We start from the raw sequence: 72,089 nt of genomic DNA, 5'->3' as shown, positions 1-72,089 counted from the left end.
AAACTACAAAGTCCAACCTCTATAGTAGGCTTTTGAGCTATCTCCTGTAGTCATATCCCGGTGGGAATTTAGTAGTTTAGTTTAACATAACAGTCATGTAGCCTAGGGGTAGGACAATGGATCCCTCCCACCCCCGGGATTCTGATTTATTGATCAGCAGTGGGGTTAGCCATCCGTACTTTATAAAAGTCCCCTCGGGGAATACCAATATGCAGCCGGGGTGGACAACCATTGTCTAGTAGGGATGTGGACCCTGAGCTGTGTTTTTGGAAGGACCAAGCTAAAGAAACAAGAAAGGACACCAAATCCCCATCAGACCACGTGGATGCCTATGCCGTGGAACTGCAGGAGTCTGCCATGTAGTTTCCATTATATGAAAAACAATAACAACAACAATTACAAAGTCTCATCGATTCACTGTTGCTCCCTCAGTAGGGACAAAACACAAGCTAAGGCCTGGGGCTGGTGACATCTGTAGATGTGGAGATGTTGAGCAATTATATTGATTTCCCTACAGGAAGATTAGTCAGAGTAGTAATGGTTGTGTGGGTACTGTGGGTGGATGGAGAAGAAATCTGTTAGTCTAGAAAGTCTTTTTAAAGAATGCACCTCGGGATACCTGTTTAATTATGTTGCCTCCATCTTTATAACCTGAGGGACTTCTGTTTCCTTTTTAAATAAACAACCCAGTTAACAAGTTTTTCCAACCCATTTTAAACTCCTCTGGGCACACTTGGACTTGTCAGCTCTGGTTCCAAGTAATCACTCAGCTCAAATAATGTTGATTAGAAATTTATAAAATCCAACATTAAGCCTTGACATAAACAGGATCATCTATAGATGATGGAAATGCAAAGAAAGCTAATTAGAAGGAAAGAACACAGTCATCAGAGTCAGAGAGACCCCGGTTCAAACCCAGATCTGCTGTTGTGACCTGAGGGATCTTGAGCAAATTAGTTTCTTTGTCTCTATTTCTTCATAGACATGAAACAAAGGGCAGAATTTTTCACCAGAATGCTGGTGAAGATGCTAACCTAAGGCAAACTGTGCTGCCCCAGGGTGGTGGCATGCAGGTGAAGGAAGGAAAGTGATGCCAAGAAAAGGGGGAATGGCAGAGTCATGAGGGGCTCTGGGAGAGCAGAGGAGTGTGTCGGTGAAGCCAGGGTGGCTGTCGGTATGGGCTGCGGAAGGAAATTCACAGAGAGGGAGAGACATCTAGAGAGTGTTTGCATAATGTTGGCTGGTGATATCAGCTCAAAGTTCATTCTGTCCCTTTTAAGAATGCCTTTAGATCCACATCACTCTTCATGGTTTCCAGAAGTGGATCTGAAAAGGTGGTAGACAAAGGTTGGCTCTAACATGGCCTTAGAATATAGGCTTGTTGTGAAGATAAAAATGTAATATGTAGAAAAGCATTTGTTCTAGCACATAGAAAGTATCAGGCTATTATTATTCTAAATTTGTCCTATCTTTAAGGACAGCTAATAGGCATCCATTTATTCCAAAAGCCCATGCCACTGCATGAAGCATTGGGTAATGCAACCTGAGAAACAAAAAAGGAAATGAAGGGTGGAGGCATTTTCTGGAGACTTCAGCATCCAACTATACTGTTGACTCAATTGTTTGGCTATTTTTGGCTATTTCAGGGCCAAAGCAAAGATGGCCTAAGTGAAGTTTTCAGGTTGTTAAAGAGAATGCAATGCACAGGAGAAGACACATTTGTCATATGCAGTACTTCAAGGCAAATGACAAGGGCAAGTCCATTTACTGTTAGGGTGTCCAAAATTGTTCACGACAGTTTAGTGAATGGGAGAGAAGAGCTGAAGGAGGTGAACTGAACTAAAATAAAGGATCTATGGCCTTTGAACCCCAGAGTAACAAAAGCTACTTCCTAAAATAAAGTAAGTTCTGACACAAACTTTCCCCTTTCAATTTGCCCTACGTGGATTTGTTCAAAGCAAGTTTTTAGTGTCTCCATCACAGTGAGGACAAATCAGTTGGCTACCCTTCTGGAAAGCACTCAGCAGCACCCCTCTGAAAAGCCCACAGAACCCAGGGAAACCATGTGAGGCATAGGAAGGGCCAGGCCCCAGGCAGTGAGCCAGGGCAGCGGTGGAAAGATGAAAGCTCTTCCCCACAGTGCTCAAGGAGAAAAAAACTGGTGTTCAAATGTTGGCTTTGGAAATGCAAAGCATGACAGAAAACATTTCTTTAATTTAAACTGAGCAAAAGACTCCTCCATCTGGGTGACAATTCAGTTTCCAGTTGCAAATCTCTGCTTCAGGTACTCACTGCCAATCTGCAACCTTCTTCACCCGAGTGGAAGACTATTTGCATTGACTAAAATCTCAAAAGTGTCAACAAATCATGTCAAATATAGCATGAAGGAAATACAATTGTGTACCTGAGATGAAATTTCCCTTTGGAAACACTGAATTTTCAGTTCCATGAGTACCATTGTATGTGCCCTGTGGCTGATAGACCTACAATCTATCTTACCTTCAGCTAATTTTATCAGTAAGAGAGGAAGTAGGAAGCTCAGGATGCATGCTTCTGTTTACCCTTCTATCATCTGTTTTCATATTGTGTACCTGTGGGCTCTTTGGTTTATTAGAGCTGTGAGTATTTTAAAAAGCACTGGCTAAGAGAGGTTCCCTTATAGGAAATAAAAGGAATATAGTCTACTCATGCAGACACACTTAATGTATATTTCTTCCTCTTGAAGGGACTATCATAAAGATGGAATCTTAACATATTTAACTTTGGGAATAGAAGTGAGGGATCAGCCTGTTGGGTAAATTCTTGTTTTCCAAGATCAGGTAATTTTAGCCACAATTCAGTCCAAACAGTGACCATTTATAGAGTAATCATTTTTTTCTTATTCTAATATTGGGACCTCTGGGCTATGATCTCTCTCTCTCTCTCTCTCTCTGTGAATTTCTTCTTATGAAAAGTCTCACTAACTTGTAACAATTAAACCACATTTCATTTTGTATGAGCTAAACCATCTTAACAGTGAAGAATAAACTTTCATGAACTCAGGACAATCCCAGGACATCAGCATATGAAATGCAATTGATTAAAAAAAAAAAAAGTACTCATGAACATAGTAAAGACTGTCTCACTTGTGAAATAATATGTTTTTTTTAATGTACTTGCTGCCATTGTGACTGTTTGACAATCCTATATAGCTCAGTAGTCATCAACCTGGAGGGAATTTTGCCTGCTATGGAACATTTAGAAATCCTTGAAATATGTTTGCCACAAACTGGCTGGGGTCGTGGGGAGGTTGAGGACTGCTCCCAGCATCTAGTGGGTAAGGGTCAGGTATGCTGCTAAACATGTGACAGCCATCTACATCAAAGACTTCTCTGGCCCAAAATGTCAGTAATGCCATCGCTGAGGAAACACTGCTACAAGAGGAGTCTTCAGGAATGCCAATGAGGAGTCAAAAAGATAGACCAAGAACTGAGAACAAGGGTTGAAAAATGGTGTAGCCACGTTGGATTTTTAGGAATCTGGCCATGCCAGGAAGACAAAAGGACAGTGAAAGAGAAAAATGGAGTAAAATATATACCAATCTATAACTAACATACAGCTACACTACCTGGATTATATTTTCCTTTGGAAAGAGTTAAAGCACAAAATTTGAATATATAACAGTGTTAAAAAATAAAGGGAACTCATACTGTTAATGGGACAGAATCATTAGGAATTTCTGCAAAATGGGAAGCATATGGAATAGAACTGATAGAGAAAACTACAACTCAAAATAGGATAGGATGGGGCCCTAAAAAGACTTTGCAAACAGGGTAGTACCAGTAACAAAAGTATAGGGTAGTGGTTCCTAAACTTAGCTGCACTTTCAAATCTGAACATCTTTCAAAGCTGCCAGTGCCCAAGCCACATCCCGGACAAATTAAATCAGAATCTCAGGGAGCCTGGGTGGCTCAGTAGGTTAAGCAACTGCCTTCAGTTCAGGTCATGATCCTGGGATCGAGCCGCACATCAGGCTTCCTATTCAGTGGGGAGTCTGTTTCTCCCTCTCCCTCTCCCTCTGTGTGCTCCTGCCCTCTTTCAAATAAATAAATAGATCTAAAAAAAATTTTTTTAAAGATCACAATCTCTAGGAATGGGATGAAACATTAGCATTTTTGGAAGCTCCCCTGGTGACTCCATATGAAGACAAGTTTGAAAACCACTGGTATAGAGGTAATCAAAGGATAAATATTGGCCATCAACTAAAGCAGTGCTTCTCAGACTCTTGCCTGCTTATGAATCACTAGAATATCATCCTAAATGCAGATTCTGATTTAGCAGGTCTGGGATGGGGCTTGAGAGTCCATATTTCTGACCAGCTTCCAAAGGATGCCAATGTGGCTGGTCCGTGAATCACTCCTGGAAGAGCAAGAAACTGAAGAGAACCAGGCCATTCCCATCACCCTTACCCCAATTCCCCTTCCAGTTGCCACAAATACAGAAATTGCCTCTAGTATCAGTCCTCTGGTTAAAGCCCTGAGGCCAGCTCTCTAAACTAAGTGGAGGATAGGCCTGGAAGGAGCTAAGAGAAAAGGAAAGAAGACCTCAAGGTCACCCCCAGCCTATACAACAGACAGTAGAAAACAAAAAAGAAAAGGCCACTGAACTCAGGAGTTGAGGGTATTGGGGCATCATTTTCATCCACAGAAAATAAAGCAAGGGTTTAGATTACAATAAAAGTATTTTTGGCAATGACCTTAATTACTAAGTATAGTGAAATCTTACAGCTAAATGTTAAGCAGCCACTAAAATTTATATTATGGAAGAATAAGTAAGGATCTAGAAGGAAGTTAATGATATAACTTTCATTTTAAAAATCTAACAGGGTGGATAGAAGGGGGAAGGTAAATAAGCAAGGGAGCAAGAAAGAAATGCTCTTGAGAACATGTACACTTTGGGGTTAGCTATCATTCTCTCTGGGGAAGAGGTGGTGGAATTGTAGGCAGTTTTTATTTTTTTCTTAGTAGAAATAAGATAATCAAAATACCACTCTCTTCCTCCAAAGAAGATGTTTAGGTCTCAAGCTCTACTTAGTCCTACTTATAATTTCCAGGAGATAATCAAGCTGCCCTTTACAGCTTTCTCAAATTGCTGGTCCTCTGCTACAAGCCACACCCATGGTCACCAAGAGCTAATGGTGCCACCCCAGCCTCCATACTGTTAATAGAATCGCTGGTGCTGTTGATAAGCTCTCCCAACCCTGGGCTCCAATACCACTCCATAGCTTCCCCAGCTCAACCTACAATCACAGCTCTTTCTTCCCAGGGTAAAGAAATCTGATTCTGAGTATGGCAGCCATTTGAGGCTAAAACTAGATTAGAAAATATTGTAAATAATGGTAATGCTAATAGGCTTCACCCACTTGCTCTGGTTTCATGTCTCAAAATGGTACCCACGCTATATAACTTCCCTCTCAAAGGTCTTAACACCAATTTACATGGTCCCAATTATAAGCCCCCGTATTCCTTTTATAATCCTACATTGACAGGGTTGAGGAGAGGGATGTATATGGATACCTGGTCATCTACCTTGACTACCCAGGATCCCTGATGTCAATCCATTGATTACATTCCTTTCACAACCTCAAATTGAAAATTTTTAAAGATCTTTTATTTATTCATTTGAGACAGAGAGAGAGAGAAAGCATGAGCAGGGGAGCAGCAGAGGGAGAGGGAGAAGCAGACTCCCCACTGAGCTGGGAGCCCAGGGTCCTGGGATCATGACCTGAGCTGAAGGCAGATGCTCAACTGACTGAGCCACCCAGGTGCCCCTCAAATTGACTTAAACAAGTTGGTTTTTGGAGAAGTTTGTAGCATAGGACCTCAATGATGGGTATATTAGCATAACAGGAATTTTGTTTTTTTTAAAAAGTAATAATCCAGAGTGGCTGCACCAGCTTGCATTCCCACCAACAGTGTAGGAAGATTCCCCTTTCTCCGCATCCCTGCCAACATCTGTCATTTCCTGACTTGTTAATTTTAGCCATTCTGACTGATGTGAGGTGATATCTCATTGAGGTTTTGATTTGAATTTCCCTGATTAACATAGCATAATAATAAATAAATAAATAAATAAATAAATTCACAAAATTAATGAAAAAAAAATCCAGAAGACTACTAGCAAACTACATTTGGAGACTCAGTCATAAGTGATCACTACACCATGTGTCCAATTACAGTACCATTTAGACATTTTAACATTACTTTTATATAGAGAGAAAAATTGGTCAGAGTATTTCAAGCTCCCTCATTATCAACATGGTATGTCAAGTCTCTGGCTAAAGATTCATGGTTGGTTGCTTCTGTTAGACCATTAATTATTGTGCTTCATTATGGACAACCTCAGGTTTAAAGTTATTAGCTTTTTAATCCTTCTTTGTAATTAGATCAGCATAGTTTTCTGTTAAAAGGCAACAAATTAGTAAGTCAGCTGAAGGAAATATTTCCTGCCTCGGGCAACATATAATTAGTCTGTTAGCCTCAAATGTCTGTGAAGTGAATTGTTTGAAGTTTACTGTCAAATTAAAATTCCTCTGATTTGTTAAACATCTACTATACATTTATTCCTAATGCTATAGTGTAATTGTAATTCAGCTGTTTGTTTAGCCATATATATATATATTTTTTTTTTTTTCCATTTAGGTCCCTTTCTTGTTAAAACTGAGTAACAATCTATACACTAAAAAGAAAAATAAGAAACTATCATCAATAGAGGATAAAATAGAGAAATAGATGAATAAATGCCAAAAAAGTCATTCTTCAACAAAGCAACTTAGCTCAAAAATATTATTTGCAAATATGTTATCTAACACACTAATTTATCTTCCTAAAATGTCATCAGGAATACAACCTAAAAAAGATAATTAGAAACAAGCTATGACTACGAAAATCATTAAGAGAAGTAATGTGAACACAGAAGGAGACCTAGAAACTAACGAGATTCAGGTGTCCACTAAAATGTAAGTTCCTTGAGGGTAAAAACTTGCCTCTTATTTACCACTGTATCTTCAACCCCTAAAAGAGTGTCTGGCACATGGTAGATCCTTAATAAATATTTGCTGCATAACTCACTGTTTGGAGTAGCTCTGTACAAGAGAACACAATGGATATTAAAGGCATAAATATTTTAGTTGCTAAAAATAGATGTTCTGTAGCAGAGCAGAAATATTCTGCAAATGCCAGCATTAGGTATATGATATATCCTATAGAGCTAGAAAGAGTCTCTTCCAACTTTATACTCATCAAGGAACTTTCTAATTGCAAAACTCACTTCCAGAGGTGGAACATAGTAAAGGAAACCTAAATGTTCCAGTTATTAAAATTATGAATGCCCATTTGTCAATTAACACTTGGCATTCAGTTTCATAAATCAATCTCCTTGTGACTTTGGCTGTATTGGTCAATTTCCTAAAACTTTTACAAGTCCTAGATGAATTTATAGCTTTGAATTTCTAATTGTTCAAAGTTAAACCCAACCAGGTATCTGCCAAAGGACAGGCACTCGTTATCAGAAACATCTAGCCAAACACTTTCCCATTTCAAAACAATGACAAATTCTAGCCATCAAGGGACTGGGCCAACAGCCAACATAAAGAAGAAAGCTGTGCAGTGACCACAGTATGCTCTAGCAGGAAAGAACCATAGTTTGGTTTGGGAGACAGCTGGATTTTAGACTATCCCTGACTCTAAAAAAAATAAAAAAATAAAAAATAACTGCATTGGCTATCTCTATTTTTCAGGGATGGGGCTTGGGAGTGAGGGAAAAAAAATCACTGTTATGTAGTAAAAGGGAATAGTAAAAAGAAAAAAAAAAGAAAGCATTTTCTCCCAGGTTTTCTCATTAAGTGAAATTCAGTATATCTCAAGATAGAGCCTTTTGTCCTCTTCCCCATCTCTAAAATCCTGACTTATCATCCCAACTAATCTAGTTCATTCAATGGTGTATCATTATTCTTCAATCTAATAGGCACATATTTTTAAGGGAGAAGGGAGAAGGGTGTCTCCCTTCTCCTTTATATATCAAATCAAATTATCATGAAGTCCTATCAATTATTCAAAATAATCCATCTCTATCCTCCCTTATTTCCTTTGCCAGTGTCCCAACCTAAGGCTTCATTAAGGCATGCATGAGCATAGACTATAATCTAATAATAGATCACATAACTTATTGGTTTTATTCGTTAATGCAATATAAGTGCTCCAATTTATTATTTACATTTTTGTCTTGTTTCCTCCACTAAAGATCTATTTATTTGGGATTGGGATCTGGTAATCACGATGAACTCTTAGTGTTAGTTCAAATAGGATGTGATTATGTTTAGATAACATTTTGTGGGGCCTATCACAGAATCTACCTTTCTAAATCAAAAGTCTTATATCTACCTAATACAGAGTTTCTCCCTCTTTTCAAGAACAGTTTTAGTTATCTAGTGCTTCAAAATCCTGGCTTTGGAAGCATCCACTTCCAAGATCGCCCACTGCCTTACATGGCTGGTGACAGAAGGACTCCATTATTTGCAAGTGGTCGGCTTGAAGATCCTCACAACACGGTGTGGGCTTCTGCCAGAATGAACAATCCAAGAATAAACAAAACAAAAGACAGAATGTCTTTTATGATCTGTCTTTGGAAGTCACATGCCATCATCCCACTGGTTCTACAGGGCAGTGCCACTTAATGTGGAAGGAAATCACACAGTAGCAGGAATACCAGGGGGCAAGGATTATTGAAGGCCATCTTGGAGAATGGGTACCACATCAAAAACCAACTTCCATGTGCATGTGGGTTGTGGCCATCAAACACTTTTGTGGGTCACCATTTCACTCTACAATTTCCAAGATTACAAATGTATCCTTGTTTAGAAGAGTAATTTCTAGGATGGAATTTAGGAAGATACTGACCTAAAGCTTTGTATGTAGAAACACAGCAATAAAAATGGGACAAGTTGCTTACATTCAATAATGCTAAACAACCAATTTGAATACATGGCTAACAATGAATTTTCTCCCTAGTCCCAAATGTTTATATTTATATTTATACACCTGTCATTTTGTTTCATATATTAGTGGGGGGCAGGGGCGGGATATAGAGACTTACAATCATGGGTTCTGGTTTCAGCTCGCTATTTGAGTTTGAGTCCTTAGGTGAACTGCAGATCCCACTTCAGCTTTGGTAACCTCTTCTTTGCCACTCAATGGTCCAAAGAACAGCAATATCATCATCACCTGGGAATTTATTAAAATTGCAAATGGATGGGCTTTCACTTCAGACCCACTGAATCAGGATATGTATTTTTAACAAGATGCTCGGTAATTTGTGTAGAGAGTGCTTATCTAGGAACTACTTCACAGACTGTGAAAGCTGTTATGTCAAATTTTTCACTTCTCCAAAGAAAAACACCTATCAGGATTCTCTACATAGCAGATGTCTCAGAACACTGCTGATTGAGTGACATCATTATGACTTCCCCGCTGGGTAGCCTTTCTTTCTGCTTTTCCCAGTGAAAAAGCAGTAACTTGTTGCCCATTAACTCTGTAAAATATAAGTGTGCACATAAACAGAGCCGAAAGTAGGAAACATTTTTTCATTTTTGTTTTGCTTTTTTCATGTACTAAGTACAAAGGCATTAGGCTCATAATTAATTTATGATGAAAATCTTCTCACTTTTCAAAAGATAAAATTGCAATTCTCACTGGACAATATAGATTTCCAAACTCCCACAATGAACTTGGGCAAACTGTCACTTCACTTCTTGAGTCCCAGGTGTCTCCTGAGCAAAATATGGCTCATAACTCATAAAGTTTTTCTTTACATATTTTTTGCACATTTGTAGTTGGTAAAATGTACAGATTTTGATGCACAACATGATGAGTTTTTACAAACATATATACCTGTGTAACTACCACACCAATTAAAATATGGAACATGTCCACCACCCACAAAGTTCCCTCAGCAGCCTTTCAGTCAATCCTACCTTCTAGAATGGACAGATAGTGAGGAGTTTTCAAGATGATATTCAGGAAATTAGAGCTGGAAGGAGACAATTTTAGAGTCAAAAGAACTGAAATTTACCTAAGGTCTTAGAGCTAGCAGGTGGCAGAGCTGAAAATTGATTCTAGGACAGCGAATCTTTCACAGTACCCTTTTCTGTAAGTTAAGGTATAATGTGGAAGTGTATACGCATGGGACTTTCCTCACCATAAATTATTGTTGCCTCTTGTTAAACTTTATATAGATGGACTTAATCCATTTGTCGCCTTTGACTCTGACACTCTTCACTCAACATAATGGTTCTGAGATCCATGCATGTTGTTGCATGTGTGAGTATTTCTCACAGGATTGTGTTGAAATGTAAATGAGATATATGGAAAAGTACATGTTTCCATGCTTTTAAATCTGAAAATCAACTGAGGGCATTTGGGGCCCTAAAATTTCCATCTTTCTCTCCCAGGTACTAGGAGGGAGGGGGTAAAATGTCATCTCCTATTGGATGACCTACTTCTAATTTTGTTGCCTTTACTCAGATTTGCTGATACTACTGCAAATAAAAGGGACTGTGCTCTCCTTCTATCAGAATATGATAACTGATAATCTTACAGGTTTTCCTTCAGCCTGGGGAAGATGCTTGGCATTGATAACCACAAGCTCCAGTGGGAATTTTCCAGGAAAGCAAAAAGCACCTGGAAAAATCTCTGTCCATCCATTGTCACTATGACAACATGTAATTATAACTGCCCCAAATGAGAATGCCTCTCTCTACTAATACAATACAGTTATGCTACTTCAAAACCATTCATTTTCAACAGGATTGCTCAGCATAGACAGACAGAAGAATTGTGTCTCAACCACAATAATGATGAAAGGTAATCATGTGAGTCCTACCAACACTTTGACATTGAGATGAATTTTGTCTATGAGATCACTAAGCTGTGATCCAGCAGGAAATAGGAATAATTGTCTTGGCCAAGATTCCATGGCTAATGTGAAGCAGATAATTGAGGCAATTATTTGGCAAATTCAAACCAAAAAGCATACTAGAGTAATAACACTGTTCAACACTAATGATGCTCTCAAGTAAGATAACTGCAATTATGTGTTCCTGTAGCAACAATGCTTAAACATTTTTTTCCCACCCGTCTTGACTTCAGGTATTTATGAGAATACTCACTTTCTGATTGCTTCCAACATGGAGTAGTCACTTGAAAAGCAGTTTTTTTGTTTTGTTTTGGTTTGGTTTTTTAAGATTTTATTTATTTATTCATGAGAGACAGAGAGAAACAGAGGGAGAAGCAGGCTCCCAAGGAGCGGGAAGCCCGATGCGGGACTTGATCCCAGGACACTGGGATCATGACCTGAGCCGAAGGCAGACGCTTAACCATCTGAGCCACCCAGGCGCCCGAAAAGCAGTTTTAAGGATGATTTTTAGGTATACAAAGATGGAAGTCTAGTGTCTTTATCATTTATATATTTTTAAACTTCTAGTGGAGTCCAAAGAAACTGGCGAGATATTATCCTTAATGTTGAGGCCAAGGCAATATGTTCAAAGGAAAGTTATCTTTCGATTCTGTCTCACTGTTAATATAGTGGATGCCTGGTTTGGAGCTGCTATTACGAAGGTGAAATGTGTTACACAGGGTTATTGCAATAACAAGTTATAAAATTCATTTCAAACCGGCATACACCATGAAAAGTTTAGAGGTAGGTACTGCTGGATGCTAGCGACATGTTTTGAGCCGTGCTTCAACATGTCAGCACAAATTTCTTTCTTTCCTCTGTGATGGTTTGACTTTATTTTTGCCCATTTTTGTTAGATGTAATTGATATATAACACTGTATAAGTTTAAAGGTATACAATGTGACAATTTTATATATATATGTACATATTGCAAAGTAATCACCACAATAAGATTAGTTAACACATCTGCCACCTCATAAAATTACCCATCTTACGTGTGTGTGATAAGAACTTGTAAAATTCAGTTTTAGCAACTTTTAGGTACACAATACAGGATTGTTTGTGATGGCTTTAGTTTCAGGTCAAATCTCTCTTAAGTGGCAAAGACAGAAATAGCAGAACTATCCTTGCTTTCTCTTAACGTAGCAACGCCAATGGCACAATAGAACCTATTCCCGATGGTTCCAGCAAGAGTCTCAGGATAAATCAGGTGGTCCCAGTAGGTCACACATCTACCCAGAAGGAAAAGAGAGAGTCTATTGCTGTTTATGTCCACCTGAAACACACCCAATAAAACTTAACTTTACAAATTCATCTCAAAGAGGACCAAAATATAGGATCATTGTGTTTAGTGGAGTATTATTAATAAAATACATAATAATAATCCAACAAACAGTTATGAAATGCCCATGGGCCAGTGTTAAGGGTTTTTTTTAAGTTAAAATATAAAAAAAATGATAGTTTCTGACTCCTACCATCTGAGAGTTTATGACCTAGCAGGGAGTCAGGACTTAAAATAAATGTGAAGTTAGAGAATATAAGACAATATACAGTCCTATGCAATACCGGAGAATTCAGATTATAAGAGGTATGGGAATTTATTGAAGTGAATGGTAAAATATACTTGCTCTATATCCCAGTAGTTCTACTCCTACTCAAGAGTAATAAAATAATATATTCACAAAAAGACTGTCAAAAGAATGCTTATAGCAGCTTTATTTGTGGAACAAGAGATCCATGGATAAATAAGTTGTGGTATATTCATACAATGGAATATTACTCTATAATAAGGAAGAGAATGATCTATTAACATGGATGAATATAAAAAACCTTATTCTTAGACAAAGAAACATGGAAAAAACACAACATACCATTGTAATTCCCTTTAAATGAAATAGTAGAATGGGCAATAGAGTGACATAAAACAGATCATTGGCTACCTGGGTCAAGAGTGAGTAATCCCTCACTCATGTCCCCATGTCAAGGGGACATGAGGAAACATTTGGAAAGATAAAAATATTCTATATCTTAATTGGTTACATGGGTATAAATATATGCAAAAACTCATCAAACCATACACTCAAAATGAGGGCATTTAGCTTATTTAAATTATGCTTCAATAAGTTGATTAAAAAATTGTAAGAGGAGTTCATTAAATCACTGGGTCAGTGTTAGTAATCAAGGAGATAGTAGATGAAGACTTTATTATTTAAAATAGTCATAAATTATATGGTGTGTGTGTGTGAGAGAGAGGAGAGAGAGATGATTACATTGCCTAACATAATGTGATGAGAAGAACCTGGGCACTTGATCCAAACTCATCCACTTCTACATGCTATCTTTGCCTTCAGCTGGCAGGAAAGTGATCCCACTTGCATAACCTGAAAAATTGACCACCACCTACTTCCTTGGAATATTAAAAGATATTAAATGTGAAGTTTTGTCTATGAGATCAATGATCTCATAAATTAAATTAAAATTAAATTAAAATGATCTGATGAAATTAAATTAAAATGATCTGATGAAAAAGAATAAAATCTATTCAGTGCATTAAGATGATAGAATAAGGAATATAATAAAGAATAGTAAAATATGGATGGATGGATGGATAGAAGACAGATTACTTTTAACTTTGGCAAGAGGTTTTGTCAAGAGTAAGGAGGCAATCCTGTGCACAGAAGTACATACTTCATGGAAATTCTTTATTCAGAAAAATAAGGAAGAAATGGGGCTACAGAATAAATTCAGTACTTTGACCACAGAAGTAGTCAATGTTCTATCTGGGCCAGGTGAGCCAAAGATAGTCACAAAGATTAAATGAGTCATTTCCTACTCTTTGTTACCATAATTATAATATTATCATAGCTGAGATAAACAGTGAGTAAATGTCTAATGCAGAGTGAGGTATCAGAGGGGTCGTCTTGAGTTTGTAAATAAAAGAAAGTACACTGAGCCTGCACTTTGGGGAATGCCCTAGGTACCACCTGATCTGCAACATCTCCAGATAACTTGGTCATTCTACGTAAATAAATTAAACGCTCTCTATGTAGCAGTCGTGTAATTCCCCGTTACATGGATCAGCAGCTTTAGGACCACCAGTAAGCTAGTTAGAAATGCATGCAATATCTGCTGATCAGGATTTGCATTTTAACAAGATCCCCAAATGATTCCTGTGCACACCAAAGTTTGAGACCAAACAGCCCTGCTCCCTTGCTTCATGAAAGGAAATCTAGGACAACAAGAAAGGGAAGCTTATTCTCCTGGTACGGAGACTTATTCTCAGGCTTGAACTGCTAACTCAGAAGTTCCTGTAGATTTAGCCTACCATGAAGAGCCTACTAAAAGGGACAGAAAAGTCAGAAGCAATAATGTAGGCAATGGTAGTCAGGAAGTCAGAAGATCAATATATGCCAATGCTCAGCCTCAGTAGTATTCACAGCAACACTGAAATATTACTGCTTACCATCACTGACAAATTTTAAGAGAATGATATTAAATATCAAAATAAAGAGCATTCATTCATTCATTTTGAAGAGCATTCTGGCATTAGCTAATTAGATGAAAAATGGGTACCCCCTATGACCAAGCTACTGCATGCCTCAATATGTATCCAGGGAAACCCTTGCACGCATGCCCAAGGAGAGGTACATAAGATTTGTTGCATGAGGCTACTACAGCATTGTTAACAACAAGAAAACACGGGCACAGTCCAAGTGACATCCAAAAGAAGAATGTTTAAAACAGAATGTGCTATTTCTGTACTCTGAAATACTAAAATATCTGTTAAAAAGAGTAAGTGGTTATATGTAGATTCACATAGGAAGATTTCCAAGACATATCACCAACTTAACAAATTAGTTGAAGAATAATATTTAAGATATAATTTCTTGTTTTTAAAGAAAACACATATACAAAAAAACCTCCATATTTCTATAGGTGCAATTACATACACTATGCACATATATGGGGCAAGCACACAGATAAATGACCAGAAGAATATACACAAAATCTTTTAAAGTCATTATCTCTGGAGAGGAAGCTGGATCAGCATATGATGGTATAGAGAAATGTTAAGTGTGTGTGTATTTGTGTATTATTTTATTTTTGTTAGCAAATATAATAAATGAAATAACCTGAAGGAGAATTATTTATATAAACCTCATGAGTTACTTTGTATTTCTCACTAAAACATCTGTAGAAAATATTATTTTTCTCTGGAACCGAACTTTATATTCAATGTGAAGACTACAGTCTATTGAATTATCACCTTTTTATGGGATATTGTCTGGGTTTTCTAACTGGAAAGATCCTTTAGCATCTTTACACATAAAAATTAAAATTCTTGAAAAACATTTCACTATAAAACCTTTGGCATTTTCAGCGTGACTTGCAATCAGTTACTGGTTATTTCCTTCCAAAGAAGACTATTAAAACACTTGACTGATACACAAGACTAACTTTTCTCAGAAATTTTAACATTTCCCAGAAAATATAACATTTGCATAAGTTGCCATAGGATAAAATTTTGTTAAGTATATTTCTATTTATAATTCCCATTACTACATCCATCTCCTACCTATACCTGGATCCACACAACCTGCCTTCCCCCCTGATTTTGCACACAAATCTCGTTTAATTCTTACTGCAACTCTATGATGTACTATTATTATCCCCATTTATATGTAAGAAGCAGAGACTCATCAGGTTAATTAAGTAACTTGCTCAAAACCGGGTTTTATATACCAATGATCCCAAACAGTTTCCAAATTAGTTATGCCTATTATATACTCCCCCTAAGAGTTTATGAGAATTTCACTTACTCTACATCCTCACCAAGATTTTGTATTATTATTTTTCATTTATAAAATATAGTTGTGGGTATATAGTGGCTTCACATTGTGGTTTTAATTTTCATGTCCCTAGGGCCTAATGAAATTGAGCGCCTTCATATGTTTATTGGCCATTTGAATAACATCTTTTGTTAACTCCTTGTTCAAATCATTTGACCTTTTCCTATTGTTGTAACTGTTTATTTCATCTGGGGAAGACTTGGGACTCAGATTCCCCAAAAAGTGTCCATTAGCAACATCCCTTCCCTAATTAATCATCTACATCCACTGATTTACAAAGTGCCTGAATCTCCTGCAAGAAGATTTGAACTCGGAATTTCAAGAAAAAAAAAATTCCCTTTCCTCAGAAAGCCCGATAAAATAAACAGAAACAAACAATTTAAAACCCACCAAAAATGGAATCCGTAGCTATTTTATTGATTTTTATTGGTACTTTCCTCTTACTGTTATGGGAGACAAATAACTTTCTCATTAGAAAATTTTCTTGACTTCCTAATGCTTGAAAAGCACCATGTCAATGAGTGGTACAATGTCTCAAGGCTTTGATTGTGTTTTGTTTGTTTTGTTTCAAAGTGGGTGGTATGGTTCTTAACTTTAATATTCTAGGTCATAATTTCTCAGCAATCCAGACTCACAAGTGTTCTCAAATATAATACTTTAAAGATCCCAAATTAACTAAAACTAATATAACAAATAATGAAACCACACATTCTGATGAGAGGATTATAAGAAAGAGTGTGGAAAGACTGTTGATTCTCAGATCTGTACCTCTGAAACAAATAATGCAATATATGTTAAGAAAAAAAAAGAAGAAGAAGAAGAAGGTAGCGGGAGGGGAAGAATGAAGCGGGGGAAATCGGAGGGGTAGACGAACCATGAGAGACGATGGACTCTGAAAAATAAACAGGGTTCTAGAGGGGAGGGGGGTGGGAGGATGGGTTAGCCTGGTGGTGGGTATTGAGGAGGGCACATTCTGCATGGAGCACTGGGTGTTATGCACAAATAATGAATCATGGAACACTTCATCTAAAACTAATGATGTAATGTATGGGGATTAACATAAGAATAAAAAAATAAATTAAAAAAAAAGAAAAAAAGAAAGAGTGTGGAAATGAATAAGACAGAAATATTCTGAAACAATTTGCCAAGGGTGATGAAGATCTACAAGGCCTTTGTTAGATTTATATGTAGAAGTCTGTCCTTCCAGAAGCACAGGAAAGAGTGGTTTTGAGAAATTTAAAGAACACTTGCCCATTGAAGAGGCCAAAATATATCTAGTGATGGTTCTTTTAGGTTTTTTTTCTTTAAAAAAATGCCCCAATTCTTTTCAAAGAGCCATTGGTGTTTCAACTCTTGTCTCTCTGTTGAGTATTAGAAGGGCATTCACACTTAAGTCATAAACTTTCAAGAAGCTGCTTTTTCTCTCTCCAATCTGTATTGCTTTGTTCTGTGTATGACAGGAAAAAATCACTTCGAGATGTTACCAAAGCCTGAGGAAAATGCTCATTAGTACACAAGGTACTAGTGTGTACTAGTCATTTCATTCTCAGTTTGAGTACTTTAAACTAATTTGTGCAGAACTATTTTTTGTTTCCCTGAAGAGTTTTCCTAATTAAAGTTTTCTGGGGAAAGAGGCCCTTCCGTTGACACAATTCAATATTGCAGGAAACATTGGTGTCACCTTGATTCTCAAAAATGATAGGAAAGATGAGGTGAGGCAAAAGTAAGCAATTAGGGCTCAAAACGAGGTTCCTACACCTTTGTCTCAGGTTCAGCTAGAAGTGCAGACATGTTACTGAAATAAGCCTGCGTTAAACTAACATCTTATTTTTTAATCATTTTTGGCATTTAGGTAATTTTCCATATCTTATTTTTGTACAAAGGTGTAATATCACATAATATAGTTTCAAATACTTGGCTTCCAAATGCTCTCAAATAAAAGAATAAACCTTATTTCTACTGGAAATTAGAAACCAATCGTTTTGTAGAAAGCAAATTACTCAATCTGTCTGATTTGAGCTTCACAAGATGCTTTAACAAGTCACAAGTCTCTGAAGACAATGTCAAGTTAAAACAAAGGCAATTAGGCTGGAACTAGATCTATTTTATGGCTAAATTTCTCATTCCAAAAGGTGAGGCCCAAGAATAGAGATATGTCTGTTGTGTTCTGTTTGATTTTTGTTAGTTTGTTTGATGGAGAATAACTTTGACAAGTGTAACAATGGACTCCCTTCTCAGCAAGAAATCAAAGATAATTTAGATCAGGGAATGAACCCTGGTCCAGCAATCATTAAGCAGCTGGGTGGCCTTTGGAAAGACACTTCATGTTGCTGGGCTTTCATTTCAGCATCTACAAAATAAGCCTCTGAACTCTGTAATTCCTATCATCCCTTCCAGCCCTGATTTTTCTGTGACAACATTTAAAAATCCATTTAAGCTAAAATAATTTACATTTTACTACTGACCTGTAAAAGACCAATCAGCACCATCGTAACTAATAAAACCAAGACAAAACAGTAGCAGTCTGGTGATAATCTTGATAACAACTATTTTAGATTTGAATCAAGCTGCACAATTTACAAAGAGTTTTCGTGCTTCTCCCATCAGTGTCGTTTCTTAGTTCCCTAAGGCGGCACAGCTTGCAAGTTGTAAGTCCAGAACAAATCATTTGGTTCAAGAAGCAGGGTGTTCCAAACTCATAGAAAAAAGAGATCAGACTTGTGGTTGCCAGAGTGGAGGTGAGGAAGGAAGAACCAGAAGGCAGTCAAAAGGTACAAACTTCCAATTATAAGATAAATAAGTGGTAGGGACAAAATGTACAACCTGATGACATTGCTAACAGCACTGTAATAATATACAGGAAAGTTGTTAAGAGAATAAATCCTAAGAGTTCCCAACACAGAAGGATTCCCCCGCCTTTTTCTCTTTTCTTTTTATTGTATCTGTCTGAGAAAACGGATGTTAGCTGACATATTGTGGTGATCATTTCATAATATATGTAAATAGAACCATCATGCTGTATGCTTTAACCTTATATGGTGATGTGTCCATTGATTCTAAATAAAAACTGGGGGGGGGGGGGAAGAAACAGGATGTAATCCATATTTTGCTATCTTTGTGGTCATTTTGAAGGAGGAGTGCGTAGAATTGATTATCAATGTCAGACTTTGACATTAAAGTGAGTGTTTTTTTATACTAGTAATGCATTCTTTCCCTCCCAGTGACATGGCAGTAGACCCATAAAAGAATGGATCCTTGAAGTGAAATGGTATGTTTTCCTAGAATTATAACTGAATAAGCACTCCTCCTCCTCTCTCTTGTCTTAGATTGACAGGGAGAACCAAATGATACGATGGTCAAAGAAGGAGCTCAAGAAACTGTCATACTTCAAATCAACTATTTACTATGAGTGTGGGTGGGTAGTTACATAAGTTCTCTGTTATAAAGAATAATAATTCACGTCAAAAGAACTAATGAAATTTATGCATGTGAACGTGTGTGCATTTCAGGGCTGGCATACATTAGGCAGGCCCTACATATTGGTTTTCTATCTTTTCCCTAAGAAGCATCATGGAATTTCAACATTGAAATGCCCCACATCGCTGAAAGGAAGAAAAGCATAAACCTGGTTCTAAACCCAAGCCCATCTTTATGAACTGGATGACCTTGGGGAAGTTATGTAAGCCCTCTGAACATCAGTTGTCTTACGTGTGTGTGTGTGTGTGTGTGTACATTACCTACTGAAAAGATTTATTCTAAAAACTGTAGTCTAATCTGCTACAGTGCTTATTTTTATAATGAGAATTAGCTGATACATGATTATTAAATAGAGGAATTATGCCAGTATAATTGAGAAATCAGGTTGTTTTACAGACTTTATTTTTTCTGGTCACATGCTGTTTTGCACCAAGTAACTAGAGCTATATGCCAAGTCCACCCACACAGCTAATTACAGCAAGCCTTACAGGAATACAGTAGTATATATTATGCTCATTTACTCCTATATGCTGCCTCGTGGCTTAGTTTATCCAAGTTCTCTGCTTTGAAGTGTGTTTATTGAGCGATTTTCTCTGATCTTTCACCTAAACTTAGCAGCTGCAGCTCTCTTTTATACCCCTTTCCATAACCCTATCTTTACCTTTTTTAAAAAAAAAAAAAATGAAGGCTGCATTATTTTAACTGAGCTAGTGTTTTGTTTTTATTAGATTGTTAGTGCTTTCATTACAAAGTTGAATAGGTTCTGAGTGGTCTTCCCAAAGTATATTCTCCCATTATTTTGTTATTTCTAAAGCACAATTTAACAAAAATTTTTTTAATTTGTACAATCACATTATAAAGAAACACCTGTACATCAGATAACACGTGTAAAGTACCTAGCCCAGTGCTCAGTGGATAGCTTTTAAATATCAGATTCCCTATTCATTTGGGATGGCAGTATTTCATTTCAAAAGGCAGAGAAATGAATTAAGTGAAATTTGGGATCTCTTAGAGCCTTAGGGATGTTTTCTGAGTCTGTGAGAGAAAGCATAATTCCTACTAAAAACATTGGCTAAAAGCATAAGCTATGAACATCTGAGCAAAATGCCCCGGGAATTATTCATGGTTCAATGTAAAGACACCGCAAGGGTCAGACTAAAAGGAAAAAAAAAAATTGACCCAAGGGTTACATTGCACCTCATGTATTTTTTCAATCCACTTGGTACCTCCCAACCAATAGGAGATTCCCCTAGACACTTATGATTTTTCATGTGGCATTAGTGGTTCCATTCAAAGCTCCCCTGAAAATTGAAATGACTAATAGGTACCTGTGCTTTTGTAAAGCTCTGATGGAAGCTTCTTTCTTAACACTATTCCTGAGGCCACACATACATCATGTAGCAAGTGATAAAGGTGGTTGACAGAGAGGTATCTGAAGCAGCAATTAGCAGAGGTCATTGGATGCCATCTTGTGTCTGGAGAGGCAGGAACCCAAACTAAATCATTGGATTTGGCCTCTAATGGAGCTCTTCCTGCATCACTGCTTTTCCATTGGAAACCACCCTCCAGTTCACCAAATTCAGATGTCAAACAAAAATCAGACCTGAGCTGACAATGAAAACCTTCCTGTTCAAACTAAAACTCTTGAATGTTGGGCATTAAACTGGTGTTGAAGCAGAGGACCAATGGCGCAGTGTCAACTCAGCAGAACTGCTGCATTTTCCAAATGTCACGCCATACATTTCCCCAGCCAGTTACTTCTCTTGGGCCCACTTACACAATTGAGAATGCAAAGGAAACTTTGGGCCTGCCAAAATTGTTCTCTAAAGCAAAACCAAGGACCATCTTTCATCAAAAGAACATAGCTAGCACAGTGTCTTAAAAATAGTAGGTGCTCAGTAAATGGGAACTAACTTTTACTTCCCCTGCCATGGGTCAAAAAAACATACAAATCTCCTCTAGTTATAATACTAGCTTCCCTCAAAACAAAAGTAAAGAGAAAATTTAAAACACAGGTGATTGCCCATTTTATTTCTCATAGGATATAAGATTTTACACTTAATTTGGGTTTCTACTGGTTATATTAAAGCATGCTTTTCTCTGAACACTCCTCCAAAGTGTCAAGGACTGGACACTGGATTTTCAAAGAGTGGCTATTTTTATCTTTCTTTCCCCATCTCCAAATAGTGCTATTCACTTTGCCCAGCAATTTTCTTAATAAATGCCCCTAAATTCCCATGCACCAAAGATATGACTATGAGTCAGGAGATTATGTCTGCCCTCTATATTCATAGCCACAGAATAACTATGGATTTATCAGCAACACAAAGACTAGAATGAAAATTAGGCAGGGTCACTGCCCTGACATGCAAGTGGGCTTACAGGCAGATGTTCATACATTCATTCAATAAATGATTATTCTGGGGCACCTGGGTGGTGCAGTCAGTTAAGCATCTGACTCTTGGTTTTGGCTCAGGTTGTGATCTTGGGGATCAAATCCCAAGTCGGGCTCTGCACTCAGTGTGGAGTCTGCTTTAGACTCTCTCTCCTTCTGCCCCCCAAAATAAATAAATAAATCTTTTTAAAAAATGATTATTATGGTCCCCTTATGTACTTGGCACCAGAGAAATAATGGTGAATAAAAAGTAGACATGATCCCTGTTCTCATATAAACTACTGTTTAGTAGAGAAGACCGATAGTAATCAAGCAATCACATTAATGGATACATAAACTGAGACAAATTCAATGAAATAAATTGAGTACAGTTCTATTAGAGTATATAATAAAGGAGTCTGATCAAGATCAGAAGAGAATTAGGAAGCACTTTCCTGAAAAAGTAACTTGTGCTGAGATCCGTACAATGAGTAGGATTATTCAGGCAGGAGGTTGTAAGACAGAAAGAAATGATGACCATCCAGAATTTATAGAAAGCATTCAAGGTTTCATAGGTCATGTTAAAGATTTTGGTCCTTATTTTCAGAATAAGGATGAAAGTAGCAATGCTTTGAAGAGTGGGAAAACTTTGAAGGAGAAAGCCCTGAGATTGTAGGCTATGACTGTAATCTAAGTGAAAGATGATGGTATTTTTCCCTGGGATAATGGCAGTGGACATTGAGTGATGTTGACATATACAAGAACTGCTCTGGAGGTATCAATCTGCAGGACCTGGGAAAAGACTCGTTGTGTTAGGTAAGGGAGATCAGGGAGGAGAGGAAGATGTCAAGGAGGACTGCTAGTTTTCTGACGTGTTCAGCTAATTCTCTTAGCAGAGGAATTCTGGGCAATGACCAGGTTTGAGAAGTTGTGCCCCCAAGTTTAATTTTAGGCTTGTTAAACACTTTAGAGCAATACAGGTGAAGAAATTGAGCAGGCAAATGTGATATATGAGTCTGGGCTTCAGAAGAGAATTTTGTACTGGATGTGACTATTTAGAAGTCAGATTATTAGTGAAAATGGATGTAATGAGGACTGATAACACTGCCAAGGAGAAGTATACATATAGGAAGAGGAAAGGACCTAAAACTCAGCTTTGAGGAAACCCAGTATTCAGAGGCCCAGACAAGGAAGATGAACTAAAGGAAGGAGTGACCAGTGAGAGGGGCAGAAAATCAGATGAGCTGGTGTCTAGACAAATGCAGGACAAGACATTTTTGAAAAGGAAGTCTACAAAGCCAAAAGCAGCTACCAGGCTGCTTGACATGATGACTGACAAAAATGTTCACTGGATAAAGTGACATGCAAATTATCAATGACTTTCATGAGTCTGCTGTTCTGCAAAGCTGTGGGCTAAGGGTCAGGTTAGATGTTGAGAAATGAGTGAGAAGTGAGAGAATGGAGATGACTTTTGAGAAATGTGGCTTTGAAGGGAGGAGACACAGAGTTATGGAACAGGGGTGACATTTATGGTGGGATTTGGCTTTTAGGATGTTAAAGTCCTTGGTAAGCAAAGTATCAATGGGAAGTATCTGGTTGGAAGAGGAATGACTGAATATAGAAAAGAGAATCATGGATAGTATGAGGCTCCTGAGGAGGGAAAGGGGAAGAGGACGGACTACATGGCACAGATGGAGAATGCATTCATGTAAGATTAAGGCCCTTTCTCTAATGTAGCAGGTGAAAATTAGGACAAACTGAGCATAATCATAAGCAGTTTGTTTTGCAGCTGTGATGGCCAGAAGATAAAGTGCCCATAACATGGCTTCAGATTTCCATGGCTGTAGGAAATGAACTTGGTCATTGAACATGGAGGGTAGAGGTGGTGGAAGGTGGAGATCTGAGGACAGGTTGGAAGTGCTGAAACATGTGGACTGAGCTGGTTAGGAAAACGCTAGACAGTGTTGAAAGCACATGTGATGTTGATGGTCAGGAATTGTCAGTGATACCAATCTGCCCCGGCTTCCTCCAGCAGCACCTGATTGCTCGGCAAGATGAAAGACAGTGCATTAGAAGATTCTTCTTGGGATGGGGTTTTGCCAGACTGATACTACATAAAGACAGAGGACAGGGGACTTTAACGTGGTCGCAAGGAAAGAGTTTAAATGATTAACCATAATGTGCAACCTGGGATGGTTGTTCCATTTTTTCCTATTATATGGTTGGGTTTAAAACGCAAAGAATAATGTGAAACGTCCCCAGCCTAACCCTGCCAGGTCTGGATGGGTCAAAAAAATGAAGGAATGAAGTCCTACTTCACCTCTGTTAGAACTCCCCTGTAAGAACTCAGCCCAGTCTCTATCTGGAGCTTTGCAGTTTTCTTCAATCTTTCAGTTGTCTTCTATTAACCCTGAGACTTCTCTGTGTGCTGAGCAGTGAGAGGTGATTTTTTTACCAGCCACACACCAGGATGACTCTAAATCGCCTCTCATTCTTCTCTAGTTTACACTAATCATAGCTTCCAAGTAGGGAATGGCCAATCATTTCACATGTATTCTTTCATCACCATTGTATGGCAGAGAAATGGAGTCTCAAAAAGATGAAGCACTTTGTCCAAGGACACACAAGTAGGAACTGTCAGAGCAAGACTGGCAACCAGGCCATTCTCCTCAGGGGTACTCTAGTCTGTCTCCCTTACTAAATATTTACAGATAAACAGAATCTCAATTGGACAAACTCATAATATACTTCTACTCTCCTGGTACAATGTTTGAATATGGTAAATAGAGTCTTCCTCTGGGGTACAGAAGGCCACTATTAAAATGATGATGACTTAATACAGTGTTTCCCACACTGTGATACAAAGACTACATTGGGATCACCTGGATTACAATTGAGGCTGCCGGGCCCTCAAGCTTCTCTCCTCCCCAAATCCTACCACTACCTCCTATCAAAATTCAGTTTTAGGAGGTTGAAGTAGTGGCTCATCACTCACATTTTTAATAAACTTTCATCTGCTAAGTTATCTTTTGTATACTGAAGTTTGAAAATCATGGACTTAGCAGAACTCAATTCTTGCCAAACAGACTTGAAAGGGTACTACATTTGGGTACCTTTATTGGGTAAGATCATTTATCTTATTATGAAAATCACAAATCTGAGGACATAAAACACAAATGGGTCAAATTGACAGGGTAAGGGAGTCCAGAGATTAGTATTTGAGGAGGAGACCCAAGTGTTTCGTTTCATTTATGTGGGATGGCAGAGCAAAACAAACTTTGCCTCGTAGTGATTTTTGTCTATTCATTCCCCTGTTCCCCCCCAACAATTCTTTGAGAAGGCGAGATTTAGCCACCTGTGTTTATTGGTAAACTGCTTCTGCCACTTGATGGAAAACCCCCCTTAGAAAGCAGGGGATGGAAATGGCCTCTGCAAACGATTATAGATAGTTATGATTCCATCCTGAGGGCAGATGCCAAGAATCGTGACCAAAAGCAACATTCTTAGCCACAGGGGATTCCTCCCGCTGTGCTCACGTATAATTTCCAAAATGCATCATTTTGTCTCCAGAGCAGCTGCAAATGCTGAACCCAAGGCAGATTCTGCTACAGCAAAAGTGCCTCCCTGGCTGTGAGTTGGGAGAAAGTTCCCCTTCTTCCCTGACCTTTGTTCCATCAAACTACAAAGGTCATGTGGAATTTCTCCAGTTACCTCGTATTTTTAAAGCCTCTATGAAATACTTTGTAAAATGATTCACGAGTGGTGTGAGGGTATGAAACGGTATGGGGTTTCTCAGTTCCTGGTGCAAAGGGGTAGTGAAGCCAGAGGGGCAAGTGGAGACACAAATAAAAGGGCCAGACCTTATTTTCAAGGAGCCCATGTACAAACTTGGGATTCACTAGATACTTTAACAAGTACTGGCATCAACACCCACCAGTTTTCCTGCAGTTGCTCTAAGAGCTTCACCACCAACCAGACAATGACTTAGGCTAGAAATTTAAGAGTCACCCTGAGGGCTTCTCCCCATCCAGAGGGCACACTTTCCCCTGCATAAACTGGATCTTCCCTCCTGATGATTGGCAGGACCCAAAGAGCTCAACAAAAGCACTGACCCGTATAGACCTTGTCAGTCAAGGTAGACAGCCATGTGGTCCTAGAGACCTCTGCGTGCAGAGAGGGGTAGAGGAGAAGCTTAATGCTGCTTTGACCAGCAGGGCTACACTCTGTTTATATGCCTCTGCAGCATATTAACTAAGAAGAGCCCAAGCTGCCAACTTCCTCGTGGGTGAATGTGCCATTCTTTTGGTACACGGAAGGGCCCTTTTTTCATTTGAGCCTTTGAACTTTAAAAAAATTCATTACTCTTAAGAGCCTATGTGTTCAGACCAAGACTCCCCTCCCAATGTATTAAATTGAATCCAATTCCACAAAAATGTATTGATTTCTTACTCTGGCCAGATATTGGAAATATTCTGATTTTCGAAATACTGTGTGCCTCAGAAATCACTTGGAAGTTGTGTTAAAACACAAAGTGCTGGTTCTACTCCCAGAGTTTCTGATTCCATAGGTTTGGAATGAGACCTAGAAATGGCATTTTTAAACAAGTTTCCAGTGAACACTAATGCTGCTGGTCTAGGAACCACAGTTTGAGATCCACTATCATAAAAGGCGAAAATCTAGCTCTTGCTTCAAATAGTTTAGTATAAGATACAGTTAATCTGGAGACAAGACAGTTTGTGTACCTGAAATGTAATAAGTGTCCAATAAATAGTTGTTGAATTGATGAATAAATAAATGAATGAAAATATGGAATGGATACAGTATGTCAGGACACAATAGGGGGGGATTTATTCTGGTGACAGGGTTTGCCTTTGAAGAAGTATCAAGCAAGGACCTAGTGGCATTGTGTTTTGAAGGTCAAATGGGATTTATATGGAGAAATGGTTGACAGTAAGCGTTTCCAAGCTAAGAGGACAGCATGACAAAGGCACAGAGAAGGGACTGGAGCTGTGCATGGTGGGGAGTGGTGAGCAGGCGGGTATGTATGACATTGCATGAGCCTGAACTTGAGCCTTGCCTCACCAGCAGAAGCCACTTTGCAACTGATTCTCCTTCCTCTACTTCCTAGAAAGCATCTACTTCTCCTTTAATTACTTATTTCTTCTTCCTTTACCCTCACCGTTCTTTCCTCCTTAGGAAATCTGAATATCCCTTATCTGAAGAGCTTCTGGAACTATGGCTGGTGTTTTGGGGGCCACCATCCACCCACTTAGCCCACCTTCTATTACTTGTACAGGGTTCCATGCACATGACCGAGACCCACATCAAACACGCTCTATAGTTTCTCTCTACTTTTCCATCCCAGGGCTTCCAAAGTGCAGAAACTGTATCATCCCATATGCAGGGACAGCCAGAAGGGTAGTGCAGTTTATATTCTTGGGGGCCATTATTAAACTGTGGGGGAGAGGATTCAGTGGATGCTTCACCTAGCATCTTGTCCTTTGGAGGTGGGTTCCTCAGAGGGTCTGCCATGGAATTAAACCTAAATGCTATGATACATGACCTGGTTACAATGATAACCAGGTCAATAACACAACCTTCATTCATTATCATTGTTACTGGCTTATCCTCCCCTCTCTCACTCTACCTCTACCTCAACTCTGTTTCCTGGGATCACCTCCGAAATAAACTATCTGCATTTAGATCTTTGTTTCAGAAACCCAAACTGATATCTGTCCCTCATGGCAAACACACAACACAGTCCGAGGTATGCTGTTCTCAAATGCTTGTCTGATGGGGCAGGTGTAATTTCAAGAGCAATGGCCTGCAGCAACAATGGATTTGCAGAAAACAGATTAGACAGTTTCCCTTGAGACCACAAAGGCATTTACATCACTAAAGACAAAACAGGTTGTGTTCAGTTTGAATGACAAATTTACTTACTTAACATTGACTCTTGATTTTTGCGACTTTGGTCTCGCAGTTTTAAATGAGAGCCCCCTCCCTCTGGGATAATCCGGAAGTTCTAAACCCCATCATCCTTCAAAGACATCCAAAATGATGTCAAAGTTATGATGTTATGATGTTAGAAAGTGAGATACAAAATATCTGCATTGTACTTGAGCTGAGAGACAAGGACACATCTCCAACCATAGGGAAGCTCCAGAAACAGAAAGCCAACCATGTCTTCGGGTGGTGGGGGGAGGTAGACACAACTAAAAGGGTTACAGGAAAGGCTCCCAGAGCTTCATCTAGGATTAGCTCCAAGCATCTGATTCAAACTGGAAACCTGATTTTGTGAAATCTATCTGGGTTTTGTTTTTTTTTTACAAAATCACAAGCATATTTAGTAGCAGGAAAATTCCCCAACTCCTTTTCAAGAGGATGATAGCAGAGGCTTTTAGTGGAGGGAAAATGAATGGTCACCAGCATGAATATTTCATCATTCACTCCCCAGGCGCCAGGAGATCAGCATATACAAATTATACTGATGTGGTGCCAAGAGGAGGCTGCCCAGAGTTTTCCAGGTAGGAGGTTCCGGAAAAGCACTTGAAATTCCAACCACCACATGATATGATTTGAAGACGGCTGGAAACCTCCATAGGCATCTGAGGGTCTAAAAAAGCACTCTGAATTTCAGATGTCCTTATTTTTTGCTAAAATTGCTGAAGATATGGAATGGGGAATGACTCTGCAGTCTTCCAGTGCACATTCTGATCTGAATCTATTATCCTAGTGAAGGCCTGATTTCTTCCCTTCTTTTGTTAAAATTCTCAGAACTCTCCCTTCCCTCGGGAAAAAAAAAAAAAATCCCTTAACTATGTGTTGGTAGAAATAAAAGACAAAAATCATAAGGTAAGAAAGTGAAAACTAAAATAGATGGAAAAGATGTATCGGGAAGGTCACAAAAGATCTTCCTTTGTCCTAAATAAAGATTCAGTTCTCTCAACATAAATAATTTATCCCCTAAGCCCATCTCCCCTAATATTTGTAGAGAACTGGATATTGCATAACATAGTTTTACACACATTACATCAATTGATCCTGATATCTACCCATTAAAAGTGGGCAGGACAGATGTCTTCAACCCTATTTTAGGGATAATGGAATTGTGTTTCAAAGGGTTAAATTACTTGCCCAAATTCTTAAGGCTGATTAGTGACTTGGGAACTGGAATCCAGAACCTGGGGCTACACTGACTTTTCCAAGCCAAATGACAGATGGACCTTCAGGTGGATAGTTTCCCTAGCAAATCGCCCTCATTCATGGGTAAGACATGCCTCAAAGTGAGCTCTTGCAGTCTATTGTATGTTGATCTATCCTAAGAACAATGTCTTGTTCAGACCACCTAGGCTTGAATCCTAGATCCTCCATTTGCTAGTTGCATGGCTTTGGGACAGTTACATACCATTGCTGAGTCATACTTTTTCTGTCTTTAAAACCAGAATAAATACAGTCCTTTCCTGATAAGATGGGAGAATCAAGTAAAAAAATGCAAGTAAATCATCTTAACACAGACCTTGGGATTTCATTGGTGCCCATAAAAATGAGTTGCTACGATGATGGTAATAACATTGATGCTGATTGTTATCACAAAAGCCAACAGGGGCCAGAAGCCTAACACAGCCTGTGAATTAGGCAAATTCTTATTTTGGCAACACATGCCTCCCTTTGGGATTAACTTTTATACACACATATTGATTCAAGCTTTTATGTAATTCAAGTTTTATGGAAAAGGAAAACATAGGTACATGTAAGTTTTATGGAATCAGTTTTAGGGTTGAGTGTCAGTTTTGTCGATTCTTATTATCTTATTAAACAAATACATAAATAAATAGCATAATATAAATTTCAATGTTGATAGTGGGCAATCAGTTAAGGATTTTAATTTATCCAATGTTTCAGGTCCAAAATATTACAATTGGAATGAAAAAGTATAAGATCAGATCAACATAATTTAATATATTTTAAAGAATATGTAAAGAATTACACAGAGGCAACTGGGTGGCTCAGTTGGTTAAGCATCTGCCTTTTGCTCAGGTCATGATCTTGGGGGTCCTGGGATCAAGCCCTGCCTTGGGCTCCCTACTCAGTGGAGAGCCTGCTTCCCCCTTCTTTACCCCTCCCCCCCACTCATGAGTACATGCTTTCTCTCTCTCTCTCAAATAAATAAAATCTTTTTTAAAAAAGAATTATACATAAGGCATATGTATAAAGGTATATATTTACAGAATAATAGTATTTAGCAGAATAAATTATTCTCAAAAACCTTGAAATTTATTCCTTGGGCACATCTCGGTCCCAATTCAATGGTCATGTCACTGATGTTGACTCTTCTTATCCATCTCAGTCATGTTATGGCAAAGAATGTACTTCCACAGTGCCAAGTGGGTTCAAACATAGTTAAAAATTTGCCCATCTTGTCAAAACAATTATGTGAATTCTGAGATTCAAAATTCTCATTTCTAAAATTCCAGGGACATTGCATTTATTCTGTGAGCATGGCATGCTTGGCTCAGGTGCTTTTAAATTTAGAGCCTTAATCATTTAGCCTAAAGCAGCTACAGAAACAGAAATTATGAGTTAATATTTGTAAAGTGCTTAGAAGTGTGGTTGGTAAATAGGAAATGCTATATAAGTGTTTGTAAAGAAATAAATCTCGTTGGAAACAATGACTGCTTTTTCAACAAACTGCTATTCAACTCTTCAAAATTCTACAATTTATTTGCCCTGAGAACAATTTGTCAAAGAAAAATGAGGACAGCCTCTATTCTGCACTTTGTTGAACAAGTTAGCAATTTTTCATGACTTCCTGCATTTTCAAGTCCAGTGTATCATATCTGTGAAAAGGTTCAACTTTATAAAGTTCTAGGAAATCCAGCAAATTTGGACTCTGGCCGCCCTTATATTCCAAAATGTTAATGTCTGAAGGCTTAGCTCAGTTAACCATTTCAATGAATGTTTACAACACACATGTTTAGCTATTTCACAGATTGAAATAAATTAAATATACATATTTTGCTCTGCAGAGGATGGTATGGTTACCTCTCCAAGGGTTCAATCTATGCCGTCCCCATTGTGTAGCAGCAATGTGATTTTTGCATAAGACTGACCCACCCCTAGCTCCAGAATGTACCCCAATGCATCTAAGCGACTTAAGAGAATCTCATACCTTGCCAAAGTGACTGAATTCGGAGAGGTTAAGAGATGGGGTGAAAACTTTTGTTCAAATGATTGTGGGAAGCTATGTTCTTCCCATCCCTGATATAAACATACAAGCCCATATTCTGAGTTCTTGCTGGTGGCCATCTTGTGACCATAAGGAAGCCAGCATGGGGATGAACTCAACACATAGGGAGAGTAAAACAAAGAGAATTGTTGAGAAAGAGATTTAAGACCTCAGTTTAACCATACCCAAAGGCTGCTCCACTCTGGAATTTTAAATTAGTGAACCATAAATCTAATTTTTGAATTAGTATGAATTGAATGCATTTTAGTATTCAGATTTTGACAAGAGAAATGTGGAATTGGCTAAATTGAAGTAATAAAGGACAGTGATGAGGGCTCTTTTATCCATGACTGGGAAATTGATAATCCTTTTTATTTAGACTCTTCTAAAAATGGATAAATCATAAACAATCAAAGGAATAAGACATGCAGAGAAATATCATCTAGTCTCTGGTGATTTCCATCATGACATCATTCAAGGATTCTGACTTGCCAAAGCGATGACTGATAAAATGGTAGCTACACATCAAATCTCTCATTTTACATCAGTAAAATCTTCCAAACACCTCTGTTTTCCTGCTGAAAGGATATACAAATTCCATATTACTAGAAGGGTAGGTCCCACTGGTCTATGCATTATTTCAAAAATTTCACTCCAATACCACTTTGGTGATGTTCCCACATCAGAAGAATTCTGAACTGAATAGAGCTATGCTTTCTGCCCCTGCCTCAGGGCAACTGCATCACTGATGGGGGTATACTAAAATTCAAAAGGGAGAGTAACTTGCATAAAACCACCAAGATAGCAGCAGAATAATGATAAAAGTTCAAAACTCTGCTTTCTTTACCCAGTGCTCTCCTGAGTATACCAGGAAAATAGAAAGAAAAATATTATGTCAGTTAACTATTGCTTTGTAATGAATCACTCAAAAATTCAATTTCTTAAAATAATTATTCTCACAAATCTGTGGGTTTGCTGGGATGTCTCTACTTCAGGCTGCAGATGTGTAGAGCTGCTCCACTTGTCTCTCACCTTCCTTTGTTCATAGGCTCATCACAGAATGTTCTTCGGAGAGGGAAGGGGTGCAAAAGAGATCACCCCAGTGTAGAGGTATATTTAAAGCCCCTCCTTATGCTGCATGTGGTAACTTCCCATTGGCCAAGACAAGTCACAGGATCAAGTCCAAAGTCAAGGAGAAGGAATTGTAAAGTTACTGACAAAAGGGGAAAAATGGGACCAATAACTGAATCTACTACAAATGTAAGCAGACTGAGGAGTATTAGGTTAAAAAAAAAAAAATTTACTTCCTAAAGTAAAGTTGACAAAACACCAGAATAATTTGTTATGAAGAGAAAAGCACCAGGGCATTGCAGTTATGGGTAATGAGTGTAAAGTGAACACCTCATCTGAATCAAGTTCATTTATTTAGTTTGAGATGAGGATTAATGCTATAAATTTCTCATTAAATATTAAATAACAGCTCTCTCATCTAGGCAAATTAGCCTGGATATCACTGATGCCAATGAAACTCCAACCAGGCCCTAATTTAAAAGGTACAGATTTGAACACAAACTTGTATATAAATAGAAGGCTTTAACAAAGACAGATAAGCAAAACATCCTTTTCTCCAATCTTTAAAGTCATACTACAAGTGGACTTTCAGATTTTATCAGGATCACTGAATTTACTGTGGGCCAGAAATAAAATCGTACTTATGTTGCTCACATTTCCAAAATGCCTCCCATTTCTAATACTCTAAGTAGTACCAGTGCTCAGGAAGAAAGTGTTTGTGAGAGGATTATTCAAAGAACAAATGACCAGCTCCCCACATTTTGATAAGGGAAGCAGAATGGGGTCAAAATGGCAAGGATATACACTGAGGTCATAGGAAATATAAAAGCCACATTAGTCAGAGTGGGAACCTCAAGAGCAACAGAGAGATCAGCAAGCAGGGTGGGGCTCCTGAGGCTAATCAGCCCATAAGGGGGGATTCTGAAGGTGATACCTGTTACCCCATGACCAGTGGAAACTCTACCAGGAGACTATGTAGGAAAAAACAATGAGCATTTATTAGTCTTCCCACCATGGACAAGTAGAATAGAGTACAAGTTACACAGCAAAATAGAATCTCGATTCAAGTGTGGATGCTACTATAGGAACAAGTCTTAGCCCCCACTACTTCACTAGCTGTGAGGATTCCGGCAAACCACTTTGATTAATCTACCTTAGCCTTAGTCTTCTCATCTGTAAAATGGAGAAATTAATAATACATGTCCCTTAGTGTTGTCGAAACAGCTAAATGGAGGTAATGTATATCAAGCAACTAGCAAGATGCTTAACAAGTGGCAGAGGTTCTTACAGGAAGGAGACCTCATCATTGCTGGGAGTGACCCAGTAATATTATCCAGTTCAAGATCCTCATGGTTACACTAGTGGATCACTAAAGTTGATCAGAGATAGAAAGTGGTGCCATAGACCACCTAGTTTATTAATAACTAGGCTGGAATGAGACTATAATTTTCAACTGGTTTCTTCTTGTTTTTCTTTTTATGCTAAACCAATGATTTTCAGCTTAGGATTCCAGGTTAGTGAAAGAGAAAAAGATCAGGCTTATGAGTTAGTTTCAGTATTTCTAGAGATCTGGAATTTGGAAATTTACTCATAAGCTATGGAAAAAAAAATTAAAAATCGACTTTCTTTGCTTTATATAAGCTCAGGATAGTAACATAGTTGTTCTCATGCTATCCGGAAACTCTGAAAAGATTCTTTAAAAGATTCTAGAAACTGGGGCGCCTGGGTGGCTCAGCTGTTGAGCGTCTGCCTTCGGCTCAGGTCATGATCCCAGGGTCCTGGGATTGGGCCCCGCATCGGGCTCCCTGCTCGGCAGGAGGCCTGCTTCTCCCTCTCCCACTCTCCGTGCTTGTGTTCCTTCTCTCGCTGTGTCTCTCTCTGTCAAATAAATAAAATCTTAAAAAAAAAAAAAAAAGATTCCAGAAACTACTGCTGTATAACAAACTACCTCATCATAGGATTTTCTGGGACATGGACCTGACTCTGACCCAAATCCAAAAGATACCTCTATCTAAATAGAACCTACTCATTCAAACCCAAATTCAGAGAGACAGGTAAAATAAAGTTACCCATAGCAATGAATGGTGTTTACTGCTGTATTTTTACTTAACTTCATTATGTAGTAGATTTATAATGAAAGTAATGATTTATGCATTTTCATAATATTATAATAAACTTGGATGATTGGTCTAAATCTGGATTCATGTTTAAATGGAAAACCAGTAATAACACAGATGGAACTAATTAAAAAGAATGCAGTTTAGAAAAAAATCTTTCAAAATACAAGTCTTTGGTGGCATTAAAAAGAAAAAAAAAATCGGGCACCTGGGTGACTCAGTCATTAAGCATCTGCCTTCTGCTCAGGTCATAATCCCAAGGTCCTGGGATCAAGCCCCGCATCAGGCTCCCTGCTCAGCGGGGAGCCTGCTTCTCCCTCTCCCACTCCCCCTGCTGTGTTCCCTCTCTCGCTGTGTCTCTCTCCATCAAATAAATAAATAAAATCTTTAAAAAAAAATCCTGAAATTACTGTACTATATCAAGCTACTACTTGCTACAAATTCATATTTTAGGGCTACAATTTTAAGATTTCCAAAGTGAATGGATCTCTAGGAAAGAATATCTAAATTCGTCTTTTCCAGAATATCTAAATTCATTTTTTGTTCCAGTGTGGCAAAACTTATGAATCCCTTCTAGGAAGCCATTTGGCCTTACCTGATCTTGCTTTCTTGTAGGATTCATAAAGAAGCACAAGGGAAGAGACACTGTGCATAAAAAAGATGTAGTAATCTGTTAAATATGAACCTCATAGGAATACTGTTTGCGAAATAAACTAAAAAACCAAAAAATGAATCACATTGCCTACCTAATATACTCTAAAAACTATGTGTCTCATGGAAAATGGAAGTTTCTGTCAACATATTAAATATTAGGAGTTACTACCCAACATACATGGTCAACTCTCTCTCTCGCTTCTTCAGAAGAAAAACTCTTCATATTTGTTTGGCTGCAAGTGGACACAAGTTTTGCAGATTTTTGTATTTTGACCATTTCAAATGTTTTACATTTTCAGCATCTTCTGTATCTTTTGTCTCAACTTCTGACAGCTCAAGCCAGACTTCTTTCTAAACCTCAAGACTTGTATCCCAAATCCCAAATTCCAAGAATATCCTACAACAAGCATCCAAGAAATGCTCTGAAGTATTTCCTTTAAAATGAGTTATTCCTTAGTATGTAAATGATGCAAAGGAAGAGAATTTACATTTAATAGGCTCTTATTGTATTCCACGCATCATCCTCTGCGCATTAGATAAAGTTTCTCAATATCTGTCATCCATGATATTACTCTACCCACTTTCAAGAAGGAAACTGAAGCTTGGAGAGATTGATTAGTCCAAGGGTAAGAGCTAATAGATGGCATGCTAAAACAACCTGCCACAAGAGAAGAGACTCAAATTTGACTGCATTATCCTCACTTAATTGGATGCAGAGTTGTACTCAGTACACATATCCAATGTATGAGAGCTGTTAGGTTACAAGTGACAGAAGCCCAACTTGAACTACTTTAAACAAAATAGGAGAATTTCTTTAACCCCATACACAAAGCCTAAGAGGAAAGAATTGGGACCGGCTTTTAGGGAGACTGGAATGAAGGACTTGAACAAAGTCAAGGCTCCTTTTCTCCTCTCTACACTGACTTCTCCAGATGGTGAAGGGCATGGTCCCAGGAACATCACTCTCAAATATTACAGTCTTGGGATATAAGACCCATGTTTCATTCATCTCATTTAATATTCACAATGGCCCTAAAAATAGGCACTATTCCTATCTCTATCTTTTAAAAAAAAACATTTATTCATGCATTTTAGAGAGAGAGCACACATGAGCTAGGGAGGGGTAAAGGGAGAGGGAGAGAATCTCAAGCAGACCCCTGCTGAGCACAGAGCCCGATCTCATGACCCTGAGATCATGACCCAAGCTGAAACCAAGAGTCAAGTACTCAACTGACTGAGCCACCCAGGCGCCCAGCTATCTCTATCTTACAGAAGGAAAAAGTCTTGGAGAGGTTAAGTGACATGCCGAAGATCATTTAGCTGGGATTTCAAACATGTTCATTATTAAAGTTGATGTGCTTATCCACAAACAAATGCTACAAATGGTTTTTCAGGACTCAAAAATTGAAGAACCAGGAAAAAAAAAATAGAAGTAAACGTGGTTCTCCTTTTCCCTTTTCTCCAGTTGCTATCTCCCTATCACCTGCAATCTGCTCCTCACCCTCTGCCATATCCTTCTTTAAGGAACACAGAAAAAGTTACTGAGACATTTTTCAAAAGTAAATTACTAATAAGTACAGACAATCAATTAACTCAAAACCTAAACACTGCAAAGGGTAGGTGAGGGTTAATCAGCATTCATTCCTATTCAATTATGGCCCATTTCAGTTGATGTTTATGAAGCAAGAGGGCAAAGGGGTACCCTAGGTAACTGCTCTGAAATACAATATCCGAGGATCAGCATTATGACAGGCAGAATTCTTTTATAGAAATTAGAAATAGTAGTTGCAGATCCTACATGTTTCAGAGTGTTACAAGGAAATCTAAACAAAGCAGAGACTAGGAGAGCTCATCAACATCAGTGAGCCCATGGGCAGGATGTTTTGAACCTCAGAATAGTTACAAAAGGGGAGCTCCCTACTTTGGACAGGCAGCCCTGAGCAGAGAGAGACAAGCTGGTGACTCAAGCTCTTCCCTGACAATTTGATTCATTTACATCATTCATCTCCTTGGATTTAGTGTCCTCAAGTCGAAAATTGTGGGTTATGTTGCACACTGAATCACTTTTCCCTGTATATTCTACAGCCCAGGGTTGAGACTGTGGTATTGGTGCCAAAGGACATCTCTTAATCCTACTTAGTCTAATCCAAAGAGATGTTGAGCACTTTTTTTTTTTTTTTGGCAACTCCAATTCAATCTGCTCAGGCAAAATCTACATGTAACTCAGCACTCTATCTGCAAAGAAGAGGTTTTATACCAGCAGAACCCCACTCCACATCTCATCATTCCCCCCTTTGATATTTTACCCCATTTTTTAATAAGAGCTGGTACTGCATGACCCTATTTTTTTTTTAAAGATTTTATTTATTTATTTGAGAGAGAGAATGAGATAGAGAGAGCATGAGAGGGAGGAGGGGCAGAGGGAGAAGCAGACTCCCCGCTGAGCAGGGAGCCCGATGCAGGACTCGATCCCGGGACTCCAGGATCATGACCTGAGCCAAAGGCAGTCGCTTAACCAACTGAGCCACCCAGGCGCCCGAGGGAGAGAGAATCTTAAGCAGACTCCACGCAGAGCTCAGAGCCTGACGTGGGTGGGGCTCAATCCTACAACCCTGAGATCAGGACCTGAGCTGAAATGAAGAGTTGGACACTCAACTGACTGAGCCACCCAGGTGCCCTGCATGACCCTATTCTAATCCTCATGTTTAATTAGCTATATTATCCTTCAAACTACACATGGAAATCATCTTGGGCCATATTGCACACATCACCATCTTGTCACTTTGTCACAGTTCCTGGTCCTTCCAGTCCCTGTCCTCTCTTCCACTGGCCCCATAAACTTGTTTATGTTGAAATTGGGGTCCCCTTCTCTTAAACGATCTTCTCCAATGTTATTTATTTTGAGTATGTTTCACAGTTTTTTTTCCCCCACAGTTCTTGAAGCAACTTCAACACAAGCATCAAATTTAAGGCAAAGCATAGGACCTTCCAATGATACACCTCAGTGTGCCCAATAGTTTTACACCAACATGTAGCCCAACAGACTGGTTAATCTCTAAGGACCCTTCCAGTTGTAACATTTTATAATGTCATGGACACTTCAGCAGTGACATTAAACATGGAGCGTATGTCAGAAGTGGCTTGCTGCCATGAGCAGCAGTTAAAGGACTAGAACACGAGCAGAACTTCACAAATAGTCCTTCATTAGGAACAAAATGTTTTCAGCTTTCCCACTCTCAAGTAACTACGTGATTCCACTAGTAGCAATCAAAAGAAAGGCATGGAGACCTGTGTCCCCAGCATATATGACAAAACTCACATGTCCCCTGTGGCATCGAGGTGAATTAGAGAATGAGAAAAATGCCCAGGGTCCCAAGCAGTATTCTGTATTCATATAGAATATGAAGGGAGTCCACCTATAGACTCTCTTTGTGATGCATTCATCACCATGACTTACACTTTACTGAACCTTTTCTTTTTACTTCAGATGGTGGGGGTGAGGTTGGGGTTGGGATTGGGGGGGTGATGAGATGCTTTTTGTAAAACAGTTAAGAACAAATACACCCAAATTAATGCACTTCCTAAAAGGGCGTGTCCTTCTAACAATGCAAGCTCACATAAAGCTATTCTTTGGGGTACACTTTTAACACCAGTTTATTAACTACATTAAAAAAGGCTCATCAGTTTATACCGTATCTTATATCTGTAAACAAAACAAGGAGAAAAAACACATAAAAAGAGCCAGCTTGATTACTCAGCTTAATGAGCCATCCAGGTTAGCAGGCTTCACCATGAAACACTTTGGGCTTTTTCCAAAAACCAAAATGACCCACAAAGTCTTATGACCATGGGAAATGTTTATACACTGTGCCAACATCTTTGGATGAAATTCTAAAAGACAAGTTTCAAAGATGTTTCCATCAGTGATAACATCAATTGCAACTAATTTATGGTCTCTCAAGATAAATATTTTGAAGGTGTCAATACTCAGTAAGAAGTATAACTTATAGCTTGTATGTTATTATTTTTTATTTAGTCAAGGCCTATATTATTTATTCATCTTTATCACACTTTGTTTCAGAAATAATTTAAAAGGGTTTATGAGAAGAAATTAAAATGCAAGAGATAGCAAAAATTAAAAGTGAAGTGAAAGGAGAATTAAAAAGAAAAACACATCAGAGACATAAACAAGGAATAGAAATGGAGTGTAAAATGCACATCATAGTGTGAGCCTGTGACCCACAATGTGGCTGGCAGCCAATGGGAAAAGGAAAACCAGGTCAGCTACACAATTCACAGTGTTCATAAGAAAGGAAGCAAATCAACTGCTCAGGAAGAATTGTGTAACTTAGAGTTTCCTTTTTTCCCATTAACCCAAAGGCAAGGCCAGTCAAGCTTTTCCTCAGAAAACAGTTTTGAGTCAATTCTATGTCACAGGTGACCAAGTGAGTGAGGCCCCAAATTCTGCTCCATGTTGGATTATTCTATGGAATATGGATTGAATAGTCATAGCCATAGCTTTAAAAATGTTGAGGCATGTATAAACAAGAATCTTGCCTTTATCAAAATAAGATTTGAAAATAAAATAAGAATTCCTAGTTTAGAATGGCATTAATTCATACAAAGGAAAAAAATATATATTTGCAAATGCTTTCTAAAGCTATTTAATTAGGTCACTGCTGTATGGGGTTGGGATGTAATAAATAATCACAATTAAGGAATGTTATCACAAAATGTCTTTTATCATAGAATAGTTGATATGTCTCCTCTTTAAGAAACATATTTAGCTAGTTGATGTTTTAGTGTGACAGTATCTTCTCACGTTTCTCTGAAGATATTTATTATATTCACACATACATTCGAAGAGGCTTATACAAGGATCATTTTTGCATACTACATACAATAATGTAAAATTGGAAGTAGTATTCCAATGCCTTCAACAAGATAATGGTTAGATAAGGTGTGGCACATTTTAGAATACTATACACATATTTAAAAGAACAAGGTAGAGATAAATTGACTCTTGAGAAAAATCTAAAACATTTATTTCTTTTTCTGTTTGCTCTATTAATTCTTCCATTTGTTGACTGTGGTGGCTTTCTTTAATGATGTTAGCTTTTCCAACCTATTTAGTGATTCTCGGTAGTATACGCATCCTTGACTTTGAGATTCTTTATTAGCCTGCCTGTGAGTACTGCATTTGTCATTGTTCGTTGTGAAGAGAGAAGAATGTGCTGCCTGGCAGGGCAGGCTCACTCTTTGTCTTATTACCTTTGGGACCCTCCCTTCCCTGAGATGTCAGCAGCTACCCCGGACACTGTCCTTTCTCTCAGGCCCAAGTGACCATACTCATCACTTCTGCTGGAAATAGGAATAGCCATGTATTTCTGCTATCTACTGTTTGACATGATTTGAAGGAGGGGATAACACTGAGCCTCCTGGCTTTTTCTGTGGCACCTCACACAGTCATTCTGAGGGTTTTCCTGGGCCTCTTCCTCCTCCTCTCTCTGCCTCTCCTGACTTTGTACCTCTCTTGAAACAGATCCTATACTCTGTTGATGTTGTATGCTGTGGATTTCCCATTTCAATCCAATCCAAACTATTTCAGGGATTTCTTGTAATATATTTCTATCTAGAGGATTTCTTCTAGTTTCCATCATTGTTATGGATTTGTTTTTAAATACTACGTTTCGTGTCATTTCAAGGAATTTGGAATGGGAATGGGAGACAGGTGTGTATGCTCAGCTCACTCTCATAATCCATTCTTGGCAGGTGGACTGTGGAAACACTGTGTTCAGTCCTCTTCTGCACCCACCTACATAAAAATACAGCTGGGATTTCCATGAGGATTAGGTTGGCAGAATAGATTTAATTAAGGAGAATTTACATGTCTTACAATAGTAATATCCCCAATACATGAACACACATTTCTTTCTCTATATATTTTCTAAATAGAAGGTTATTCTGTTCACATAAGTCTTAGAAACTTATTATTTACTCCTAGGTAGTTTATGCTTTTGTTGCTATTGTGAATGGTATCTCCTTTTCCATTAAAATCTCTAACCAGTTCCTGTTGGTATATTAGGAAAGCTATTGATTTTGATATATTCATTTTGTAACTGACCACTTTGCTCAGCGCTTTTATTTTTTCTAATAGTTTTTCAATAGATTCTCCTAGGTTTGCCAGAGAGATAATCATAAGACAATGTGCAATAAGTGTATCAATATTTTCATTTCAATATTGTTTGTAATGGAAAAAAAGTAGAAAATAATATGAATCTCCATCAATAGAGATATAAGAAATAAATTAAATAAGTTATAATGCATAGTGATGACAGTGTGCATGCAACCTTTGAAAATAAACATATGAAAAGGAAAAAGAAGAATATAAGATAGCATATTTTAATCCAATTTCCTCATTCTTACAAAAAAGTTCTTTGTGTATATATTTTTGGGTATAGAAAGGAAGGGAGGGAGGGAGGGATAGAGAGAGAGAGAAAGAAAGAGAGAGGAAGGAAGGAAGGAAGGAAGGAAGGAAGGAAGGAAGGAAGGAAGGAAGGAAGGAGGGAAGGAAGACAACCAAATATTTAAAATATCTGTCTCTAGGGGCTCCTGGGTGGCTCAGCTGGTTAAGCGTCTGCCTTTGGCTCAGGTCGTGATTCCAGGGTCCTGGGATCGAGTCCCGTATTGGGCTCCCTGTTGAGCAGGGAGCCTGCTTCTCCCTCTCCCTCTGTTGCTTTCTATCCCTCTGCCTTTTTCCCTCTCTCTCTCTCAAATGAATAAATCTTTTTAAAATTTTTTTAAAAATAATAAAATATCTGTCTCCAAGTGGGGTGTCTTGTTTTTTTTTTTTTCCTTTTTCTAAAAGACCCATAATGACAACATATTACTTTTGTACTAGAAGTTATTTTCAAATGCACATTACTGGTGGCTCATTATCATCCCAACATTTTCTGAGGCTAGCTACAGTCTTCAGCTGACTGGCCATTCTGTTCTAGCCTACAGAGAGGCAGGATCTGTGGAAAGACTAGTGAGTAAGCTAACCAAATGTGGCTCTTCCATTGGAGTGGAGAACATAGGAGAGAATGGTAATGGGGGATTCTCAGGGATGATAATAAAGTGTAGGTTGAGGAGTCAGTTTATGCAGCCTTACTATAAAGTCATATCCAATATGCAATAAGTCCAGCCAGGTTGATTAAGCCAAGGGAATCTTAAAATCCAATAAGTACCAAGTATGTTTCACATAAATTATTTATGCCATAGTCTGGTGCAAGTCTTAAAATTAAATTTTGATGGAAGAATATAACTAATTGTAAACTCTAGGATATTAGCATATGTAAGGTTCTCTGCTTTTAGAAATGAGCCTGATTATATGAGTAGACATACCCCCCAAAAAGGTCTTATTCATACACTGGATATTAATCTTTATCTATGGCTAAAGTTCTATAACATAAATATGAAAAGATCTCAGATAATCAAACATTGCCTTTATTAGCTTAAAAGATAAAAAAATCACAGACTGTCATGAGTGGAAAGTGCTTATTGCTTGTTGAGTGTGGTCAAAGCCAGGTAAAGTTAGCATCTTTCTTATAACACCCTCACGTGTGATCATTGAGAAAAAGTCTAAATCTCTGCCATGGTAGAAGTTCTTCTTTGTCAATGTAAGGAATGTCAACAAGCATACTGTAAGGAAAAGAAGACATTCATTGATTGCACTGTCCTAAGGGCTTTATATACAGCACCCCATTGCATCTTTACAATAGACCTCTAAGGTATTCATCATTATTTCTGCCTATGGCAGGAAAAGAAAAGTTGGCAATAAGAAAGGATAGAACCTAGGGATTTAAAAAAAAAAAATGTCCTTTTATGTGACTCTGCTTCTGCTGCAAAAGGAAAAGGGAACAGGCAGCCAACAGGGATAAATAAATAACATTGAGGAAACAAGTCCAAGATGACTCCAGCCAGAGAAGCTTACTAAAGGTCCCAAGCATTTGCCTGCCAGACTTTTATCTTTGGATCATGTTATTATTAATTACTTTGGGAGGAATGACCATTTGCTACTTCTCTAGCAATCTGAATTTCACTGATTCAACATTTTAGTTTCAGTTCAACCTCATCTCTAGCTTATTGATCTCTCTCTTTCTAGTAGGAGCTCTCATGTAAGGCTAACTTGGCATCTGACTAAAGAGTTTGTATGGGATACAAACTCCATTGACCACCTACCTCTCAGACTATGCTACCACCACCAGGAGCTGACCAGGCACTCATTCTGGGAATGTTAACCCTCCCCCTGGGTTACTGCCATGCATTTAGCCTCAGTGGCAACACACCTGGAGTTTCTGGCTCTCCATCATTTCTGGACTTATATGAAACCCCACACAGGAGGTGAGAAGAGCTGGCATTCCAGGAGGACACCAAAGGGGCCACATTATGTCAGCTAGAAGTGTGGGGAAGTTAACTTCCCATGAGATGAATTTGAACCAATGAGAAATAGGAGGTGGGAAGGAGCAGGGTAGATTAAAAAAAAAGAATAACTTCCTCTCCTTTATCTCTCTCATAGACTTTTCTGAGCCTGACTTTCTCCAAACTAACTGTCTGGGATATCATTAAGGCTCAGTAGATGCACTAGCCAGGCTTTGCAGAGTGTCTCTTTATGCTCACTATAAAACCAAAGCCAGCATGGTAATGTAGCACTTCACACGGCTTCATATCTTTTTTTGCCTTTCTCTTTACCTCACTCTCCTACCCTAGACTGTATCTCCCTAATAAAGCACTTTAACCCTTGCCTCAGGCTCTGCCTTTTAGAATTCAGGCTATGATAGACCTCGCAGAGAGGATGGGATATATGTCTTTCTGAACCACCAGTCATTTGTTCTATCTAGTGTAGGACATTATTGTTTTAGCTCCACTGGTGAAGCTTGCATAAAGTATACAATAGAAATGGGTACATATTTTCAGGCCACTTTGGGGAAGATTTGATTTGTTTGGGGACATCTCAACAGCATAAATCATTAAACTGGTTATAGATATTTACCTACAAAAATGTAAAACTATTCTATAATATGAAAATCAATAAAACATGTAACAATACTTCACTGCAGAGGTAACATCAAAATCTTCCTGCATATGTATCACTAGCTGACTTGCTGACATTTAAACTAATCCAAGGGACTTGACTTCATCCAATCAGGATTCAGAAGCACTCTGAGCCCCTAGGGTTACTTGTTAATATCAGCCATCAGAACTCAATGACTAAATTTTGACAGCAGGTATATAGAATTTTGGAAGCTATAAAAATCTAAAAAAGTAAATTTGCCATGGATAATGACTAATAGTCAAATAATCATAAAAATGACTATAGTCAGAGGAAAGGTGACAAGGGTGGAAAAGTTCAATCAGATTAGGCAAAACTGATTTTTAATTGGTTGGCTTTAGGATGAATTTTGTGTCTTCTGTGACATTTGCCTGAGAACTTGTTCACCTAGAACAAATCCTCTTCACCTTCCTGATTTCCCATTGTCCTATGACCTGTGTTATTTACCATGAATTGTTGCCATGCTTTTGTTCATGCTTTCCCATCTGCCTGACACATCCTTCCTTTTCAGGTGGTCTTATGCCTTCTTCTCAGTTCCCATGTACCTCCTTTAAGGGTCTTTTTACACCACTAGGCAGGAGTTGACACACTATATCCCATGGGCCAAATCTGGTTTTTGCATGGCCCATGATCTAAGAATGATTTCTACAGATGAAAATTTACAATCAGTCCAATGATAGGCAACACTAACTTTGAATCCCAATTAAGTGAAATGTTACCCAAACTCAACAAAACAAAACAAAATAAAATGATAAAAGAATTCCATTCTCCTCATTAAAAGATCTTCAATTCAAAAAAATGTACCTAATTATTATTAATTAATTTTGAAATATCTCAATAAAAATTTATGGACATTTCTTTTCTCTCTTGTTATATAAAGGCTGATACAAGACTTTGATTTTGTCTCTTGATCCACAAAGCCAAATATATTTGCTATCTTTATAGAGAAAAATCTATCAACACCTACACTGGAATCATGGAGACCAAAGCACCCAGAAAAATGTCTTATTTAGTATCTCGATTATAAAGATTAAAAAACAACAACAACAACAAAAAGAAACAAAAAGCAAAAACAATGCCCAGAGAAGGAAAAGGGCCTGCCCCACCCATTTTCCGGCAGCATTAGGACTACCCCCAAGTCTGGAGGCTGTGCTCTGCTCTTCCCCAAGTCACAGCTCAACAGACGTTTGTTAAGTGACTGGAAAGAAGCAGGATTTCTCAGAGAACCTATAAATCAGACAGTGTGCCCAATCTCCATTAAATATACCTTTCCCCTCCTGCCTTTTGCTCTTTGTCTAATTTAATGGAAATCCAATGCTTGGATGAAATTCAACCCCCACTCTGTCTCCAGCAAGTGCTCCAGGATGTTATGTGAGAAGCAGTTGTGAAGACCAAGTGTGATCAGTTAAACGGGAGCAGAGTCGAAAGCCTGGAAAGAATTCTATAGCCTAATAATGGTTTATTAAAAAGCCCTGGCAAGGCTGCCCCAGATTGACAATTGGCCGGCACCTTTCTCTTCCTTTTGAAACAGCTCAGTAAAACCAATCTGCCTCTGCCTGAGACCCGCCATTCCACACTGCAGAACTTTACCAGGGCGTAGTGTTTACATTAGAATTTGATTCATCATATTTACAAAAAGGTCAGACACAACTGCACGGCCTGCCTGGAGATTTTATTTAAATCTACTGTATTTTTTTAAAAGGCTTAAAAAAAATTCAACCTAGGCTTGGAATGAAGAAGCCACTTGATTTGTGTGATTTGTGTTTCAAAGGTCATTAGCTATATGAAACTCGTTCAGAGCCTGGGATGAGAGCAGTTGAGAGCTGACAAATAGTGGGACAATTTTCTCTCTGTGTTCATGAAATCTTGTTCAAAGGCATATTGTTTATACATACTTCCAGAATATCCACTCTTCTAGCAGTTGTGTTTGGGGAAATTAGAATCCCAGTTCAAGTGTCTTAATGAATCAATTCAAGTCTGTAGAAATTAGGTAGGTAGGTAGGTAGGGGTGATGATAGATAGATGATAGATAGATAGATAAAAGGACAGATAGGTAGGTAAGTAGATGATAGATAGATAAATTGATATAGCTGAAAAAACATGACTCTAAGCAATTGCTTGATGATGTGGATCATGTATTAACCTAAAGTTCAGAGAAAGGATATGCCAACAAACACACTGTGCTTAATTGGTGGGGGAATTTTTACAAAGAACGTTCACATTATATTGGTGGTTGACTAGGGGGTTCTTCCTATATACTCCTAAGTGCATTTGTGTGACATGCAACTTATTATGGATTATTGTCTACAATAGGAAGCTTGTGAGGACAAAGGCATGGTGGTCATGTCTGTTGCGATTATTTCTTGAAACAGCTTCTTTCCTTCCAGTCCATTCAGGTAAATTCTGCACAGACAAATGAAGCTCTCAGTAAGCCACAAAAATACTGCTAGTGTTGATTTGAAAACAAAATCAAAGATCCAGGAAGGTTTTGACATTTTAAGATATACAGAATCCTATCTTAAGAATGAAGGAAACGTGCTTCACTAATGAGGAACCTGTAGAACTGGCATAAGTCTGAGAAAGGGGGTGATGAGGAAGGAAAAACAAGAGTATCTCTCACATTTATCATTTTCCAGGATCCATATCTAACACCCTTTGTTTTCAGAATAGCATAGTGGCAGGCAGAAGACCAAATCAGTGGAGAGGACCAACTTTGCCATTAGATAATCTGGGCTTCCCAATTCAGCTACCAAGCCATTATCTAACTGCTCTGAACCTCAGCTTCCACAAGTATAATGTGATTCTAAAGATAAGACTTTCCTCATTTGTTTATTGTGAAGATTGAGATAATCTGTGTAAACAATTCACCAAGGTGCCTGAGTTTGATAAACCCTCTACGAAATCTAAGATAGACAGAAAGTGAGTGCAAGTTCACAGAGGTGCTGTTGGGATCTTGACTGTCCCCATATGGTCTTGTCTTCATTTAGAATCACAAAACTGAAGAGGCCTCATGGTTCTCAAATTTGACTGCACATCTGAATCATCTGCACAACTATTTTAAAATCTAAATTTTTTTTTAAAGATTTTATTTATTTGACAGAGAGAGACACAGCGAGAGAGGGAACACAAGCAGGGGGAGTGGGAGAGGGAGAAGCAGGCTTCCTGCTGAGCAAGGAGCCCGATGTAGGGCTCAATCCCAGGATCCAGGATCCCAGGACTCATGACCTGAGCTAAAGGCAGGTGCTTAACGACTAAGCCACCCAGGCACCCCTTAAAATCTAGATTTTTAAGCCCTTCCCTACATCTATTCCATTTGATTCTCTGGGATGGATTCCTGACATTAGTATGCTTAAAAAAATAGCTCCCAGGAGATTCTGATAAGCAACCATGTGTGGGACCTCCTGATCCAATTTAACTTTCGATCCAATGAAGGAATCCCTTCTTCAAACTGGCAACCTTGACATTTATAACCATGCAACATTCTGAAATAGATCATTAAATTGTTTATGTATCTTTAGAAAAGGCAAGGATCCATAGCCACCTGTGTGTATTCATTAAGAGGAAAATATCTCAGGCTGACTTTAGTTCCTTTAGATACCTTTATGAGGATGGTAGATCCAAGGAGCTCTCCAATTACAATTTTTCTTGAGGTCAGCAAAGCTAGTTGTAGCTGGTTTTATGGATCTACGTCTGCCCATTTGGAGGTCTCTAGTGGGCTTCCGCAGGCTTCAGACTTTGGTCCTGCTTTTTTTTTTCTTTTTTCTTTTCTTTTCTTTCTTTTTTTTTTTTTTTTTAAGCCAAAGGCTGAATGAGATGTTGCAAGATATTAAGATCACTTCAAAACCCATGCTTTACCCTTTTCAGGGCGCTGCAGTGCTCTCAGGTAGATAGGATCTTCTCTGGTGTCATTTCAGTTGTTGGACAGTGTTTTCCATGAGGCCCCAAAATCCTGTAATTTCTATACCTCCATCTTACTTCTTAGCAGGGAATAACTTTTCTCATGCAATAATTTTCCTAAAATCTTTTAAAATCTTAAGGAAGACTTTCACCCACTCTACTGTACATTTTTTGTTTTCTCCATCTTCTTCAAATATTTCTCCTAGGACATGGTTTCCAAACCAACTCAACATTATCTTCCTCCTCATCTTAAACACTAGCTCAGTCATAATATTGCTCTTTAAAAATCATACTAGAACATAATATTCTATGTGGCCTGATTAGCATAAACAATCACTTTCATGATCTCCCACTAAGCAGTCTAATGTTTTATTAGTTTATATATTTTGACAGTTATCTCATATTGTTCAGGTTGTGGTCAATTTCAACAACCAATGTTCTTCAGAAACTGCTAGCAAACCAACTCTTCCTTATTTTTATATCCATGTTTAACTTTTTTAGGAAAATTAAAGACCATGTATTCACCACTCCTAAAGTTCCTTTTGGAGATTTTGGAATCATCACTCCAATTTTGGGGGAGGATAAGTAGAATTTTTATTATAATCAATATATGTGTTATTCTTCCTTGCTTTGCAACATCTCATTCAGCCTTTGGCTTAAAAAAAAAAGAAAAGAAAAGAAAAAAGAAAAAAAAAAGCAGGACCAAAGTCTGAAGCCTGCGGAAGCCCACTAGAGACCTCCAAATGGGCAGACGTAGATCCATAAAACCAGCTACAACTAGCTTTGCTGACCTCAAGGAAAATTGTAATTGGAGAGCTCCTTGGATCTACCATCCTCATAAAGGTATCTATAAAGGAACTAAAGTCAGCCTGAGATATTTTCCTCTTAATGAATACACACAGGTGGCTATGGATCCTTGCCTTTTCTAAAGATACATAAACAATTTAATGATCTATTTCAGAATGTTGCATGGTTGTAAATGTCAAGGTTGCCAGTTTATATCAACCAGAAGCTAGCCTTTGTGAGAATAATGGAATTATTTGACTGTCTCCATTTTTCTGGAACTTATTTATGAGCCCTCAGAGGTTACTGACAATGATGCTGAGACTCAGAAATCACATTTCTAAGTTCTGTCAGCATTATAGAGACATAGTTCTTTTTATTCTCAGATACTTGAATTCTTTTAAATCTACTGAATCTTCTTTTACTTACTTGTCAGATTTCTTAGGCCACAATATGCTTTATTTTGTTTTTAGTTTTCTTCCTTTCAGTTGGGAAATGCTTTTCCATTTTGAGACAATGGAAACAAAAATAGAAATTGTGAGTTCTCTCTTCTTTTTGTCATGTTAACACAAAAATCTTTTTTTTTTTTTAGGTTGCAGGCTTGACATTTCCCCAATGTAGGGACTTATTAAGATCAGTGAAACAGCTTTCTGAGCCCCTGTAATTCTGGGAATGTCCCTCCCAACATAATCTTAACTGTATTGTACCCTGCTTTCACAGTCAACCTGACAATTTGACATTTGAGGACAGAGAATTCTTTGTTAGAGGGTAGAGGGCATATCCTGTACATGTAGGATGTTTAGCAGCATCCCCAGCCTCTGTCCACAAGATGCCAGTAGCATGCACCTCCTACACCTCAGTTACCATAATTTGAAAGTATCATCAGATATTGCCCCCAGTTGACATCCTAGTTTTTGGAAATTTTCAAAATCATATATCAAAACTTTTAGATTATAATTAACCTTCCTTGACAAGTGCGCATTGGCATCTCTAGGCTGGTTCACACTTACATTTGCTATTAATACTTCCATGTAGTTGGATTATATGTGGCCAAACCAGGAACCTTCCATGGAGGACCCAAACTCCCAAGTCCATAGCTCCTAGAAATTGTTTCTCAGATCTGACATCTCCCTTATTTCATTTGCAAATCAGCCATTTTTTTAATTCACCAAAGAAAAATTGAACACCTTCTTCCCCCAGAGCTTCTCAGATTGCAAGGTTCAGACTGAAAATAGTGAAATCACGAGACAATATTCTGATGTTCTTGATGCTCCTAATTCCAATACCTATGCTGATTCTGGGAATGGAAGAAACCAACCAGTTTGCTTTGGGCTATTCTTTGCAGCCCAAGAAATGCTTATTTATACCAGAGGTAATCTTTTTCCCTCACAGTTTATTTCTAGCTACTTTCCAACAAAGTCCCCCCCCCCCCACCTTAACTAAATGTTTTTAGTGATGTGTCCTTGTAATAAAGTCAACTGAGCAAAACTCACAGGGGAGGAGACTTTCAAATGTCTTTTGGGAAGAAAGAAAACAATCCACAAAAAGAAAGGCAGCACTGTTCTTTTAGAAATAGCCTGCTGTGGCAAAAAGAAATGCACAGAAAAGGACAATTTTCTGATTCAAAGGAAATGCAGACGTCAGAATTCCTGCCAATACAGAAGGATAGAGGTGCAAACACTGAAAAGGTAAGGTTGCCAGGCTCTCTGTCTATGCACAAAGAACTTCTTCTCTCACTCTGCCCCAGAAGACAAGCTATGGACATTTTGCACATCTTCCCCACCTAAGGTTAGAGGCTCTCTAAGACAAAAACACAAGTTCTTTCCAAGAAATTCTTGGGAAGCTTCCTGGGTCAACATCCCCCCACCCCCTAGAGTATGTTTGACACCTGCCAGTAGCTATTGGGCCAATGGTTTTCAGATTTCATTGTGCTTAAAAATCAACAGGAGAGGGGTGCCTGGGTGGCTCAGTTGGTTAAGCATCTACCTTCAGCTCAGGTCATCATGATCCCAGGGTCCTGGGATTGAGCCCCACGTTGGGCTCCCTGCTCAGCAGGGAGTGTGCTTCTCCCTCTGCCCCTCCCCCTGCTTGTGTGCTCTCTCTCTCTCAAATAAATAAAATATTTTTAAAAATAAAAAGAATCAACAGGAGAGCTTATTTCAAATGTAGCATCCTGGGACCTGCCCACTGGAGATTCATTATGTGGACTGGGGCCCAGAAATTCATATTTCTTTAATAAGTAACACAGGTAGTTCTGATGCATAGTTGAAAAACACCATCCCAGGTGTCCCAGGGTAAAACTGGGAAAACCCTGATACTGGAGCCTGGTCATGTGGGTGCAAAATGTGTCTTATCATGGCATTCAATACTTCTCTCCCCAAGGAAAGAATTGGCGATAAGCAACAAAAAATAGTGTTACCAAAGCGTGTGTGCAGACCCTTCCAAAAAGAGAAGAAACATTTTAAATGACTTGTTATTCACCAAAAAAAAAAAAAAATGTGTTTAGCAAAAATATGCTGTTAGATTGTTAAGCCACAAGTACGTATTTTGTCTCCCTTTATAAACCATGAGGTTTGCATATGTGAATGAATGGGCAAATGCCTTGCCAACATTCTCCACAAAGGCTGTCCATTTGTGAGACAGCCAAGCCCTTGCAGACCTGAGCTAGGACCTAGCTGTCTGACCCACTGATGGCTGTTTTCATAATCAGTGATCGAGAAGAGTCCCCTGCCATTTCCTCTGCAGTGTCCAGGCAAGACAAACTGCAGGTTGTTCACCAGCTGACTTTCACTTCTCTAGAAACCACGTTTTTAAGTCCTAGACACATCCCACACAAGCAAAAGTTCTCTTTCCCAAGGTTTGTGGAGCAGACAGCATTTAGCGGAGGTCATGATAACGTCATCTCTATTTGAACCCAAATTGACATTGCTTTTACTCTTGTACTACCAAAATAAATGAGAGAACACAAATGAGATTTTTTGTCTTCTATTAATAAATAATATACAGGAACAAAAGCACACAGATTATAAGTACTCAGCTGCATGAATTTTCACAAAGTTGAACACACCTCTCCAACCATTCTCCAGACCTAGACACAAAATATCACAGTATCCCACAAACCTCCTCCCATATTCTGCCAGTCACTGCACCTCCCAGGATAGAGGCAAAGGTGCGGTTTTGCTTATTTGGGGTGCTTATTAAATGAAGTAATATTTTTTAAAGATTTTATTAATTTATTTCACAAAGTGAGAGAGAGAGAGCATGAGTGGGGTGGGGGGGAGAGGCAGAGGTAGATGGAGAAACAGACTCCCCCCTGAGCAGGAAGCCCAATGTGGGGCTGGACTCTGGACCCCGGGATCATGACCTGAGCTAAAGGTAGACGCTTAACTGACTGAGCCACCCTGGCGCCCCTTCATGAAATAATATTGTATGTGCTCCTTTGTGTCTGGCATCCTTCAAAACAAGTATTTTAATATATGAATGCCCATCTGGTACCCACTGTTCTCCTGAAATACTAGCATTTATCAAACAAACATCTGTAAGGACCCTTAGAAAGTATTCAGTAGAGCAAAGCAATTGATTTACCTCTGAGAAAACTCAAATCTAGCAGCAGCCTATAGCATGAAACAGGCAGATATTCACCATAGAAACCACTGCTCCCTTCCCATCAGACAACAAATTCATACCAAATCCCTACTCTGTGCCCCCCACTGGGCTGCCAGCTCTGCATTAACTCTGTGAGGTAGGAAAGTCATGGCCTCTCCAGAAAGCACTCAGAATGTACCTGGAGAGGTTAATACACAAAAGAAAGAAAGAAAATTCAAGCTGTGTATATTTACCGGACTGTGTTGTGTGTTCTAGACTATTCAAGAAAAGAATGATAAGGTGCTACTTGAGTTACAGATAAGAATTTCTTGAGTGACAGGCAGTAACTGCAAAGTGAGTTATGGAAGAAGGAGCCCTGGGTATGGTTGTTACCAAGGGAAGGGTTCACAGGAGAGATGACACTGTGTTCTGTTTATTGCAGATATGGCTACAAAGGTTGTGTTATTAATGTCACGAGGGCAGGAGTAGGCAGCTCTGTAGGGAGATAAATGTTAAGCCTAGGGGGCAAAACAACAGGTAACCTAACAATGGGACCCTGTTCACAAAAACCAGAGACGTCAATGTTCGAGAGTCAATGATGGTTTGTCTCTGAAGCATTCCCCCCCCTCTGCCCCCACACTCAGGGAAACTCAGCAGCTCTTTATGGAATCACTGTTACTTGAGCCAATGACAGAGATTCCATAATTGAATTTCGTGTCTTAGTAATAGCATTTCCTGCCAGATAAGAGTTTGTTCCATACAGTACCACAGATTTCCTTTGTAGTTGGCAATAGTCAAAAAATAAAAGGATAATAAAATATCATTGATTGGGTGGCGGGAACCTTTCCATGTATGTGTTAGCTATAATCCTCACCACATCCGAAAAGGCAAATTTACCAAAACCACGATTCAGAGGGCTGCGATACATTTCATAGAATTAAGTAGCTTGGAAGAATCATCTGGATTTGATCATCTGGATTTGGTCTATCTAGATACAAAAATCATCTAGAGAGCAGAGAGTGATCCCTTTTAGTTGGATGTGCTGATATTGATCACAATGGCCCGATATAATAGATAATTATGTGGTATTTTCTATCCTCTAAATTCTTTATTTCGTATTGCTCTTAACAGTCTCACAAGTAGATTTCTCTGCATTTGACCCTCACAATGACTGTACTGAGTAAGCAAAACCCATCTTGGCCCATGTCACAGGGGAGCTCACCTAGTTTGTAAGTTGGAGGCCACAACTGAAGGCCAGATCGGATTCCATTATCAGTTCTGTTTCCACAGAATAGAAATGCACAGCATTAGTACTTCAGTACAGATACAGAAGATAAACCATAATATGGTCTTGAGGCCAGGGGTGAAATAAAAATCCACGATATATTTACTGATAAAGTGTCTTTTTAACGCCAGGGCTCAAAATGCCCTTCTTAAAAGAGACCTGGGGAGGAAGACTCAAAGAGTCCTAATGATTATTTCATCACCATCCCAGCCTTGTTCAGCAGCACAGTAACTTCTACGGAAATGGCTTTGCCTGCATCTGTCTGAGAATAAGAGAAGCAGAGGAAGGTTAAACATGCAAATGATGCTGCAAAATTCATGACTGTGGATGCGTCTGATTCCCAGCTCGCGGCTCTAGGGGGGCACCTGGTGACGCCGGATAAAGGAGAGGAAGCATGAGAAGAAGCTGGCAGGCCATCCCACAAAATATGCCACCCTTGGGCGCCCTGCCTGAGAAAGAATCCCACAACACAGCCAGATAGCTGCTAACCTCAGCCTGAAGGAGCCTTGCCTTGGCAGTCTTCACACAGATTGCTTAGCAAGCAAGCCAGGCATCCCATACCACTAACAGCCACAGAAAAAGGGCTTCTTAGGAGAGTCTAGGCCAGACAACCCTCTCCGCCTCAGAGATGCATGAAAACAGTTTCCCCAGCAAGTGGGATGAGTTGTCATCAAAATCAAATAAACATACGTCTTCAAGGATTCTCAGGCACCCCCTTGCCAACAGGCTTTCTTTACTTGCTAGCGGTCTCCGTGTTGTATCAGCAAGGTCACAGCCCCCCCAGATTCCCCAGGATGGCTTTTGACCTTGTTTGTCCCCTGTCCTCCCCTTGGTGTGTTTTACATACCACGGGCCAGCAAGTATTTTTACGACCTCTCTCAGGCTCCTGGAAGGGAGAGCCTTGAAGCACCTCAAAATTCAGGTGCCCCCTTGAAGAGCCCTTAATTAATCCCTAACAGGTCTCAGCGCATGAAAGACCCACTCCACTTGCCCAGGCCCAGAACAAGTCTGTTCGTGCCTAGAATGCCACAGAAATTTTCATTGAACAGTTCTTTCAGCCTTCTTCGTTGTTTTCTTATTTAAATTCCAGTTAGTTAACATACACCGTTATATTAGTTTCAGGTGTATGATACAGTGATTCGACACTTCCATACATCACTTGGGGCTCATCACGGCAAGTGCGCTCCTGAATCCCCATCACCTATCACACCCATGCCCCCATCCCCCTCCCCTCTGGTCACCAGCAGTTTGTTCTCTAGAGTCAAGAGTCTGTTTCTTGGTTTGCTTCTCTCTCTCTCTTTTTTTCCCCTTTGCTCATTTGTTTTATTTCTTAAATTCCACATATGAATGAGATCATATGGCATTTGTCTTTCTCTGACTTATTTCACTTAGCATTATACTCTAGCTCCATCCATATCATTGCAAACGTCAAGATTTTATTCTTTTTGATGGCTGAGTAATATTCCAGTGTGTGTGTGTGTGTGTGTGTGTGTGTGTGTGTGTGTGTACACCACATCTTCCATTATCCATTCATCAGTCAATGGGCATGGGATCTTTCCATAATCTGGTTATTATATTGGCTGCTATAAACATCAGGGAGCATGTGTCCCTTTGAATTAGTATTTTTGTATCCTCTGGGCAAACACCTAGTAGTACAATGCTGGATTGGAGAGTAGTTCTATCTTAACGTTTTGAGGAACCTCTATACTGTTTTCCAGAGTGGCTGCACCAGTTTGCATTCCCACCAACAGTGTAAGAGGGTTCCCCTCTCTCCACAACCTCACCAACATCTGTTGTTCTTGTGTTGTTGATTTTAGTCATTCTGACAGGAGTGAGGTGATATCTTACTGTAGTTTTTATTTACATTTGTTTGCATATTGATGATGAATGATGTTGAGCATCTTTTCACGTGTCTGTGGGTCATCTGTATGTCTTCTTTGCAGAAATTGTCTATTCATGTCTTCTACCCATTTTTTAATTGGATTATTCATTTTTTGGGTGTTGAGTTTTATACGTTCTTTATATATTTTGGATACTAACCCTTTATCAGATATGTCATTTGCAAATATCTTCTCCCATTCTGTAGGCTGCCATTTAGTTTCGTTGATTATTTCCTTCACTGTGCAGAAGCTTTTTATCTTGATGAAGTCCCAGTAGTTTATTTTTGTTTTTGTTTCCCTTGCCTCAGGAAACATGTCTAGAAAAGAAGTTGCTGTGGCTGATGTCAAAGAGGTTACTGCCTGTGTTCCCCTCTAGGATTTTTAGGGTTTCATGTCTCACATTTAGGTCTTTAATCCATTTTGAATTTATTTTTGTGTTTGGTATAGAAAGTGGTCCAGTTTCATTCTTTTGCATGTTGCTGTCCAGTCTTCCCAACACTATTTGTGGAAGAGACTTTTTCCCATTGGATAGTCTTTCCTGCTTTGTTGAAGATTAACTGACCACACAGTGTGGGTTCATTTCTGAGTTTTCTATCTGTTCTATTGATCTATGTGTCTGTTTTTGTGCCAGTACCATACTGTTCTGATCACTACAGCTTTGTAATATAACTTGAAATCCAGAATTGTGATACCTCCAGCTTTGCTTTTCTTTTTCAAGGTTGCTTTGGCCACAAAAGACCCCAGAGAGTCAGCCTTCTTAAAACCCAGTCCAAGGAGCCCACTGGAGAATAGAGAAAAGGCCACTCCTCATAACATACCCCTTTTCCCTTGAGAAGCCTACCTACAATAAATTTCATCCATCCACCTTCTTCAGTTACATAAATCAAAAGTCTCCGAGCACATCAATGCAGGCACAGAGTTACTGGGGAGGGTTCTGGACACACAGTGTTTACCTGCAATGTCTAAGGTGCAGACTGGCTAGTCAGAAATGCCCCACTGTAGAATAAGTGTCTGGAGAGGGGTAAAACTTCAAGTTGCAAAGAGAATTTGCAAGCACATATGCCCTGGAAAGAAAATCTGAGCAGCTGAAGGTGAAAGGAAAGTAGCTGAAGCAGGGAATTAGGCAGAAAGTTCAGGAAGCACAGGACTGTTTCTCCTACAGCAATGGTTCTTCAGGTGTCACTTCCAGTGCACCAGCAACAGCCTCCCCTGCGAGCTTGTTAGAACTGCCAATCCCCGGGTACCTCCTACATATGGACCCAGCAATCTCTATTTTACAAACCTTCAGGTGATTCGGATGATGTTAAAACTTGAGTGTCACTCGTCTAAGGCACAGCTGGTAGAGGAACCCTGCCACCACCCAAGAGCAGCTGTCACCATTCCCTACACACTGGGTGCTGTGGGGACAAACGGTTTAGATGTTACAAAGCTGACACCCATCTGGCAAAGCTTGTTTTCCAGGTCTTTTTTCACTGTAGATTTAAGGCCTTAAAGAGAAAAGTCAAAGTTCTCACCTCCAGACCCATCCCTCTCTAGTGGGTGCATAAGGGATGTGGGGGTACCCGTCTTTGCACTCATGGGTGCATCTGTTAGCCGGGGTTTGCCCCTCCTATAAACACTTTTTCCTACTAGCTGGAAAAGTCTTCCAATGATAGAATGAACGCCTCTCGTTTGGAAGAGAAGCCTCTTCAACTAGTTTCAGGTGCTGTCCTTGTTGGTTAACTTGCCTTTCAGAGGCTGTCAGGAGATGGGGTCAAGGTAAGAGATGGCCAAACAGGAGGAGATTCATAGTCACAGACACAGGCCAGACTCCACTCCCTGGTGGAGAATCTTTGCCAACTTCAGGGACAGGAAAGAGGCAGCAGCCACCAGCAAGAGGTTCATTTGTCCAGAATATCTGGCCTGCAATCACCCTGGGGGGGGGTCCTACAAAAATCACAAGAGATCCAAAGGTAGGAACCAATTAATGTAGAAGCTCCAAACGCTTGTACCAATCTAGCATGGGAAAAATTCCAAAGAATATAAAAATGAAGGGGGGGGGAATCGGAGGGGGAGACGAACTGTGAGAAACTATGGACTCTGAGAAACAAACTGAGGGTTCTAGAGGGGAGGGGGGTGGGAGGATGGGTTAGCCTGGTGATGGGTATTAAAGAGGGCACGTATTGAATGGAGCACTGGGTGTTATACGCAAACAATTATGGAACACTACATCAAAAACTAATGATGTAATGTATGGTGATTAACATAACTTAATAAAATAAAATTTAAAAAAATTAAATGGAAATAAGGAAGATAAATAGAAAAGGGAAAAGTCAAGAGATGTGCTCTGAGTGAAAATGCTCTGAGACCTCAGGGACACGAGCAACCTCTCTGGACTTCCCTTCCCCCTACTTTAAAATGAATGAGTCAACAGGATGACCTCCAAGACCAATTCCAGCTCTTTAACTATAAATCTCTCACCACACTTGGTGCCTGTCTTCTCTTAGCTGTGCTGGGTCCCCATGGGTCTAATCACCACTTCTTAATCTCTGGCTACATTTTCCTGCTGACTTTCTCAAGGGCAAACTTCTACAGATTAAAAATAATAATAATAAAAAACAAAAGAAGAAGAAGAATCTCCCAAAGTCTCTGCTTTTGAGTTGGGCATGCAATTGATGCCTACAAAGAGAGTAACCAAGGTAAGCATATTTGGGGGAAAAAGGCATTTCAGCAGTGGAGGAAAGAAAAGCAATAGATGTCAATGAATATTAAGACAAAAATAAAGTTAATAAGTATTAAGACAAATATCCTCTCTTCTTTCTCTTAATCTGTATCATACTCCTTGTTTTTTTACACCTGGCTCTCCTTTCGTCTGCTATTCATCAAACTCTGATTTCAGACTGTGCACATCCTTCCCTTGTATGAATAAATCCTCCCAACAACCAGAGGAGGCAGATACCGTTATTATCTCCATCTTACCATCAGGAAACTGAGGTTGAGGGACATCATCACTCCCAAGACGACACACAGAGTAAGGGGCAGAATTGAAACCTACATCCTGGAAGAGCTGGGTCCAGAGCCAGCCCGTAAATCCTCCAGGATGCTGCATCTCTCAAATTTCCCTTATAAACTGTTAGTTTAGGATAAAAAATGAGCTTTAGGACACCTGTTAAAGGTTTATCAGTTTTTTAAATTGACCCTGACAGGCTGTCACATATTCTCGTAGGCGGAACAGTGGGTCCTGATACTGAATCTCAACAGACAGCTATCTGAAGAGCATCCATTGTACCCAACAAGGGATCAACGTGAATGAAACCAAGATAAGCCCAAGACATGAGGGTCTCTCATCCTCAGAGCCTGAGTACTACTCCAGATTCTATTCTGGAAAAGCTGTGTGACCTCTAGAAAGTCACTTGATGTCTCCAGACTTTAGTCTGTCTATAAATTAGGGGGAGAGTCCTTTCCTAAGAAAAAAAAAAATCTTCGACCATTCTCATATCACCCATATCCTCTGGGAGAACCGCTGACTCACAATCCAGCTCCTTTATATGTGCAGAACAAATATGGTAGTCAAGTTAGACAAGTAATCAGATCTTAGAGGTTGGCTTCCAGAACTTATGTTCTCTAACATTTGAGGCTTGTATCAACCTTAAGTTTCTACATTCACATTCCATGTATTGCTTACTGTGGAGTTTTTTGTTTTTTTTTCTTCTTCCTTTAGCTTCACTTCCCATGAGTCAGAATATTGTAAAACACATTAACTGGTGATTCTGGAAATAAAAAACCTTTGCTTTCACATAGAGCAGTTACCTTAACCCACACTTTGGGATCTAACCTGCTCACATTATGGCTCCAAGTCTCATCATTTCACAAGAGTTTGCTTTTTCTCATTTAAGCCTTCGATAGAAGGGACCTGATCCCGGGATAACCCCCTCTCCCCTCCTCACTGTTTTCTTCTCCACTTTTCCAGAAACACATACTGCAGAACAGGGGAAATCCTCATTGATCTCTCCTCTACTTTGAGTCATGCTAACTAGCTCTCTGACTGCTTGTGTTTCCAGACTTTGTTGTTGTTTTTAATTTTCTTTTTTAGACTTGGTGAACTGCAGACACAAAGGGGTGGCAGAGAGGTCATCAGAGTTACTCCGGCATTTGAACCTCAGCAAGGAAACAACAGTGTTGGTGCAGCCACTGGGAATGAATTTGCCCTTCCAATTTTTTTCCAACAAGTTCAAAAAGTGAACCCAGGATATGTAAAATGACATCTCTGCTGGGCACTTGTATGGAGTCTCTCTCCTCCCAGCCCCTCAGTGCACAGGTTGCAGTTCCATTTTAGTTGTCAAGTTGTGGCAAGATTAATAACCGTTTAGAAGAGTAATCATCTTACCCAACAAACTGACGGAATCTCCCTCAGTGGGAATTCTGACTCTTGTAACTAAGTCATGGTCTTAGGAATCATGGAGCTGGAAAGAAACCTCTGAGCTGTTCTAGGTCAACTTCATGTCTGGATAAAACCAAGTTCAAAATAAAGAGAACAATGTGAACTTCACTTAAAACAGTCAAAGATTCCTTAGTCTTTTTTTAGTCATACAATGCTTCAATCAGTAGACAAACAAGACAATTAACTCACTTTATACTTTCAGAAGGAAAGAGTAAAAGAAATGGTTTTAACTATCAGATTTTTAACATAACTTATACTGTAAGTGAAATGTGGATTTTCATTCATTAAGAGTCTTTTATAAAAAACATGAACTTAATATGTTGAAAAGAAATTGCTGAAATAAAATGTGGGCATCTCTAAAATAAGTATACTGTTGGCATGGACAAGCAATGGCATTCAGAGCAACTAATTCAAACTGCCAGAAATATACTAAAATAACTCTGCACATTAACAAAGAAAATTCTAAAATTATTTTATATATTGTGTTACTCAGGAATCTTATTTGCAAGTATTACATTCTGGCTGATTTAATCAGAAAATGAATGAATTGAAATTATATCAGCTGCTTGCAGAGTTGGTCCCTAGGAAGGCTGGAAATTGGTCAGGAACAAGGGATACTAGACCACACCCCAACCAGGGCCAGAGTCCTACCGCACGACTCATCCAGTGGGGACTCTGCTTCTGATGTCCCTGAAAACAATGCACAGTAGTTTACAAAAATTTCCACCAATGGCCTGAGACCCCAGATGTTACTTCCATACCTGTTATCCCTGATTTTCCCAGAAATGTACATTTCCTGCATTGCTATTGCCACCAGAATAAGTGGGAATCATTTATCCACTATCCCTATTTCTTTCATTTCCAGCTCCTAGTTTATATATTTAGGTGGATGTACTGATTGGTCAGCTTTGGATCAAGTGCCTATGAGAGACATGACAAAAGTAGCTATCCTTTTGTACCTCCAGGATGTGAATGGGGCTCTGCCAAGATTCGGAGGGTGGGGTGATAGGAGAGGCCAAATTATGCTGCTAAACAAACCACCCCAAAAATCTCAGTGGCTTAAACACAAAATATTTGTTTCTTTTTCTTTTCTTTTCTCTTCTCTTCTTTTCTTTTCTCTTCTCTTCTTTTCTTTTTTATTTTTTCCTTCCCCCTCAGTCATACTACCAATCTGTAACTAGTTACCTGAGACCTCTTCTCATTCTCACTCAAGGACCTAGGCTGACAGGACAGCCTCTATGTGGAAAGCTGCAGGTCATCATGGCAAAGGGAGAGTGTGGTGAAACGTATACCAGTGCTTTAAAGCTTCTAACTGGAAGTGACAGTGTCATCCCTGCTTAAACTTTAGTGGCCAAAGCAAGCAACATGGCCACAGCCAAACTCAAGAGGAAGTGGGATATAGGGAAAGACAATTCTACCTCGTGCTCAGAAAAAGAAGCAGAAATACCTGATGGACAACACTAATGAATAGCATGTCGATGAGTTGCCAAATATATAAAGGGAATTCAGACATTAGGCAGTCAGAAGCGGACAAACATCTATTATATATATTAATGACAATTAGCATTAATTGAGCCATTACCGTGTTCTAGGCACTGTTGCTACTGAGTTGCCTTATATACCTTGCCGCACTGAATTGACTCTGGGATGGAGTTTTTTTTAGCATTATTCTCATTTATTGATGAGGAAACTGAGTTTAAAGAGATTATGTGACTGGCTCAAGGTCACATACAAGGGAATAAAGAGCTAAGAGTTCAACTTATAATTATCAACAGCTGTGAACAAAAGAAAAAAAAATCAGAGTTTTTCCTGAATGGACAATAGCCACGCAGAGTACAAAGAAAGAGACGGCTGAGGGTTCATATGGGAAATAAAGTGTTATCTTCATCAGCCTCCCACCTCTGGTCCCCTTATTCTTTTGTTCCCCTCTCTTCTTGTTTTGCTTCTTGCCCTCTCTAAGTCTGTGAGCCTATCCCAAGTCTCCTTCATGGAGGCTCTGACCATAAATTGTGGAGGGAGAGAAGCCTGTACCAGGACCCAGAAGCTCCAGGCTCTAATATCAGGCTTTGGACTAGAAGCAATTCGCAACCACTCTGAGCTTTAGTCTTCTCAACTGTAAAATGGTAATAATAATCTTAAATTATAGGATTCTGGAAATAAGTTACAAAGAAGTACTTTTAAAAAAGCAAATATTACATACATAAAACATTATTAGTAGGAAGGAGATCTGATAAAGAACGTCTGCGGTGATAAGATACATCTGAAGAAAGGATAAAAAGCTTCAAAACCCAAAAGGATGAACAACTGAAGAAATTCCTGGCCAATAGAAAGATATTTGGGTGAATTATAATTTTCAAACCTTTTTGGAATAATAGATCAGACTAGCGCCCCTTGCAAGACTTGTCTTGCTCACCCAATATACCCTAGTACGTGAGAGCCTCTCTAGCATACTCCTTCCTAAATATAGACACCCCCCCCCCCTGCTATTTAAGAGGATAGTATTCCTGGGATGCCTGGGCAGCTCACTGGATTGAGCATCCAACTCTTGATTTCAGCTCATGTCATGATCTCAGGGTCATGAGATGGAGTCCTATGTGGGGCCCTAGGGTCTTGGGAGATTCTGCTTGAGATTCTCTCACCTCTCTCTCTCTGCTCCTCTCTCCTCCCCCTGCCCCACATGCGTGCATGCTCTCTCTCACTCTCTCTCTGTCTCTTAAAAAAAGAAAGAAAGAAAGTAGAGCGTTCCTATGAACATTTCATAAGTAGGAATGGCTTAAAGCAAGAAGTATACCCTCTTGGAAAAAGGTACCAACATAGGTTTTTCATAAAAACAAAGTGACAGTACTGTGAACTTCCAGAGAATGGGGGATACCTGTAAATCGAATTCTTTATGCCTTTCCTTTTCAGACTCTCTGATGCATTCTAGGAAACAGTGACATCAAAAATGAGGTTATACCTTATTCATTCCGCTGATAATGAACAATCATCACGTGTACTTTCTAGACAACGTATTCTTAAAATGATTCTGTTCATTTGGGGTATGTCATCATGAAGTTAGGATTTCTACATTCTTTTACTTTTATCAGGTTAAGTGGCTAGGAGAGGTCAATGTGGAACAAAAGTGAAAGCACAGCTGAATGGAGGGAAAAGTGAGGCTAATAATCGGAGAAAATGTCAGGGCCAACTAAAAGTTTCCATTAAAACATCTCCCATTACAATTTGTCCTGTGAGTGTCATGGCTGAAAGTGCCCTGGTCACTCCTTTGAGCATTTTCCACTAATTAAAATATTCTTCCATTGTGTAGATTAGAGGAGAACCGATTGCTTATAAGTATTCACATCCACAGCAGGTCTAAATTAATGATAGAGTTTTTTTTTTTTTTCAAAGCAGCTTTGTGCAAGGCAAACCCAGTGGTAGCAGATGGACATTTTCTGTTGCAAAGAGAGCTGTGTATTTATTATAAAATAGTGATTCTGTTGCTTAAGAAACAGTGCATTTTATGCTTCCTTTACCAAAAAAAAAAAGTAAAAGTAAAAGCATCCATCCTCTGTCACATATCTGAAAATTATCTTTGTTGGCATAGAAAAATAAGAAAAGGAAAGACCCACATGGGGGATAGTCTGCAGCTTTCCATTATTTATAAATTACCCACTTTTGTTTCTTAGGCTGCATTTTTTTTTAAAAAGTAACATTAGTTTCCTGGGACACTTTTAGCACTAGGCCACATCTCTACCAGATTGTATTCCTATTTCTACCAGATTTTAGTCCTATTCCAATGTGTGTCTGAAACATATTGAAGGAGATTAAATTGTTTTATCTTGCAAATCAAATGTAAGCAATTATTCGGTCCCAGTATTAGGTTGTATTCTACTTCCCTGCCCCATTGGCCTGGATCACTGTCAGATGCCTCTAACTTATTTCTTTGTGGTTTTAGCTAGAACTTCTGGTCTTCAAAGAACAAAATTTTCATTTTGTTTTGTAGGACTTTGGGACCTATTTTAGCCCCAATTGTTTATAAATACTCCTATCAACGTGTCAGTTGTAAACTGGAGACATTATTCACTTCTTCTTCATTGATGAATTCTCCTATCAAGAAGCTGCTGAAGAAAGGGCATTATTTTTAGAATGAGTTCCTCCAGATTTCACCTAAATACCTGCAAAGAGGATAGCATGAAATTCGATATCTCTGCTCCCACATATATGCAAGGTCTCAAAAACACAACACAATTTCCCAAGTAAATGTTGACAGCCTGAAAATTATCAAGATGGTAAGGTTACTCCAAAGAATGTCTCTTGTCTATCCATATGGGTCACTGTGATTGTGCCCCTTGGAACATGTACATCTATTCTGCAACCTGTCTTCCTTGGCATTCTCAGTGTGTGTTGGTGTTTCTGTGGGAAAAAGAGATCAGACGAAAGTCCTCTCTTGTACTTTTCTCTGTTGTCATTTCCTCTTGGTGTTACTTTCCCTCCCCTACTCCTCTGTAACTTCTTTCTGTAACTAACCAGACTTTCAAATGGGAACATCGTATTTCTTACCTTTGTATTTATGTTTCTAGCTCTTAGTCTGGAAAGTAAAGAATGCTTTAGAGTTCTCTTAAAAAAAAGAAAGAAGAAAGAAAAATGTAGTCACTTTCACGTATATGATTTAGAAAAGTATTTCTTTCCCAGAAGTCCGTAATACAAAAGAAAAAAAGGGAAAAAAAAAAGAGAGACTCCTCCCCCTACTAAAAGGCTCCCCAGGAGAGAATGCAATCAGCCACATTTAGTTCCTTGAGGGAGAGAAAGATCAGGCAGTCATTACGTACCTCTTGCTGGGAGAATCTGGGAAATGAGGGCCATTTACAGATATTTGGTTAATTAAAAAAGTTAGTGTTGTATGTGTCTGAATCTATAACACTATTTCTTTTCTTTTTCTGCATTTTGAATATATGCCGTTGTACTGAATTTTCATAATTCAAGGTTTTACAAAAGCAATAGTACAAAACTTCTTTTAAATGTCCCCAGCTCTAAACCCTAATGCTATTTCCCCCTGTGAAGTAAGACTGTAAAAATGTGTGATTCAAGTTTTACAGGGCATACTGTTACTAGAAAAAAACAATATAAGTCAGCTTCTCATTAAGGAGATATACATTCCAAATTATGACTTCTAATTATCAACACTGAGTCCAACTATGACTCATCATTCCCATGAGTTTTAAGACAAAAAAGTAAGAAAGTCAAGGAGAAGAATTTTATAATCAGGGTTTGGGCAATAGTGGATTGGCCCATTGTACCAGGATTGGAGAAATCCCTGACACCTTTCCTGCCCTTTTTATGGGAATTAATTCAACACCTTGTTGTCTAAGCTAGTTTAAGTATGGAATTCCTGTTACTTGTAACAAATAGCATCCAAAGAGCATCCAAATATATAATATAGTACTCTTAGTCAAAAGCAATAGAACCCAACTCTGGGCCACTTAACCAAGAGAAGGTATACTAGACAGATACTTGAGGGATCACAGGACTTATTAAAGTCTGAGAGAACAGGCTTGGAAACCAGCAGAAATCTAGGAGGTAATAGAGGGCCATGATTTAGAAAGCCATAAGGGTGCCATAACAGACTTTATAGTCTCAGATGGCTCCCTCTTCATTCTTGTTTATCTTACCCGAGATTCAATATCTAGTTGCCCATGCTTAGATCACATTCTACCTTTGGGGTATGCAGAGAACAGGAAGGAATGGAAAGATTGACTCCCTTCATTTTCATACTGGGAAATGAGCAGCTTCACTCCAAGAAGATGTAAGACAGGTAAACTCCCAAAGGAATTGGACTATTAGGACAAGTGGAGATGGACCCTGGACAAATTAAAATAACAAACAATCCAGCAAAAGAACATGGGCTTTGAAGTTAGACTCTACTTATTAAGTATATGACCTTGAGCAAATTACGTCCTCTCTTCAAATTTCAGTTTTTAAATCTGTAAGATGATAATGAGTATGATGATGAACATAACATCTGCTTTGTAGATTTCTTCCAAAGATCAGATAACATAATGTGTACAAAAATCTTCAGCATAAAAATCATGACAAAGTAGCGACAGACCATCAGCAGCAATAGCTGCATCATTCTCAGTTTTTCTAAAAGACATGGGCGATATCTGCTGGAATAACCTTCCCTGATTATCAGATTTTTCTTTTAAAACTCATGACTTCAATAGCAACATTCTAGAGAATGTTTTGGGTGATAAACCAGTCAAAAGTCTTAATCCAAATATCCAGTCTAAGAAGAAACCCCCTGATGCTTGGGAACCAAATACCAAATACACTGTGGGTCTCTCCCTACTAAAGTGAAGGAACGTCTGCACAGTGGCCCTCAGAAAGGGTGGAAGGTGCAACTAACAAGACTGAGCAAGGTCTTAGAGCTCAGATTCAATTGTCATCTCAATCAATTCCAACCCTCAAGGACGGCTTCTGGCTCCTTCACCTGAGACCTGGGACCCTCGCAGCTGGGCTGATTTCACTTGCACGACAGCAGCTTGTTCTCAAACTCTACCTAGGGAGAGGCTCCAGGCAGGATTTCTGGGCTTTCACTGCTCAGGAGCCGGGGAAAGTGGGAACCTCAGAAGGCACTGACACCAACCCAGAGTTTCTAATGGATGACACAACCTCCCAAGGTATTAAAGTTAATGGCTTAGAGGTGCTTTGCTGAAACCCATTAACCATTTGTACTCTGTAGAGAAACTATTAGGTTTTTAGCCACCAAACAGCATGGTAGGTAAAAGCATAGATTTCAGAGTCAGAGACCTAGATTCTGATTTAGTTCCATTCCTCTTACTAAGTTTAACAGAAATAGCTAACCTAGCACAAATCTGTGCTTTGCCTTGGCATGATGGAAGTGGCTGCCCGGTGAAGGACTACATTTCCCAGACTCTCTTGCACCCTAAGTGGGGCCATCTGACTAGTTCTCACCAATGACATGCTGCAAGAATGTTCAGAAGCAAGTTGCCTTCTTCATACTGTCTTCCCCATCAGCATTTGCGAGAGGAATCAGGGTCCTAGGGAGTGACAGATCCATGAGATAAAAGGAACCTGGATCACTATATGGAGTGGTGCCTTCCTCTAATCACAAATATCTCTGGACTATGATGTTGAAGCTACTATACGCTTTGCGGGTTATTTCTTACCACTGCCTACACTACCCTAATTAATACATAAGTGCTATATAAGCATTTACTGCACATATGAATATATTTTTTCTATGCATAGTTCTCATAAAGATATGCTCCTATAATAAATAGTTTGCTATACTGCTTTGATTTTTATACTTATAGTACTTTCTCCATGTTTCTATATTTTTGTAACAGAATTTAATGATTCTAGAAACTTCTGAATGGATATTCCATGATTCATTTAATCATTTACTTATTGGTGGATTTTTACATTTTTTCTTATCTTTCCCCTTTTTAATTTACTCCTGTAATTAATAACTTTGTAACTGAAAATAAATCTGAATGTGATATATTTTCTAATAATATCTTGGTGACCGTACATCTTTTAACCAGAGCATGGTTTCAGTATCATACTTGAGCAAACTGCTTGCTTGGTGTCTCTTCCACCCTAAGCCTCATCAAGTAAAAAACAAAAATCAGCCTTCTCTGATGATTCAGAAGGTGGAGAGAGAATCTGTTAAGTTCCCTTTTCTATGTGACTCGCTGCACCAACCCAGACAACATTCCATATAATCTTGTCATATACGTGCACATACATCCAGGAGTTTGTAAACCAAACTTAGTTTCTGAAAATCAGGAATAAAACTCAGCTCCAGGGACTCAAGAGAGATGTTAGGCCAGATTTATAGAATGCACAAATTTAAATGGTACTCAGCTCCATCAGTTCACAAACCAGGCAAGAACTTACTCAACCACTAAGCAAGACTGTATCTAGAGACACTGCCACAGACATTTCATGCTAGTGAGTCTTCATGAGCTCACCATATGGACCATGAAAAACTTTAAGAACTGTGAATCCACTTATGAAAGCAAGTGAGGAAGAACATTTTTGTGATATTGCAAACATTATTTTTGTATCTTACCTAATATGCAATATTTGGGAATTCCCAATGCTTCAATGGACTCACTCCTTAATTATAGATAATCCAGAAGATTGTTGTGGATATTTTCTGACCCTTTGAAAAGACACTAAGATACCTCAATGTTTTGTTTCCTACTGAGGCAGATTAAACAAATAGCTTCAGATGAATTTTATTGATGAAACCAGACAATGGGACTTCTGGGCACACTATTTTTTTCCCCCAAAAGGTAACTTCCAAGCTCAGAGGTCACCAATCTGATTGTGCCTCTAAATTCTCACTCTATTTATTGACAAATAATACAAATTAACTAGACCAAATCAAGTGGTAGATTAATCTCCTCTTTTCTGTTTATTCCATTGTCAATCTTCTTCCTCTTTCTTGTTTAACTTAATGTCTGAAGAAATTTTTCAAGTGGTACAAGAGACAATAATTAGGTAATTGGGAAATTGAAAAAAGCAGAGAGCTAATTAAAAATCAGTCATCTGGGAAGGTCTCAGCACGGTGATAACTTATGAGCTGATGTCTACATGATAAGAAAGAGTCAGCCATGTGTCTGGAATATTCAGCAGCCAGTTCGAAGGCACAGCTTGGAGTGTTTAAGCTACAGAAAGAAGGCTTCTGTGGCTGTAGCATGGTAAGCAAGAGGAGAGCCATGGGGAGTTGGAGAGTGGTCTGGGACATTCAGGACATGGTCAGGAGCTCAGCTTTTATTCTGAGTACAATTGGCAACTCATCTGGAGTATTTTAAAAGAGATAGTGGTATGATCTATTTTATATTTTAAAAGATCACTGTTGCACAGAGAATTGATTGTGGAGAAAGAACAGTCTGATGAAAGCTAGTCAGGAGGCTACTGCAGCAGGTGAAGAAAGAGCTAATGACAGATTGAAATAGGGTGGTAGATATGGAAAGTGGGGGAGTGGATGGGTTTCAGATATGCTTTGGAGGTAGAGGCAAAAGGAACTTTGTGGAATTGTTCATGGATGTGAGAGAAAGTAAGCAATGAGGAATGACTCCTAGACTATGGGCTATAGAACATAAGAGATCATGATTCTCTACACTGAGACAGAGGAACAGAGGGTTGAGAGGAGAAGAGAAACTCCATCAGAAGTCCTGACTTAGTCACGTTGAATTTTAAGGGCATATTAGTCAGTTAAGGTATGCAAGGTAGTTCATAAATGAATCTGGAATTTGAGGGAAGTTATGCTAGATGAAAAGAATATATACATTTAAAGAAAGAAGACTTGATGACACCACCTAAATATAGAGACCAAGAAGAATACAGAACATATAACTGCTGTGAGACATTCCAGAAGAAAAGAAGGAAAGGAAATGGACATGGAAAAGGAAAGTCAATATGGAAGCCAGAGGAGTAGAAAAATAACCAAGTGTGTGGTGTCATGGAAACCAAGAGAACAAAGTGTGTCAGGAAGGCAGAGCCAACTGTGTCCAAATCCACTGAGAGGTTGAAAAAGATCCAGATAGCCAGTGCCCACTGGATTTGGCAATACAGAGATAATCATGACCTTCACAAAAGCAGCTTCAGAGGACTGGTAAGAAAAGAACTCAACTGAAATCAGGTAAAGAGGCTGAGCTGGGAGGAAAAGAGAACGATGGCAATATTGACTCAATAAGTTTTTCCGTGAAAGAGCACAAAAAGGGAGTGGTGGGTAGAGGGCCGTAGTCAACACGTGTCTTTGTCATTGATACTAGTTGGAAATGAGAGAGCAGGTTTGAATACCTGTGGCAAGAATTCATTACAGCTAGAAACACTGGTTATGAAGGGGACAGGAGGGTAGAGCTGAGGAAGTGACTCTCTAAGAATGTGACAGAAATGGAACCCAAAGCACACTGGGAGAGTTGCCCTTTGAGATCAGGGATGTTTATCTTCCATAACAGAGGGAAGAGAATGCATGGCCACAACTCCAGAGATGTGGAATACCAGTGGAGAGACTCACCTATGAAAGGGGATGCACTGAGGTATTGTTTGTTGGGAGGGCTCAGAGATTTTGCCACTGGGATTCAGAGGCTTTGCCCAGTCTCCAGTAGACCTGACTTTTCACCACATTTCTGAACACTACCATCCTTTTCCCTCACCAAGTTTCCACTTTCTACTCCAATTTCCCATCACCTTTAAAAGTGTAATTCAACACCCATCTTCAAGAAGCAGCTTCAGCCTACAAGAATTTCTCCTTTCTCTCAATCCCAGAAGTCCTATACAATCTACATTTGGCAATTTATGATGTACTATTTTGGTCTCTAAATGTTTCTAACCTTTAGGGGTTTTTTTCACCATGGGATGATCCCAGCTCCATAAGACAGTGATTATGTGGGGGTGTTTTTAGATATCTGGTCTCTTGTGGTGTCTAAATGCAAGTGAAGTTACTGTCTTGTCTTCAAACTACCTATTGCTTATGGACTGTAGCAAAGGTAAACAGAAGGACAGGAATGATAGAACAAGCAGTCTTTCTGAGGAATATTCATCATCACCACCACCAACCCCAAACTCTAGTTAATTTAGGGTGAATTAAATTCTGCACTGGTGTATGGTATAAGTAACAGGGTGCCACAACCATTTCCACTGCTAGCTCTTTGAATATATCTGGCCAAGGCCAAATCTGCCCGAGAACCTGCGATGGGACTGTTCATTCTAAAATCATCAGCCTTTCATTGAGGAAAGATTAGAACACTCATTATTGAAGGTCATGGTTATTACGTTTTGCAGTAGGATCTATCATCCTTATTCAATCCACATAATAGACAGGATAAACTAGTATAAACATGCCTACATCTCATAGTTCCCATATTTCCAAGTGAAAAGCTCTCTTTAAAAAAAGATTATACATCATTGTCATTTTCAGTGAAGAAAAGAGAATTTATTTTCTCAGAATCCCCATCTATATTGCTATTAAATCATGAATGTTCCCTTAAATAATTTGCATTGTTATGAAGTTGGGATGTACTAAAACTACAACTCCCAATGTCATCTCCAAGCTCTCCTTCATGACCGGTCTTTTTCCATTTGGATTTAAAGCATGTCCATTTCACCTAGGTCTATCTATGACAGTGCTGGGGCTGATTTGTTATAGGAAATCAGTTGAGCACTCATTTGGTGATGGCTTTAGGCCTCCAGTAAGGATAGAGTCAAGAAAGATGGAGGGGGTCAATTCTTACTAGGCAGCTCCAAATCTGTTATCCCTAAAAACAAAGAACAACAACTTAAAATAAACAAAAAGCTGATGTATCAGTGAGTTACCAGCTGGACTGCACTCTATTATAACATGAAATGCCAGCCAGAGATCCAATCCCCGATCTGTTATCCACACACCAACCCCACATGCCAATTGCTCCTTTCTCTGAAATGTACTGTTTGGATTCTTTCAGTTGTTTGTGCTTAATTATCAAACTCTCCAAGTGTGAACTATCAACCAATATATACTAGATGCCTTGGCCCATCCACAGGATGGGTTGGGAACAAGAAAATGGTAAGAAGGACTGGCAAGGGGGACAGAGTGATATGGCAGTAATTGAGAAGTCATTAACTCTAGTATAGAAAACAGAAAGGCTATCACACAAAATGTTCTACAGAACATAAAGCTAATGGGGGAAATGCTATTAACTCCTTGTAGTGATTTTTACTGTTTTACTAAATGTTTTACTAATTTTTCATCATTGTGGTGTATTACTTCATACAAAAGAAATAGAATAACTTGTAAGCCCTGCTGAAGAAGGTTTATTTGATGCTCTTGAAGCTATCCTAGTTAAACATGTCTTCTTGGTTCTTCTTACATTAATTCTCACGTCTCCTTTACCTTTATACCTATTCCCTAACCACAATTCTACCCAATCCCTCTCAAATCAACTGGGAAAAAAAAATCAGAAATTTTCTCTTCAGAGAAATCTACTCCAGGAGAAATGATAAAAATTTGTGCCATTTGGAGTTTACAACTAATTATTTTGTTCTCTGAAAACAGATTGGAGCTGTCTAAAGAGTCTATCTAGGAAAGAAAATTTCCTTTTCTTTGAATTTCTTTTTAGATGTGAACATGAGAAAGGTTACCTTTAACACAATTTATAAGCAGTCATTTCACTGAAGGTGCAGGAGTATATTTCTAAATTGGTTTAGGATCATTGCATCTTATATCTGCTCTAATTCCCTGAGAGACACAATTTCCAATTAACACTGGAAAGCTTGACAAATAGAAAAGGAACATTCTTTTCCGTGGTGAGCAATACCTTTCTGATGCTGTTCCTTGGCCTGAAGTGCCCTCTCTGCCCTAGTCCATCTCTCTGTGTGAGCTTTAGTCGATC

This window comes from Mirounga angustirostris, unplaced genomic scaffold, assembly GCF_029215605.1.
Source record: "Mirounga angustirostris isolate CCGP_5_RB_7025 unplaced genomic scaffold, mMirAng1.0.hap1 SCAF_1, whole genome shotgun sequence".
Lineage (NCBI taxonomy): Eukaryota > Metazoa > Chordata > Mammalia > Carnivora > Phocidae > Mirounga > Mirounga angustirostris.
The sequence above is the reverse complement of the archived record's forward strand: the minus strand, read 5'-3'. Positions refer to the sequence as shown.